The sequence below is a fragment of the Drosophila ananassae genome (genome assembly GCF_017639315.1).
Source record: "Drosophila ananassae strain 14024-0371.13 chromosome Y unlocalized genomic scaffold, ASM1763931v2 tig00000096, whole genome shotgun sequence".
Lineage (NCBI taxonomy): Eukaryota > Metazoa > Arthropoda > Insecta > Diptera > Drosophilidae > Drosophila > Drosophila ananassae.
This window is the reverse complement of record NW_025319058.1, coordinates 128,722-200,810: the sequence shown is the minus strand read 5'-3', so window position 1 is coordinate 200,810 and position 72,089 is coordinate 128,722. Positions and strand designations below refer to the sequence as shown.

General features: G+C 42.0%; 1 pseudogene; it reads left to right on the top strand.

Annotated features, from left to right (window-relative positions):
* The first annotated feature begins 41,263 nt into the window (after window positions 1-41,263).
* On the top strand, window positions 41,264-41,967 carry LOC116656483 (annotated as a pseudogene).
* The last annotated feature ends 30,122 nt before the right edge of the window (window positions 41,968-72,089 follow it).

Genomic DNA, 72,089 nt, shown 5'->3' with positions numbered 1-72,089 from the left:
TTAGCACATTCAATACAGCATCCTGGACTCAACGAATGTGGCTTGCCACGACGATCAATTCTGAGGCTTCTCACCTTGGACCATTCTGGAAAGACTGGCTTCTAACTCCTGCATCCTCTTCTGAGTTTCGATCGTCGTCCTCCTCATAATGTTGATGGTGGTATCCAGAATTGACGTCTGGTTGGGTACCATTGTTTTATAGATTGGATACCTCGTTTGACTGTCTCGATCTCTCGTGCCAGTTGACTGAGATCAAAAAATATGATGAGTGTCCATTGCAGATTCGATTGATATCCTATCGGTGGCTTCTATGATGGTTCCGGTCACGTTGTTGATTAAAGGTATTACAACCGGTTTACTAACCTTCCTTTTAGGTGGAGGGGGTGTGGGCAGAGTCAGTCCGGGTATCACCCAGATGAGTATCATTCTTAGGACAAGCATTTTTTTTTTTTTTTATTGATTGGTTTCCTCCTTCTTATCGTTGATTGGTAGCACCGCCAGTCGATATATGGCCCGGGTTATATTGCCGGATGTCGTTCGTATTTCTGCCACTCGGATCTCGCCGTCTTACCAGGATGGACTGCTACGATAATTCTGTAGCTCATGTAGGTACTCGTGGCTCCAGCGTGTCCAGAATTCTCCAGTTGATCGATCCGCTTCCAGTGAGTAAACCTGTGCGCCGCCTTGATTGGTGAATATCGGGTGATGCCGTTAGAGGTTTCCCAATCAGGACGTGCCCTGGCGTTAATGCCGTAAGATCCCTTGGGCTGGAAGAGACGGATGTCAACGGACGAGAATTTAAATTAGCTTCAATATCGATGACTATGGTTTCAAGTTCTTCATGAGTTAGTGTGGCGGTATATAATGTTCGTTTCAGTAATCTGTTACCACCTCTAGGTGTACCGCCTTGGTTGAAAAGCAACAAAAGACTGTTTTCCTCGGATTTTATAGTGAGTCGAAAAGGGCCCACAGTACTCCACTCCGCAATTCTTGAATGGTCTATGTTGTTGAACTCGATCTGTCGGTAGTGGACTCATTATTTGATTCAACAATTTTTGTCGAATTCGGCAACATCTGACACAACGACTAACTGTTTTTTGAGCCAGCTCTTTTCCTCTTAATGACCAAAATCGCTGTCTAATGTTGCATAATAACGCCTGTGGTCCGCAATGTGCCAGTTGCTGATGTTTCCATTGAAATAAGAGTATTGTCAAAGGATGGTTTGGAGATATTAACATTGGATGCGTGGCATCATAAGATAATGCGGCGTTTTGTAGTCGTCCTCCTACTCGAATTATTCCGTCCGTGTCTATGAACGGGTCTAGTGCTCGTAATGGATCGTTAGGTCCGACAGTTTTCGTCTTCTTGAGTTGAAACATGAATGTTGGAAAATGCTGAGACTGTATTTCCCGAATTATCACTCCTAATGCCTCATTCAATTCTACTAGTGACAATGGTCCAATCCTTTTCTTCTCTGGCTTGCGGCAATTAAAAATGAATCGCCGCATTCTTCCTGATGTCCGCATTCTTCCGAATGATCCGTGATGGTTGATTTGTTCCATCCAGTCTTCAGTTTTACTGGCTAGGTTGCAGACCGCCTCCTTCTTTCTTTCTTGATCTTCGATTGCATTGTTTGTTCCTGTTGAGTAGAATCTCGGCCAAGACTCTGGATCTTGTACCAGGAATGGTGGTTCGGTGTAGGATTAGGTGCAGGATTATCTGTCGATGCTACATGTCTCCACCACTCTGGGTCTGTCAGTTCTTGAATCTCGGCGACCCGGTTCGCCACAAACGTTTGGAATGAGGAAGCAGTGGCGTTAATCCACTTTAATGCAATCACTGAGTCTGACCATAAATGTATTGCTTCTAAGTTTACGTTAAGATCGTTTTTTACTCTTTTTGTGCTGCTAGTACTGCCGCACAGAGTTCTAAGCGTGGTAGGGTCTGTTTCATCAGGGGGGCTACTCGTGCCTTTGAACATAGCAATCGTGTGAAAATATTGCCTGTCTTATTCCTTGCTCGTAAGTATGCCACTGCCTCATATGCTGCTTCTGTTGCGTCTGCAAACACATGTAGCTGAATGCTTCCGGATGTGTCAGCTGGGAGTGCACATCTTGGAATTCTTATTGTTGTCAGGAGCTGAACATCATGTCTGAATGCTTGCCATTGATGGGTGAGTTCTGAACCCAGTTCCGAGTCCCAGCAATCTTCAGCTCCCATAATTGTTGCATTCTTACTTTTGCCGTTTGTTAATTGAGATTAGTTTATCTCGTCGCGAAAAAAAACGATAGGCAAAAAGGTGGCTGTAGAATTAAATAATTGCAAAAAAAACGAACGAAAACAACAACTGCGTGCACTATTTTCAACGTTACAAATTCGATTATATATTCATATCAACAAAAACTTAAGCCTAGCTTATCTAGTGCGGCGAAGCGGGGCGAATTCATGGAAGAGCGCAAGTGAGAGCTTTACTTTCGCTCCCGCTCCGCCCTTAACTAACTTATACTAGACTTCATACATTCCACTTAATTATCTACATTAATTATACACCAGCCCCGTTGAAGGCCTTCCTTAGGCTTCAACTACTGGCAACCTTGCCAGCTTGTGGACTGTTCTCCTGAACACTGCTCCTCTACTCGTCCTGACGTCGGCGACCCTGACCCTTCCGTCCACGCCGGCGTGAGTCTCGACGACCCTGGCGGTGATCCACTGCTGGGGCGGCTGGTTGTCCTCGGCGACCAGGACCAGATCGCCCTTCCTGACGTCCTTCTGCTCCCGCTGCCACTTCGACCGCGCCTGTAGGCCCAAGACGTACTCCCGGGACCAACGCTGCCAAAACGTTTGCTTGATTGACGAGACAAGCCAGCGAATGCATGACCGCACTATCTGACTGCAGACTTCCTGCGCGTTTACTATCCAAACGCCATGTCGCAAGAGACTCACCAGAGCTCGTGGGCCCACATGAAAATTCGACTCGTGCAAGTATCGGACGTAGCTCTGATCAAATTGAGAGCGCTTCGTCAACAATACTGGAAACTTGGCATCGTTCGAAATAGGAGCATTAGCTAGTCGCCCCCCGACCCGCAGCAACGAAAAGGTAAGCCCAGCCTGAGAGGTTTCATGGACAAACGGACTTGGCTTCTGTAGGCTTGGGCTAACAACAAGATTTTTTCGAATATTTTTAATTTCCTCTTGATACTCGTGCTCTTGGACTATGTAGACAATTTTATTAAAAGCTTCTTGATATTCGACAGGTAAAGATACACTATCAGAAGGAACTATTAATTTTTTACACTTCTTTATGAAGCGGACCATGTAAACGAACACTCGCAGCAGTTTTAAGTGAGAGGAAAATCCTTCTATCACTTCCAACAAATATGAGGTAGAGACCATTGCAGTCAGTCCGACCGCATTCTTCTTTGCTTCCATCCGCAAAATCTCTGGTGACGGATCAAACCGGGGGCTCGTTGGCCACTTATCTTCCGGCTCCGTTAAAAACGATGTACCTGTGAACCAGATTGATTCTATCGTTTCCTTTACGCCTCCACCTCTTGACACAATATCTGCCGGGTTCTGTTTAGTTGGTACATGCCGCCACGTGCTATCCTCTAACCACTGTTGAATCTCAGCAACTCTATTTGATACGAACGTTGACAACGACGATGGATGGGAACGAATCCAATGAAGACAAACTTCCGAATATTCTGACCAATATACACTTCGTTCGATCGGTGCTTTGATAAGAGGTTTTATTTTGCGACAGAGGTCCGCGAGAAGGTGAGCGGCACATAGCTCAAGACGGGGGAGCGTCTTTGTCTTGAGCGGCGCTACTTTCGACTTTGCAGTCAACAATGAGACTTTACTACCTTCTGCAGATTTGCAACGGATATAGACGCAGGCTCCATAGGCTCTCATCGATGAATTTCAATTGGTGACATTGGCTCACTCATCACAAATCTCGGTATTGAGATCTCTTCTAACTGTGACAAGGCAAGCTGAATTTTATTCCACGCGGTTTCCAAGTGCAGTGGAATGTACTCATCCCAATCTAGCTTATTAAGCCAAAGTTTCTGCAACAGGATCTTTCCTTTAATAAGGATCGGGCTTAATAAGCCAAGGGGGTCGAAAAGCTTTGACGTCACCGAAAGAATATTCCGCTTAGTCGCCCTTTGACCCATGACTGACATATCAATTTCGAATTTAAATACATCATCTTTAGGAACCCAAATGATTCCTAATGTTTTTGTCAGCTCTGAGTCCGAAAGTGTTATTGGCTTAACCGTGCTCTCGGATGCAGTAACTTCAGGCGAGTTTGAAAACCACTTGCTCAATTCAAACCCAGCGTTTTGAAGAACCTGAGTTACTTCAGACTTAATTGTCTTTAGCTCCTCCACGCAACCAGCACCCGTTAACATGTCGTCGACGTAAAAGTCAGACCCAATAACTTTAGCAGCTCGAGGGAATGTATTTTTCGCGGATTCACTCAACCTCTTCAAACACCTTATGGCCATGAATGGGGCTGGTGCAGTGCCATAAGTAACGGTGTTGAGCCTGCACAATTTCAAGGACTCAGACGGGTCTTTTCTCCACACTATCAACTGGTATCGTCGATCTTCTTCATTTACTATCACTTGACGATACATCTTTTTTATGTCGGCTACCAGAGCGAATTTGTTTAGCCGAAATCTAAGAAGAGTTGAGTAAAGCTCTTCCTGAATTGTTGGACCCTCCATCAACAACTCAATTAAACACTTCTGTGTGGATGTCTTGCAGGACGCATCGAAAACGGCTCGTAGTTTGGTCGTTGTACTTTACGGCCGCAAGACACACTGGTGAGGTATGACGTAGTGTGGAGAAGCAAGAACGTCATTGCTTGCAGGGGACATATGGCCTAGGGATTCGTATTCTTCCATAAATTCCAAATACATTTTCTTTAAGTTCGGATCTCGAGATAATCTTCTCTCGAGCGACAGAAATCGGCGTTAGGCTATCTCGAATGAATTGCCCAAAACGCTTGGATCCGATTTAAATGGAAGTTTAACTTCAAATCGACCTGAAGGCAGTATTCTTGTAGTCTTCCGATAAGGTTCCTCACATAGCTCTTGTTCTGGCGACAACTTCTTTTTAGAAGATGGAACTTCTTCCAACGACCAGAATTTTTTCAAGTTTTTGTCTATTGACTCTAATACTTCCTCTTGGCAATTCAGACTAGAGATCGGCTGTGGAGGAGTTGAGGAATTTGCCAGATATTTTTCCGATACTATCCACCCAAGGAGCGTTTTTTGGAGGATGGGATATTTTCCCGATACTATCCACCCAAGGAGAGTTTTTTGAAGGATGGGATGGTTCGGACCTTGTTTTATTTGGCCAACGGACAACAATTCGAAAAATGACTCAGCTCAAATTAGCATATCTATTCGCTGAGGTTTGTAAAAATAAGGGTCTGCTAACGGCAGACAAAGTTCTTTGGTAGGGTCCAATCTTTTACGTTCACTGACTGGTCAGGGTGATAGCCTGAAATGGATTTAAAAACCCAAAAGTCGAACGGAAACTCATTACCATTGACTCTCGACTTCACCACGGAGTGTATCTTTTTCTTTACTTGTGAATTAGTTTGACCAATTCCAAGCAAGTTGATGCACGATTCCTCCCTACGGATCTGTAAGCGTTGAGCAAGATAGTCAAGTAATGCTCGGGCCAAGATGTGCTCACCATTTTTTGTTCGAACGCTTACGATCGACGTTGCTAACAAAACGCTTTCTACAGACGACGCAGGCAAAGCATGTGGAGTAGAAGGGCCATCATTCGTTAACTCTGGAGGAGGATTTTGTGTGGGTGGTGGTAATGCTAAGTTATTTTCGGTCACTGTAAATCGGTGCAGAAGTTTACGGTGCGATCTTGAACAAATTTGACACCTGGTCGATTTACAATTCGCTACCGTGTGACCTTTTCGCAGACAAACACATAGGGAGGCTGACTTAACAAACTCAAACCTTTGCATTACAGCAAGGCGAGCGAACGGACTGCACTGAGCCAAAAAATGGTTGTTAGCGTTACAATAACTGCAAGCTGGTTTGGCGTTGGTAGAAGAACAAGCCAACGAAGTTCTATTCAGTTGCTTGCTGAACCCAGTTCTTTCTTGTTTTGGTTTGCCAGTCTCTTCAGCGGACAGATGCTGGTATCTACGATTTTATATTTTTTCGAAATCGGACCACAGCGGCAATTCCTCATAATCCAGTGACTCCAGTGGCAAAAAGGTGGCTGTAGAATTAAATAATTGCAAAAAAAACGAACGAAAACAACAACTGCGTGCACTATTTTCAACGTTACAAATTCGATTATATATTCATATCAACAAAAACTTAAGCCTAGCTTATCTAGTGCGGCGAAGCGGGGCGAATTCATGGAAGAGCGCAAGTGAGAGCTTTACTTTCGCTCCCGCTCCGCCCTTAACTAACTTATACTAGACTTCATACATTCCACTTAATTAATTAATTATACACCAGCCCCGTTGAAGGCCTTCCTTAGGCTTCAACTACTGGCAACCTTGCCAGCTTGTGGACTGTTCTCCTGAACACTGCTCCTCTACTCGTCCTGACGTCGGCGACCCTGACCCTTCCGTCCACGCCGGCGTGAGTCTCGACGACCCTGGCGGTGATCCACTGCTGGGGCGGCTGGTTGTCCTCGGCGACCAGGACCAGATCGCCCTTCCTGACGTCCTTCTGCTCCCGCTGCCACTTCGACCGCGCCTGTAGGCCCAAGACGTACTCCCGGGACCAACGCTGCCAAAACGTTTGCTTGATTGACGAGACAAGCCAGCGAATGCATGACCGCACTATCTGACTGCAGACTTCCTGCGCGTTTACTATCCAAACGCCATGTCGCAAGAGACTCACCAGAGCTCGTGGGCCCACATGAAAATTCGACTCGTGCAAGTATCGGACGTAGCTCTGAACAAATTGAGAGCGCTTCGTCAACAATACTGGAAACTTGGCATCGTTCGAAATAGGAGCATTAGCTAGTCGCCCCCCGACCCGCAGCAACGAAAAGGTAAGCCCAGCCTGAGAGGTTTCATGGACAAACGGACTTGGCTTCTGTAGGCTTGGGCTAACAACAAGATTTTTTCGAATATTTTTAATTTCCTCTTGATACTCGTGCTCTTGGACTATGTAGACAATTTTATTAAAAGCTTCTTGATATTCGACAGGTAAAGATACACTATCAGAAGGAACTATTAATTTTTTACACTTCTTTATGAAGCGGACCATGTAAACGAACACTCGCAGCAGTTTTAAGTGAGAGGAAAATCCTTCTATCACTTCCAACAAATATGAGGTAGAGACCATTGCAGTCAGTCCGACCGCATTCTTCTTTGCTTCCATCCGCAAAATCTCTGGTGACGGATCAAACCGGGGGCTCGTTGGCCACTTATCTTCCGGCTCCGTTAAAAACGATGTACCTGTGAACCAGATTGATTCTATCGTTTCCTTTACGCCTCCACCTCTTGACACAATATCTGCCGGGTTCTGTTTAGTTGGTACATGCCGCCACGTGCTATCCTCTAACCACTGTTGAATCTCAGCAACTCTATTTGATACGAACGTTGACAACGACGATGGATGGGAACGAATCCAATGAAGACAAACTTCCGAATATTCTGACCAATATACACTTCGTTCGATCGGTGCTTTGATAAGAGGTTTTATTTTGCGACAGAGGTCCGCGAGAAGGTGAGCGGCACATAGCTCAAGACGGGGGAGCGTCTTTGTCTTGAGCGGCGCTACTTTCGACTTTGCAGTCAACAATGAGACTTTACTACCTTCTGCAGATTTGCAACGGATATAGACGCAGGCTCCATAGGCTCTCATCGATGAATTTCAATTGGTGACATTGGCTCACTCATCACAAATCTCGGTATTGAGATCTCTTCTAACTGTGACAAGGCAAGCTGAATTTTATTCCACGCGGTTTCCAAGTGCAGTGGAATGTACTCATCCCAATCTAGCTTATTAAGCCAAAGTTTCTGCAACAGGATCTTTCCTTTAATAAGGATCGGGCTTAATAAGCCAAGGGGGTCGAAAAGCTTTGACGTCACCGAAAGAATATTCCGCTTAGTCGCCCTTTGACCCATGACTGACATATCAATTTCGAATTTAAATACATCATCTTTAGGAACCCAAATGATTCCTAATGTTTTTGTCAGCTCTGAGTCCGAAAGTGTTATTGGCTTAACCGTGCTCTCGGATGCAGTAACTTCAGGCGAGTTTGAAAACCACTTGCTCAATTCAAACCCAGCGTTTTGAAGAACCTGAGTTACTTCAGACTTAATTGTCTTTAGCTCCTCCACGCAACCAGCACCCGTTAACATGTCGTCGACGTAAAAGTCAGACCCAATAACTTTAGCAGCTCGAGGGAATGTATTTTTCGCGGATTCACTCAACCTCTTCAAACACCTTATGGCCATGAATGGGGCTGGTGCAGTGCCATAAGTAACGGTGTTGAGCCTGCACAATTTCAAGGACTCAGACGGGTCTTTTCTCCACACTATCAACTGGTATCGTCGATCTTCTTCATTTACTATCACTTGACGATACATCTTTTTTATGTCGGCTACCAGAGCGAATTTGTTTAGCCGAAATCTAAGAAGAGTTGAGTAAAGCTCTTCCTGAATTGTTGGACCCTCCATCAACAACTCAATTAAACACTTCTGTGTGGATGTCTTGCAGGACGCATCGAAAACGGCTCGTAGTTTGGTCGTTGTACTTTACGGCCGCAAGACACACTGGTGAGGTATGACGTAGTGTGGAGAAGCAAGAACGTCATTGCTTGCAGGGGACATATGGCCTAGGGATTCGTATTCTTCCATAAATTCCAAATACATTTTCTTTAAGTTCGGATCTCGAGATAATCTTCTCTCGAGCGACAGAAATCGGCGTTAGGCTATCTCGAATGAATTGCCCAAAACGCTTGGATCCGATTTAAATGGAAGTTTAACTTCAAATCGACCTGAAGGCAGTATTCTTGTAGTCTTCCGATAAGGTTCCTCACATAGCTCTTGTTCTGGCGACAACTTCTTTTTAGAAGATGGAACTTCTTCCAACGACCAGAATTTTTTCAAGTTTTTGTCTATTGACTCTAATACTTCCTCTTGGCAATTCAGACTAGAGATCGGCTGTGGAGGAGTTGAGGAATTTGCCAGATATTTTTCCGATACTATCCACCCAAGGAGCGTTTTTTGGAGGATGGGATATTTTCCCGATACTATCCACCCAAGGAGAGTTTTTTGAAGGATGGGATGGTTCGGACCTTGTTTTATTTGGCCAACGGACGACAATTCGAAAAATGACTCAGCTCAAATTAGCATATCTATTCGCTGAGGTTTGTAAAAATAAGGGTCTGCTAACGGCAGACAAAGTTCTTTGGTAGGGTCCAATCTTTTACGTTCACTGACTGGTCAGGGTGATAGCCTGAAATGGATTTAAAAACCCAAAAGTCGAACGGAAACTCATTACCATTGACTCTCGACTTCACCACGGAGTGTATCTTTTTCTTTACTTGTGAATTAGTTTGACCAATTCCAAGCAAGTTGATGCACGATTCCTCCCTACGGATCTGTAAGCGTTGAGCAAGATAGTCAAGTAATGCTCGGGCCAAGATGTGCTCACCATTTTTTGTTCGAACGCTTACGATCGACGTTGCTAACAAAACGCTTTCTACAGACGACGCAGGCAAAGCATGTGGAGTAGAAGGGCCATCATTCGTTAACTCTGGAGGAGGATTTTGTGTGGGTGGTGGTAATGCTAAGTTATTTTCGGTCACTGTAAATCGGTGCAGAAGTTTACGGTGCGATCTTGAACAAATTTGACACCTGGTCGATTTACAATTCGCTACCGTGTGACCTTTTCGCAGACAAACACATAGGGAGGCTGACTTAACAAACTCAAACCTTTGCATTACAGCAAGGCGAGCGAACGGACTGCACTGAGCCAAAAAATGGTTGTTAGCGTTACAATAACTGCAAGCTGGTTTGGCGTTGGTAGAAGAACAAGCCAACGAAGTTCTATTCAGTTGCTTGCTGAACCCAGTTCTTTCTTGTTTTGGTTTGCCAGTCTCTTCAGCGGACAGATGCTGGTATCTACGATTTTATATTTTTTCGAAATCGGACCACAGCGGCAATTCCTCATAATCCAGTGACTCTTCCCATTTTTGCTTGGTCACTGGATCCACTCTACTCAAAACTAAATGAATAATCATTGAGTTTGCAATTTTACTATCATCTCCTATAATAGTGATCCATAAATTGATGACACAGTGTCGATGAGACCCCTCAACGACGACGCAGACGGCTGGGAAATTTTCGGAAGGCTGAACAGTTGACGTATTTGGTTCGCAAAGATGAGACATTCGTTATCATAAACTCTTTTTAGACTAGCGATAGCTTTGTCGTAATTACTCTCGGTGACCTGGAATGCCTTGACAGTTCCTAAGGCTTCACCAGAGAGGCAAGAAATTAAATGATTAAATTTCTCGATAACTCAAATGTTCACATTTTAGTCAACTAATGTCTCGAAAAGACTTATGAAATTTTTGAAAACCGAATAATTTCCACTGAATTTTGGCAATGCCAAACTAGGAAGTCGAGCTCAAGTTGGGGCTGCAAAAATTGCAGTAGCTGAACGGGAGTCTTCAGCTGAATTAAAGGCATTACATAAGGACATGATCCTTGCCTTGGTAGTTATTCCTAATTCTTCCAACTCGGCTCCGAAATCATCCAATTCATCTATTTGCTCGATCTGGTCTTGCAACTCATTTGCTTTAGAAATTGCCTCATCTAAAACCTGAAGCCTGCACTCTAGCTCGGTTTTATTTAGAGGAAGTGATCCATCTTCCAAACGTTCAAAAATTTACTAAAATAAATAACTTTTAGAAATTTATTTAAAAATTTATTGAATTTAATTCAACAACAAGAAAATGCGAAAACGAAAATAATCTTATTTAAATATAATAAATAATTTATTAAATTTAACCAAACAAAAATCTAAATTGATTAATTAATTGATAACGAATTATTGATATTCGAGGCCAGAGTATCCAAAAAAAATAGTTGGTCGCCAATGACACCGAAACCAATATGCACGACTAAATTGTAGGGGAGCGCGTCACTTGGCGGACCGTTAAACTATAGGCGCCAAAAAGTGCATATACATACATACAGCAGCGGATAACGGTGGGAAACGAAAACGAGAAAATTATCGCTGCATATATATGAATGTATACCAAGTATATATGTACCTTTATTTATCTGTAATAAATAAATAATTTTAGGGTGCACTTTAGTATTTATTTGGAAGATTTGTAAATTCGAGAACGAAGGGTAGGGGGCGACAGTGATTGCAAATAATATAAATATTTTCTTTTTTATTTTATCCACAGGCAGTACATTTAGGTTAGCACATATATTTATAATTAAATTTTGTAGATCTTTTTTATATGTTTTTATTTATTTTTGCTCTACTATTTTTCTACGTACGTATGCGCCAAGAATTGAAAGGAGGGTGCAATATTCCAGCACAAGACGTATTTTAATTTGTCTTATCTCAACTTTCAATTTTTTGCACAAACACCTGGGGTTCTGCTTTTGGATCCTTTAACCCTACGGCCACTTTCCTTTGACAATCGATGCAGGTGCAGGGCATGGGGACGACAAATCCTTCCAGTACCAGCTCGATTGGAGAAGTTTGTTTCGCGACGCGGAGAATTCTTTAATTTTGATTTGTGAATTCACCACCGCAACCGTCGCGAGCAACTCTTTTTATACCCTTGCAGAGGGTATTATAATTTTGGTCAAAAGTGTGCAACGCAGTGAAGGAGACATCTCCGACCCTATAAAGTATATATATTCTTGATCAGGATCACCTCCTGAGTCGATATGAGCATGTCCGTCTGTCCGTCTGTCCGTCTGTCCGTCTGTCCGTTTCTACGCAAACTAGTCTCTCAGTTTTAAAGCTATCGAGTTGAAACTTTGCACACACCCTTCTTTCCTTTGCAGGCAGTATATAAGTCGGAACGGCCGGGATCGGTCGACTATATCCTATAGCTGCCATATAACTGATTGATCGGAAATGCCATAACTTTGGTGTTTTTTAAGTTAGAGGGTTGGGACTTTCCACACATGTTATATTTGACCAAAATATCTTGTGTGCAAAATTTCATAAGGATCGGCCGACTATATCCTATAGCTGTCATAGAACGATCGAAATTGGCATAACTTTGGTGTTTTTTAAGTTAGAAAGATGGGATTTGGTACAGATTACTCTTTTGGCAAAATAATTCGATATGCCAAATTTCATAAGGATCGGCCAACTATATACGATCCGCTACATATCTAATAATATAAGATGCGTGGCGCCACCTAGCGGACTGCGACTGAACTGCAAGGGTATATAAACTTCGGCTCCGCTCGAAGTTAGCTTTCCTTTCTTGTTTTTTTTAATATATATATTTTATATATATATTGTTTATATATGTATTGTGTCACTGTCACTATTTTTTGTTGCTTAATTATTTAATTATATTCACTACAGTCCACCCGGGGGCGCCAAAATGTTAATTGAGATTAGGTTATCTCGTCGCGAAAAAAAACGAAAGGCAAAAAGGTGGCTGTAGAATTAAATTATTGCAAAAAAAACGAACCAAAACGAAAAATGCGTGCACTCTTTTCAACGTTATAAATTCGATTATATATTCATATCAACAAAAACTTAAGCCTAGCTTATCTGGTGAGGCGAAGCGGGGCGAATTCATGGAAGAGCGCCAGTGAGAGCTTTACTTGCGCTCCTGCTCCGCCCTAACTAAACTTATACTAGACTTCATAAATTCCACTTAATTATCTACATTAATTATACACCGTTGTTACCACTGGACCAAACAACCACTGGCTACCACTGGTCGAAGATTTTTGCAAGTTCTGAGCACACGATCCTCTTAGTGGTGCCTCCTGTGTCTTCTGTCGCTGCCCGTCCTTGAAGCCAATCTCCGGGTGGATCCGAAATAATTCCGAGCGTTTTGACGGTTTGTTCAGTAAAATTGCTGAAATCAAGATTCATTTCTTGGTATTCTGCTGGAATGTCTGGGTGGTTTGCGAACCATTTTCTTAATTTTAATTTTTCTTCTCCCAACAAGTTTATTAGTTGATCCCTTTTTCTTAGTGCTTCCTCAATGGTGTGCCCTCCGGTAAGACAATCATCTACATAACAACATTGTCGCAGTGCACCTGGGTTAGATGTTCAGGTGCTACGTCTGCCAAATATTGCAAGCATCGGGTATTGCTAGCATATAATTTGAAACTTGCGGTCATCTGGGTAGATCATAATCTGTCGGTACATCTTCTACATCTGATGTAAAACATATTGATACGATCAGAACCGTAAGAGAATGGATAGTAATTCACTTTGTACTGTTGGTCCAATCCGTAATAGGTTATTAAAGCTTTTTCCACTTGTCGTCGTTGCTGAAACGTCAAACACAACCCGAAGTTTGGTAGTACTAATGTCAGGTTTTAATACACAATGATGTGGAATGACATAATGAGTTGAAGTTAGTTGTTTGGTTGTTAATCTAGTCATATGCCCTTCGTATTGATCCCTAAATTGTTTCTGGAGATCAGGATCTCGTTGAAGTCTCTTTTCCAATGCATAAAAACGCCGATATGCCATTGGAAGGGAAGTTCCAAATGTTTGTGGATCTTCCTTAAATGGTTGGCGTACACTTAATCTTTTGTCTTCCCTTCTTGTTATATTTTTTATGAAATGCTGTTCGCATAACTTCTCGTCCGTGGTAAGGGCCTTTTGGTTTTCATCGAGGGTGTCTAACTTCCAAAACTGTTCGAGCAGTCTATCGATTCTTGGTTCCTCCATAGTGGATAGGGCACTGCTTACAGGTGGATTTGTGTGTACCACTGAATTGGTTGCTGCTGGTCCGGATATAATCCATCCTAATGGGGTCCGTTGAAGTAAGGGTTGTCCTTGTCCTAGGTTTATATGTAACGGTTCGATGAATTGTGGGAGACATTCGGCCCCAAGCAGCAAATCGATCCCTTATGGCTGATTGAAATTGGGATCTGCCAACCGCAGTTCAGGTGGAATATTTTTCGGGCGCATAATTGGCTCAGATGGTTGATTCGTCAAGAGTTCTGGTAGTACATAAGCCACAACTTGGGTTTTGAAGTTTGTGGTTAACGAGAACATATTTAGTACTGTTCGGGAGGTTGCTTGTTTTGTGCCTCCTATGCCTCTTATGGTAATGTCGGATGGCGCTGATTGCACTCCGAGTTCATCAGCCAGTTCCTTTGAAATTAAATTCACTTGTGATCCGGAATCGAATACTGCGCGACATTTGTGTCGTGCTTCGGTAGGACCTTGGACTTCCAGAGGTACTATGCAGCATTGTGTGATGATTCCTTTTGCACACATGACATGAGAACCTGGATTTGCATGAGTTGACTGTTGATGAGTTGGTATAGGGATAAACAATTTGTGCAGGCGTTCATCCTTGTTATTTTTTGTGTTCTTTCACTCGGAGTCGTGTCCAAAAACCTTTGGCTGGTTTGAAGTCGATGATTGCCATGGGTGCATATGCTACATTTTTCAACTGGTGCTTGAGTTGATGAGCAAAATTCCGTATTGACCGTTGTCTTTTGTAGCGTAACTAGGCTGATTGCTTGCCGCTCTAGATGGTCAAGCATTTGTTTTAATGATTGTTGGCAGGTTGGGTTTGTGATGGCGAGTTCTACACATTATGAGAAGGTATGAGGTATGAGGTATGAGGTATGAGGTATGAGGTATGAGGTATGAGGTATGAGGTATGAGAATCTAATTTTTCTTCGAGAATGTGCATCAGAATTGGATCCCAACGCGTGAAGGCGGTGATGGTTCTAAGCATTGCATCAGTAAGCTACGTAGCTGATCTGCTGATCCATTTGTTTTTGGATGTGCAATCAAGGTTGCAAGTGTTGATTTGAAGAGGATTCTTTCATTCTGATATCGTGCCTTTAGTCGTTGCCAAGTATCTTGATAACTGGAGTGTCCTCTCCAATCACGTGATTCTCCAGGTACCGGAATTTTACCGAATCGCTTTACCCTTGATTGTGGACCAGTTCCGTAAAGATGTCGCAGAATCGTGGCCACTTCAAATAATCTCCGTCAAATTTTGGAATGTCGACTGGTGGTATTACAAATGGAGAGGGCAACGTCGATTGTGTTTCTTCGTTCAGAAATGAAAAGTACTCCGCTCGTACGACCTGAAATCTGTTATCGGTACGTTCATCATTTTTTAAGGTTGGCTCCAGGTCGATGAGATCATAGTATCCCGTGACGATTTCTTTCCATAGGAACTTTATGTGTTGCCTGATATGTGTGGATAATTCCCGTCCTTCGGTGCGATTGCACAGAAAGTATTCCATATCGTCTAACCGTCCTCCATGTCTGCGTTTTAGTGATGTTAAGTGAGAGTCTTCTCCCTCGGTTCCTTGTGCTTGTGCCTTTGGCTCAAGATTTTCTCCTGTTTTCCGGCCTTTGTGACGGGCCTGACCCTGATGGGATTCCATCGGAGAATATGGCTTCATATTTGTTCACAAGTTCTTCTAGCGCCTTTGCCTTCGTGAAATAATAATTTTCCGGGCTTAGCGGTAGCTCACGGAGCTTGGCGTCATTCCTTTTAAACTGGGTCCATGAGTGAGTAAGCTGTTTTAGTCCCTCCTCGAAGTATCCGCCCTTAAGCCTTCGCTCAGCGGAGTCCTTAGTGAAGTTTCTTATTAGCCTTTCGATGGCTATGTTGTTTTCAATTTTCTCATCGATGAGCATCTGGGTTACAGGGTCTGATTCTGATCCTATGGTTGCGGTGTAAGGTTTTTTTTTTCAGATGATCTGCAGTGTGGCTTGTGTTCAGGGTGTGATCCTATAGCAAAGGATAGCGTCGGGGTTTTTTTTTTTTTTTTTGGATTGCGCCATTGAGGTGGAAATCTATCCTAGATACTATTGGCCCGTACCACTAGTATGCACGATTCACCGGTCTAGCCAGTGCCTACGTACTAAAACCACCCCCGCACACACCACAGACCCCGCGGAACCACTGTAAGGTATTACTTCGCGGGGAAGGGTTGCCTAACCTAGGCATTCTCCCTTAAGCGACGTGCATTTTCTAGCCTTCTTAAGTCGCCCTGTGTATAAGCTATAACCTGGCTAACCCGGTTCCACTGCTCCTCTGCTTTGCACATATATCTTATTAGGTGCTCTGGAGCTGGTAGAGCTCCCGCTCTTGCCCGGTACCTCCTACACATATAGAGGATGTGCTCTGGGTCCTCATCTGCTCCTGGGCAGTTAGGGCATTCTGGGCTTTCCTCGTGCCCGATCATGTGGAGGTACTTTCTATACCCTCCGTGGCCTGAAAGAAACTGGGTAAGTTGGCAACTCACCTGGCCCTTGTCTCTTCCGATCCACTCCTGTAGGTTGGCGATTAGCCTATGCGTCCATCTTCCTTTGGTCGCTGAATCCCACCTCTCCTGCCAAATGGATAATGACCATTGCCGGGCGGACCTCTTGATGGCCTCCCGGGGTGCCGTACTTCCCTCTTGTTGGATGGATTTGTATATTTCGGTTGCCAGAATGTCTATGGGGATCATTCCTGCCAAGACGAGGGCTGCATCCTCCGAGATCGTCTTGAAACCCGATATGACTCGTAGCGCTGCGAGCCGCTACGATGCGCCTAGCTTCCTTTTAAGCCCTAGGTTTCCTCTGACTGATGCTGCCCATATCGGCGCTGCATACAGTAGGACCGACGTGACGACACTGACCAGAAGGGGTCTCCTGCCTTCTTTTGGGCCTCCAATGTTTGGCAACATCCGAGATAGTGCTCCTTGGATTCCAGCTGATTTTTTGGTCACGTAGTCCACGTGAGCTCCGTAAGACAGCCTGTTGTCCAGCATGACTCCTAAATACTTTATTGCGTCCTTAGATCTTATTGGGCAGTTGCCCACTTGGATGGTGATATGTTCCACCTTCTTCCTGCTTGTGAAGAGGACCGCCTCCGTTTTGTGCGCTGCCAGGTCCCGAGTCCGCCATCCATTCCGAAATGCACTTTATCGCATTGTTCGCCTTGGTTTCTACTTCCTTGGTTTCTTTGGCCACCACCATTAGGGCGAGGTCGTCCGCGAAGCTGATGAACTTACATCCCTCTGGAAGCTCAATCCTGAGAACTTCGTCGTACATGATGTTCCATAGAAGCGGTCCGAGAACCGATCCTTGTGGAACACCCGCTGTCACCTCGTACCTTTTCGAACCTTCCTCCGTCTCATAGAGCAGTGTCCTGTCTGAGAGATAGCTGGAAATTATCCGTTGCAGGTATACCGGGGTTCCTGCTAAGAATAAGGCTCTGTGGATGCGTGTCCAGTTTGCCGAGTTAAAGGCGTTACGGATGTCTAATGTTACCATCGCGCAGTACTCCTTATCGCCCCATCTCTACCTAGATCCTGCGATGACAGCTTCAGCCATGTCGGGGTCGCCAAATGTTCATCCGTAGAGCGTTATGCGGCAACTACGTCAATCGTGAACTCGCGAGAATAGCGGTAAGGTCCTGGAGTCGTAGTCAAAGAACGTAAATAGTCTGACTAAATTTACCTGGATTCTGCAAGGGACTGTTCGGGTTGACCAGACGTTTGCTGTGATCAGTCTGGAATTGATGTGGCGCGCTTGAAGTCCTAGGTAGGGTTTCCTCAAGCACCGTTGGGATGGTGGTTCGGCTGATTCCTTATCGGCCGGTCCTACTGGTGGTCCGTTTCACGGGAGCAAAACTCGAAGTAGGATAGATAACGCGGGGTCTTACTGGGTACTTACTTTTACTGGAGCAACACTCGACATAGTTGGGTGACGCGGGGTCTACTTGTGGTCCGTTTCACGGGAGCAACACTTGAAGTAGACTGGTATGACGCGGGGTCTTACTGGGTACTTACTTTTACTGGAGCAACACTCGACATAGTTGGGTGACGCGGGGTCTACTGGTGGTCCGTTTACACTGGAGCCACGCGAACTTTAGTGCCGTAGGTTCAACACTGAGTAACGAGATGATTGACTCTGATTTCGCAACTGTCTTTATTTCAGAAGAATGACTCTTATATAAGATGCTAAATTATACATCATTAAATCTAAGAAAGGTCAACGTTCTGGACGTGCTAAAACTAAGGTTAATGCCAGGGTCACCCACCTCTGAATCTGCTGACTCAGGTTGTCTGTTCATGTACTGGTTTCCACACGCATTTCGCCTTCGCTGGCTGGTTTCTGCTTGCCTCGGTCAGTCGGTCATTCTTCCCGCTGATCATGCTGATTCTGCTTCCGGTGCCATCGTCTAGTGTCGTGTTAGTAGGTTGGGTATTGGCTTATGCTTGTCGTTACATTATTAATAGGCTAGCAAGTCTGATGCTTGTATATTTTGACCTGCTGATGCATTTTGATGGCACTAGGTGTTAACATGTATTGTGACCTGCTGATGTATGTTGATTGAGTAGTAGGTCTTGGCACTAGGTGCCAACAGAAACACCACCTGAAGCATTGCGCGGGTTACTTCTCGGTACAGATCTAGATTCTACCCTGTCAATTCGTAAATTCAATTCATGCTTCCAAATGTTTGGAGCAACAGGAATAGTTAACAACATTGCTGGAAACGGTCAACATTTCAATTCCTGGTTAAAAACCAAAGGCCAAGTATATCACTAAGTCGGCTCATTGCTGCCAATGCCGAACGAATCTCATAAATTTTTACAAATCTACTTTAAGGGTGGCGAGGACTCCACAAGTGCACTCGCCAATCGAGTGGATGCACGTTGCGCCTACCATAATCTCAATTTACCGTTTGCTGGCATATCATCGGCGAGCTGAACGCTCTGTTAAATGAGCACAATGACTTAATGAAATTATTCAAATCACACATGCACAAGCTAGAAAGTGACAATCACGCTATTGGCATCAATCCTGATAGAACACCAGTTGGAGAGCATATACGTAGATTCAACGCACCTGTTGTTAACGACGTTCCTGGAATCATGGTTAATGACTGTACAGCTACGCGACAAATTGTGATTCGAAGAAGAAATAATGATCCGTTAACAGGTAATTAATTCATTATTAACAACATAATTAAAGTATAAAGAAAAATATTTGGCGGCTCTCTGTTACTCCTTTCTGGTGATTTCAGACAAACTCTTTCCGTTAGCATATGAAGTATATGTTCCCGTCCAGTATATGAAAATACTGGATGTATAAAATTACAAACGGACTTCTGCACAATCGTCGACTCGCAAAATACTCTCATTGATTGCATATTTGCTAATGTACACACACAATATGAAAATCATAAGTGGTTAGCAGAAAGAGCGATTTGTCAGCAAAAAATGTGGATGTCAAAGCATTAAATTTACAAATAAAAAAGTTGTTGCCTGGGGACTTGGTGTCAAACAAATCTGTTGATGCAGTTTGCGATGGCAATAAAACTGAATTATGTAATTAAGTTCTTAAATTCATTGGATTTGCCAGGCATGCCGCCACACCATTTACAATTAAAGTTTGGAGCTCCGATCATTTAACTTCGTAACTTGAACCCACCACGGCTGTGTAATGGAACACGATTAGTAATTAAGAAATTAATGAAAAATATCATTGAAGCCAGCATTTTGAATGGGAAGTTTCGAGGCGAAAATGTATTATTGAGACGAATCCCTATGATTCCTACAATGTGCCAAATGAATTCAAACGGACTCAATTTCCAATTCGATTGGCATTCGCTATGACGATCAATAAGTCACAAGGCCAAACATTATCTGTATGTGGCTTAGATTTGAAAACACCATGCATTCCCACGGACAACTATATGTGGCATGTTCTCGCGTGGGAAAACCATCCAGTTTATTTGTGCCGGCTAAGGCGGACTAACCAAGAATATTGTGCACTCCATTGCGCTGAGGGAATAGTCTTATTCTTATTGGACTTAAACAAAATTTTTTTTGGAAAAAATATATTTGGCAAAACGATTGCTGGGTTTTCTTGTTGATTAATAAAATTTATTGAATAAAAATTGTTTAGACTTTGCCGAGCTGTGAAAACGCGATATGGACATTGAACTTAAGAAGACGGAGTGGGAAACGCGCGAGAAGGAAGCGTTTGAAACCACCCTTTGGAAAAATTGATTTGAAACAGTATCCAATGACTAAAAAATGTATAAAATATAACCCCGTGACATGAGATTTTTATATATCTTATATATCTTATATATAAAATTCTCATGTCACGGGGTTAGTGTCTCTACTCCTCCGAAATGGCTCGACCGATTTTCGTGAAATTTTGTGGGCATATTCGTTAGGGCTGAGGATCGGACAACATCTATTTTTTAAATTTGGTCTCCCGCCTTCGCCGGTCGATAATTTATCAATCGGACAATGTCCGATTACTTTAGAGCTTGCTCTGGCCAAACTGCTGACGCATCGTCTGGCCGGATGCCCGTGCATAGCCGGCAAACACTGCAAATTTGCGGGGCCGCTATGAAATAAATTTTGTTAGCATTAAGTTTCAGTTTATGTTTGAGCTTCATACAATAAAAAAGTCTTATATCAATACTCCGGCACAAGCCGTAAAGGTCAAGCCTGCATTAGTTTATTTTTAAATAAAAAATAAAAAAAGTAGTGAAATTGTGTTCCTTACACTGACAACTAAAAAACTGCATTCCCTTTAACTTTTTTACATTAGTTAATTTCCATTAATTGGCTGACGGTTTAGCATTGTATTTTTATATAATTTTTTTGTAAACCATTTACTTTTCAATATTGTTTGCATTTCTTTTTTTCTGTATGAATAAAAAAAAATTTTTATACAACACAAAGTTGCAGAATAAAAAAAATAAAAACTCAAAATTTAATTTCCAATCCAAAATAATTCATATAATTGGATGCATTTAATTCAGCTTTAATATGTCTCTTTTGTTACACAAGAATTCTTGGTATTAGCTGCGCAGTCTTGGATATTTGTTTTTTTTTTCCGTTTTGTTTCCCCCCTCCGTTTTCGGGAATACGATACGTCCGCGCATGCAGTGTGTGGCATTTTGTTATTTTTATTTTTCTTTGTTTGTCATAGCGGAGGCTTCGTCCCCGCGTACCCCTCACCTTACCTCTACTTGTCAAAGCAATAGTGCAGTTCGACGAGCCCACACACATAACTATTACGACGGCTCAGCCCCCGCGGCCCCCTCACCCTTTTAAAACTGTGGGCATGCAATTCGAGCATGAATTTGTTTTTTTTTTTGGGCGGTTTTATACATAGCTACAGCTCCACATGAGCAATCCCTTCCGACGATATAGAAGCGCAAGACAATTCTCCAGTGATTCTGAGTCCGAGACCGAAATACCGGCCAGATTTTCCACCCCAAAAAGCGCAAACGCTAGAGGACTCATACACGCGTAAATGGCTATCAGCATGGAACAAATGACAGCCACTATACAGGCGGCCGTTCAACATGCCGTTCAAGAAGCCAATATGGAGAGCCATCGTAGGGAAAATGAACTTCGCTTGGCTATACAACAGCTGACCGAACAGGTCAACGCAGTACCAATCGATCCCGCGGAAGCGGAAGCTCCCAAAATCAAAGCATATGAACCTATAGAAATTAGGGACAAGGTCAAATGTGACGAGCTCCTAGATACCGTCAAGTGCCTGCCCGAATTTTCGGAAGGCAAGGAATTTTCGGAAGCGGCAAAGCCGAAAGATATGCCTTCAGTCCTCGCTTTGGAACAAGAAGTAGAATCTAACCACGAGAGATACTCCTTCGCGGCTTCGTTTGTCAGAAGCCAGGAGGATAAGGATAAAAAACAATATCCAATGGCGCAAGAGCAGACAGGCACTGGCAAAAATCCATTCTACACCAAGCAACACAAGGCGCAAGTGCACTCTGCCCCACACAGTGAAAGCACCCCCGAACCCATGGATGTTAATCTATCACTGTCCAGGATGCTTAAGCCATCTCAAGCCCCGGCATACTAATACAGGAAACCGGCCGAGTCCGATCGATCGGGCCCATACAAAAGGTAGAGGGTCCACCACGTCGGTCAGGGCGCAGGCGAATCCGGGCAAAAAAATACCGCCGCAGCTTTAGACGCGACTCCAGAAATTGACGACGACGCCATCAAAGAATATGATTCGGACGTCATTAATTTTTTATTGGAAAGTCCCTGCTACCCGTCATTAGACGAAGAGTAGCGGGGCTAGAAATGAAGCTTTTAATAGACACGGAGTGTCAAAAAATTTCATCCGTCCATACGAAGGGTTGAAAGGCGTTCGCCCAGTAGATTCGCCGTTTTCGGTACATTCTATCCATGGTGTTACCACAATCACAAAAAACTGCTTCGTATCCCTATTCAACTTGAAGGCTACGTTCTTCATCTTACCAGATTTGTCCTCCATTGACGCCATCATCGGTCTTAACCTGTTAAAACAGGCAGGGACATCGCTTTGCTCAGCTTCCGGCCACCACAAATGGGGCTCCGAAGTAAAAAAGCTAGAATTCCAAGCATGCCCCAACGAAAATTTTACTGAAGGGGACTGCTCCAGTACACCACCTTCAGACAGAAAAGCATTTTTAAAAATGCTAAGCGACAGGAAAAATGCCTTCGCGAACCCAAGTGAGGCGTTACCACGTCAGTGGTTGCTACTATTAGGACAGTTGATGAGGAGCCCATTTATGCCAGACCCTACCCGTACCCGATGGGAGCAGCCGATTTCGTCAATGGCCAAATTCAAGACCTCCTAAAAAACGGCATAATCCAGAAGTCGAGATCCCCCTACAATAACCCAATATGGGTAGTAGACAAAAAGGGCACCGACGAGTCTGGCAACCGTAAGATGCGGCTGGTATTAGAATTTCGAAAGTTAAACGAGAGGACAATACCGGATCGCTACCCCATGCCAATTATCTCTATGATACTAGGGAATTTAGTTTGGCTACCACCAAATTGCACTGGCGGAACGTGACCGTGAAAAAACTTCCTTGTCCGTAAAGGGGGGAAAATACGAGTTTCGCCGACTGCCATTCGAGTTGAGGAATGCTGCCAGCATCTTCCAAAGAATCATCGACCACATACTGCGAGAGCAGATTGGCAAATTTTGCCATCTATGTCGATGATGTCATCGTTTTCTCGGAACCCGAAAACGCCCACATACGGCAAGTAGACTGGGTTCTAAAAAGCCTGCATGACGCCAACAAGAGAGTGTCAGCGCAGAAATCGGTCTTCTTCAAAAAAAGCTTTTTGGGGCTTGTAGACAACTTGGTTGAGTATATTGTTTTCGGTGTCATTTGCGACCAAATATTTTTTATGGATACAGACACAGAGTATTGTGCCTCGACTATTAAATAATTCGTTTATCAATTAATTAATCAATTTAGTTTCTTTTTTCTTTAAATTTAATAAATTTTTAATCTATTTAAAATAAGATAAATTAATTATTTTCGTATTCGCATTTTCTTGAAATTAAAATTAACATTTTTTTAATTTAATTCAATAACAAGAAAACTATTTTAATAAAATTTATTTAACAAAAATTTAAATAAAATAATAAATCTTAAAAACTGCATTGTTTTCGTTTATGTATTGAAAAATAAATTTTTTATAATGGAAAGTACTAAACAAAAACTTAATTCCACGACTCTTATTGACTTAAAAGAAAAGATTAAATGTCTAAGTTAAAAGCATTTTTATTAAACATTTTATTTAAAGATTTTTATAAACCTCAGCGGATAGATATGTTAATTGGAGCTGAGTCATCTTTTAAACTTTTGTCCGTTGGCCAAATAAAGAAAGGTCTGAACCATGCCAACTTGCAAAAAACGCTTCTTGGATGGATAGTATCGGGAAAATACATGGAAAATTACTCTACTCCTCAACAACCGGTCTATAGCCTTAATTGCCAGGAAGAAATATTAGAATCGATAGATCAGAATTTGAAAAAATTCTGGTCATTCAAAAGATTTTGTCGCCAGAACAGGAGTTGTGTGAGGAACATTATCAAAAGGCTACTAGAATACTTCCTTCAGGTCGATTCGAAGTCAGACTTCCATTTAAGTCGGATCCAAGCGTTTTGGGAAATTCATTCGAGATAACCAAACGCCGATTTTTTCGCTCGAGAGAAGATTATCTCGAGATCCGAACTTCAAGAAAATGTATTTGGAATTTATGGAAGAATACGAATCCCTAGGCCATCTCCACACTATGTTATTCCCCACCAGTGTGTCTTACGGCCTCACAGTACAACGACCAAACTCCGAGTCGTTTTTGATGCGTCCTGCAAGACATCCACACAGAAGTGCTTAAATGAGTTTTTGATGGTGGGTCCAAAATTCAGGAAGAGCTTTACTCAACTCTTCTTAGATTTCGAAAAAACAAATTCGCTTTGTCTTCATTGGATTCGTTCCCATCCATCGTCGTTGTCAACGTTCGTATCAAATAGAGTTGCTGAAATTCAAGAGTGCTCAGAGGATAGCACGTGGCGGCATGTACCAACTAAACAGAACCCGGCAGATATTGTGTCAAGAGGTGGAGACGTAAAGGAAACGATAGAATCAATCTGGTTCACAGGTCCATCGTTTTTAACGGAGCCGGAAAATAAGTGGCCAACGAGCCCCCGGTTTGATCCGTCACCAGAGATTTTGCAGATGGAAGCAAAGAAGAATGCGGTCGGACTGACTGCAATTGACTCTACCTCATATTTGTTGAAAGTGATAGAAGGATTTTCCTCTACCGACAGCTGCTGCGAGTGTTCGTTTACATTGTCCGCTTTATAAAGAAGTGTAAAAAATTAGTAGTTCCTTCTGATAATGTACCTTCACCTGTCGAATATCTAGAAGCTTTTAATAAAATTGTCTACATAGTCCAAGAGCACGAGTATCAAGAGCAAATTAAAAATATTCGAAAAAATCTTGTTGTTAGCCCAAGCCTACAGAAGCTAAGTCCGTTTGTCCATGAAACCTCTCAGGCTGGGCTTACCTTTTCGTTGCTGCGGGTCGGGGGGCGACTAGCTATTGCTCCTATTTCGTACGATGCCAAGTTTCCAGTATTGTTGACGAAGCGCTCTCAATTTGTACAGAGCTACGTCCGATACTTGCACGAGTCGAATTTTCATGTGGGCCCACGAGCACTGGTGAGTCTCTTGCGACAGCGCGTTTGCATAGTAAACGCGCAGGAAGTCTGCAGTCAGATAGTGCGGTCATGCATTCGCTGTTTTAAATGCAAGCCTCATCTGATGACTCAAATCATGGGAGATTTACCCTCAGATCGAGTTCGTGCTCTCCGCCTATATGTGGCGTGGATTTCTGTGGCCCTATTGAGACGACATTGAAAATTCGTGGTAGGCCACCATACAAGTCCTACATTGTCCTGTGTGGTTGTTTTGCGTCTAAACAGTACATTTAGAAGTAGTTTCCGATTTGTCAACTAATTCCTTTTTATTGGCCTTCCAAAGGTTCGTCGGGCGCCGAGGATGTCCGCAGATCGTGCACTGCGACGACGCGACGAACTTCGTTGGAGCGAGTAGCCACTTTGCGGCACCAAATCGAAAGCGAAGCGGACGAGCTGCGGCAATACGCATCAAGAAAAGGATGCGTATTTGCATTCATACAATCTGCAAAGCACCTACTCCTACGAGCAGTGGGCAGCGCGAAGTTGACCGCAGAGGAGCTGCAGACCGTCCTCGTTGGAGTCGAGGCCGTCCTGAACTCGGCGCTTTAGAAGTGGCAGCAAGAGCAGGAGGACGCCAGGAAGGGCAATCTGGTCCTGGTCGCCGAGGACAACCAGCCGCCCCAACAGTGGATCACCGCCAGGGTCGTTGAGACTCACGCCGGGGCGAACGGAAGGGTCAGGGTCGCCGACGTCAGGACTAGTGCAGGAGCGGTCTTCAGGAGAGCAGTCCACAAGCTGGCGATGTTGCCAGTGGTTGAAGCCTGATGGAGGCCCTCAACGGGGCCGGTGTAGAATTAATGTAGAAGGTTAAGTTTTGAATTGTATTGAAGTCTAGTATAAGTTAGCATAGGGCGGAGCGGGAGCACAAGAAAAGCTCACTTGCGCTCTCCCGTGAATTCGCCCCGCTTCGACGCAATAGATAAGCTAGGCTTAAGTGATTGTTGATTATAATCAAATTTATAAAGTGGAAGCGAGTGTACGTAATTTTCGTTGTTGCATTATTTAAATTTTTACAGCCACCTTTTCTTTTGGTATTTCGTGAAGAGATAAAATAATCTCAGTGAAAAGGGTTTATAGTCACCAGCGAAGGGACTAGAACAGACCCAGAAAAGGTCCGGTCCATCAAGGAATTCCCGGAGCGTATTTGAAGTAAGGTCAATGGGCTTGGCTAGCTACTATAGATGCTTTATTAAAAATTTTGCATCAATAGCTGAGCCCATTTCATTTTAAAAGGGGAACATGGAAACGTCAGCAGATACAGATCCAGAAACATCCAGGTACAGTTTACCGATCCTGGCCTCTGAGGATGTCATCCTCAGATACCCCGATTATAAAATGGCATTTGATCTAACGACAGATGCCTCAGTATACGGCATTGGCGCAGTGCTTTACCAAAAGGGACGACACATTACTATGATCTCTAGAACCTTAAACAGAGAGGTTAACTACGCTACCAACGAAAGGGAGCTGTTAGCCATAGTTTGGGCACTAAAAAAGCTGCGTCACTACCTATATATAACAAATCTATCTGTCGGGTCAAGCAGCCGCCGGAAAGAAGATTGGCCGGGAATAATTTATTAAGTTCGTAACGTAACTTTCTTTTATATTTATGTTCGCGTCGCCCGCTCTCGTGCATTCGATCGGCCACCTGCATCTGCCGTCATGCACTAGCGTTTGTCTAGCTCTCTCCCGGGCTCTCTCGATCGCTCCGCAGCATCTAGCGTTGAGCCGCGCTCCCGCGGCTTGTTTCTAATTCGGTCTTCACCCCCTCGCAGTCGCATCTATACATATATCACTTTGTATAAAGCCAAAACATTTTAAATAAATTGTATGAAATTGAACTGAGCTTGTTTTTACTAAAGCCAATATTTAGAACATTGAATATAGCTCCCGAAAACGCTCGGTAACTGAACATTTGGTGAACCCCGACGTGATTGTGCATAGGAAAATAAGTTGTTAAATTATTTTTCGTTGAAAATTTGAGCTACGCGGCTCAACATAAACATAAACAAATTAAAAAACATTATTCGGTTTTTGATTTGCGCGCGAAATATTAGCATCTGTTGACATACGTACATACGCTGTTTGCAGAGTGCTACAATCGCTCATACACATATAACTCCGTTGTATAAAAGTGGCACAGTGGGTCGTCAGCTGACAATAAATAAAAAAAATAAAATAAATGTTTTGTTGCGAGAATGAATCCGTTTTTCGATTGTGCCTCTCCGGGAAGGCACTGTTCTCGACCATGGTGGACACAAACCCACTCATCAGTCGGGTCGAGAAGCTTCAACGGTTGCGGTCCTGCCTTCGTGAATCTGTCTTGGAGACTGTTCGATCGTTGGAGCTCAAGAACAAAAATTATGACGTCGCATTGGAGCTGCTAAACAAAAGCTCTTGTTTATGAGATAATGAATCTGAGGGCCGTAGAGCCCGCATTCATTATTTTTGTCAGGAACCGCTCCGGAGTTCTACTGCCCAGCCAAGCGCTGCTCGATTCTGGTTCGCAGGTGCATCTAGTCACCTCAAGGCTAGCGATCCAGCTGCAGCTGCGGAAGATAAAGTCTCCGGTTTCTGTATCCGGCATAGGTGTGTCTTGGTTTGCCCCCAATCCAAAAAACTCGGCTCGGTTGGGTTGTTTGTGGAGGCGGAGGTCCTGACAATGGCAAGGTTTTCATGGCTGCTGAGCGGTCGGGACTGATCAGGACTGAAGCGTCAAAGGAAGAACTGGATTGCGAGAGTCACTTTGTTAAAAACTTCGTGCGGTTAGAAGGTGGAGCCTATACAGTCAGGTTACCAATTAAACACAACTCCGGTTTATTGTGTGATTTGTACTCACAGGCTCTACGTCACTTCCAGTCGTTGGAGAGGAAACTGTCTCATCAGCCCGAACAGCGCACTCAGTATTCGGCCTTCATAAAGGAGTATCTTAACCTAGGTCATATGTCAATGGTTGCGCCGGAGTTACATCGAGATAGCAAATATTTTCTGCCACATCACTGTGTGCTAAAGAAGACAGCACCGCGACGAAACTTAGAGTGGTGTTTGACGGTTCCGCTATTACCACCTCCGGTTATTCCTTGAATGACATATAAATGGCTGGGTCGGTCATCCAACCTAAGCTTTTTCACATCCTGCTGAGGTTACGTTCGCATCCGGTAGCGCTGACTGGCGACATTTGTAAGATGTACCGTTGTTTGAGGATGGCGTCGTCTGACAGCTTCTTGCAGTGCATTCTGTGGCGGATTCCCCTCTGGAGGAGCTACAAACATATAAATTGGACTCTGTTACATATGGAACAAAGCCTGCCTATCCTATCTATCTGTGCGAGCGATGCACCAATTGGCTAAGGACGAGGTAGAAGACTTTCCAGTGGGATCCGAAATCTTGCTTCGAGATTTTTACGTTGATGATCTCATTTCTGGTGGCAGCTTCAAGGAGGAGGTTCTTGGCGTTTTAGGGATGATTTCAGCGCTTTTGTCCAAGGGCGAATTTCAGCTGCGAAAATTATGCTCCATTATCCCTAGCGTGTTGGACGGCGTGCCTAAAGAGGATCAGGAGTCTTATCTAACTTTTGATGACGGCAGCAACTTCACGAAAACATTAGGGTCTGGAGATTACTCCATTTCCTATTGGCTGCCAGGTCGAAAAACTCCCTGCACTTTAGCCTGCTAGTAGCCAAGGGTATGCCTACAAGTTCTTTCTCCGGTAGGAGAGGGTTGGTAGTCCCTGCCCTAGCTAGTTCATCTGCAGCACAGTTTCCCTCGTGGTCCCTGTGACCGGGGACCCAGATGAGGTAGATGTCAAGCTGTTCAGCCATCTCGTTGAGAGATCTGCGACAGTCATTGACTGTCCTGGAGTTGGATGAGAATCCGTCAAGTGCCTTGAGCGCTGCTTGACTATCTGAGAATATACATATTGTACCCCGATTGCCCCTTAGAGCTGGGGATTCAAGTGCTTCCTTAATGGCTACTACTTCAGCCTGGAACACACTGCAGTGGTCAGGGAGTCTGAAGGACTCCTTTAGGCTCAGATGCTCGCAAAAGTAACCGCCTCCCACCTGGCCCTTAAGTTTTGATCCATCTGTATAGATATGAATGGAGCCCTCCGGTCCCGGTATCCGGGCATCCCATTCCTCCCTCGAGGGGATTAAGACTTTGTAGTTAGTGGTGGGTTGATCGACGGGCACACAGTTATCCGTACCCCCCTCAGGCATGAAATGTTGTAGGTCCAGTCTGGTATGACCGAAACTATTTTTGCTCCATAGGTTTGCCTCCCGCAGTCTTATTGCTTCCAGAGTGGCTGTCTTTACCCCCATCAGTTCAACTGGTAGTAGGTCAAGTTCAGTGTCTAGGGCATCACTAGGCGTAGTGCGTAGACTGCCTGTTATACAGACTTCCGCTATGCGCTGCATCTTCCTGAACTTTTCCCTGCATGTGGAGTTCTCCAGGGCGGGCCACCAGACAACAACACCATAGAATAGAATTGGTCTGATGATCGCTGTGTATAACCATCTGACCATCTTCGGGGACATTCCCCATTTCAGGCCTACCGCCTTGCGGCAGGTATAGAGTGCTATTGCCGCTTTCTTAGTCCTATCAGCGGTGTTCAGCTTCCAGTCCAGTTTCCTGTCTAGTGTGATACCTAGGTACTTCGCACTATCACTAAGAACTAGTGTTTCTCCTAGGAGCTTCGGAAGTCTTAGGTTAGGTATTTTGTACTTCCTGGTGAACAGCACGAGCTCTGTCTTGGACGGGTTGACTCCCAGCCCGTTCTTTTGCGCCCAGGCCGACAGAACTTCGAGCTTCCCTGTCATTAGTTCGCATAGCGTCTGTGGGAATTTCCCCACGAAGGCAATAGCAACATCGTCCGCGTACGCAATGATCTTACATCCGCCACCCTCTAAGGATCGTAGTAGGCTGTTAACCGCCACGTTCCATAGTAGTGGTGAGAGTACACCTCCTTGTGGGGTGCCCCTCTTGACGTATCTTCGAATAGTCGAACCTCCAAGTGTAGCCTCGACACTCCTGTTAACCAGGATCTGCCGTATTAGGTGAGTTGATCGATTGTCTATCGTCCAGTGGTTACTAAAGCAAAAATATTCTTGCCGTTGAGCACCTTTCTTGGAATGAAAGCTTACCTCGGGGTTTTTACACCGAGTGCGAGCTTCTTACGTCTGGAGCACTTGTGAAGATTCATGGATTTTGTGACGCCAGCATTGAGAGAGCCGCCTTCTATGTGCGAAATCTCGAGTGTCGCCTCTTAAGATGTTAACTATGCCGAAGTTGGAGCTGGCTGGAGCTGAGTTGTTGGCGAGAGTGATGGCAGGGGTTCATAGTCTAGGCGCTTACAGAGGAAAGTATTTTTGTTGGTGCGACTCTTCAACCGTGTTATCGTGGATTCGAGATGCGCCTGCCAGGTTTAATGTTTTTGTCGCTAACCACGTGTCAACCATCCAAAATCTGACGAGTTCCATGGAGTGGCAATATGTGCCTACGTTGAAAAATCCAGCAGATTGTGTCTCGTGGAGCCCTTCCTACTGAGTTGATCGGATCCAGGTTATGGAGTCAGGGTCCGCCCTATCTGTTAAAGGCACAGGAGCACTGGCCTGTGACGGTAGTAGTCGAGAAGCCAGCGTTAGAGCTGGCATACTTCAGTCGCCAAAGTATGTTAACTCCTTTACAGCTCTTCAGCGAGTGTTTGCTTACGTCTATAAGTTTGGCAGACGGGTTCGGCATAAAGAAATTACCGTTCATGATCTCAAGGCGGGGACTCGCATGCTTTTGTGGGTAGTTCAGCGCGCTCATTTAGGTGATGAAATAAGGACGTTGCAGACAAAGGGAATGGTTGCCTCCTCCAGTTCGCTGGCTTCGTTGTCCCCCCATTTGGATCAGTTTGGATTGCTTTTGGATTACGATGGTCGTCACCCAGTAATTTTGCCCAGGAGCCATCCGGTAACGCGAAGCATAATCCTTAGCTTCCATGAGCGCAACCTGCACGCTGGACCTCGATCGTTATTGGCGATGACACGTTCTCAGTATTGGCCGATTAGGGGGAGAAAAACTGTGCTCAAGGCGACAAATAAATGTGCGAGATGCTTTCGGATGAAACCTCGTTTGTTGGAGCATGTGATGGGCGATCTTCCGAAGGAGAGAGTGGAAGGTTATCAAGTCTTCGATGTAACCGGCATCGATTTTTGCGGTCCTTTCTTCTATAAGTCGTCGGTTCGCAACAAGGCTCCCATAAAATGTTACATTAGCGTCCACCGCCGCCTTTCTTCATGCACTGAGGAGGTTTATTTCTATCAGGAAGAAGCCTCGACAGATCTGGTCCGACAACGCCACCAATTTCGTTGGAGCCAAAAATCAGTTGAGCAAATTAAAGAGACTATTTCTTAGCGACGAGCACCAGAGAGCTGTCTTAGATTTTTGCCTTCCAGAATCCATTGAGTGGATTCTGGAAGTTTATCCCTCACCGTTCTCCCCACTTTGGCGGCTTGTGGGAAGCTGCTGTTAAGACCGCCAAGTATCATTTTTATAGGATCGTAGGCTCGGCTGTACTAAAGGCCGACGATTTGCAGACGCTGGTGTACAATATTTCTGCAGTGATTAATTCGAGGCCATTAGTCCCTCTCTCTGAAAATCCTTCTGATCAGGATGTCCTGACTCCAAATCATTTTCTGCACGGAGGGCCTCCTTCTAGTTTCAGTGAGCAAGATGTGATGAAACTCAACATAAATCGGCTAGATGCCGTCTTTCTTCAGCAGGGTTTCTGGTCCAGTTGGAAGGAAGAGTATTTAACCCTGTTGCAGCAACGGTCCAAATGGCGCATCCCTGTTCAAGGCAGAGCAGTAAATTACATCGTGCTGGTGAAGAGCGAAAACTTGCCTCCAATGAAGTGGCCCCTGGCGAGGGTGACGGAAATGGTCGTCGGAGATGACGGAGTGTGTCGGGTGGCGCTGCTGAGGACGGCGTCCGGAGCTACGAGGAGGGCAGTCAACAAATTGTGTCTGCTGCCCCTTCATAATGCTGTTGAAATCCCTTCTTCCAACGGGGGAGTATGTCGGGTCAAGCAGCCGCCGGAAAGAAGATTGGCCGGCAATAATTTATTGAGTTCGTAACGTCACTTTCTTTTATATTTATGTTCGCGTCGCCCGCTTTTGTGCATTCGTCATGCACTAGCGTTTGTCTCGCTCTCTCCCGGTCTCTCTCGATCGCTCCGCAGAATCTAGCGTTGCACAAACATATATCACTTTGTATAAAGCCAAAACATTTTAAATAAATTGTATGAAATTTAACTGTGCTTGTTTTTACTAAAGCCAATATTTAGAACATTGAATATAGCTCCCGAAAACGCTCGGTAACTGAACACTATCCATTCGGTCATCGACAAGAGCCCGGCCGACGTGGGATCAATTCAAACGAGCCACAATACGAAATACAGGATAAAATAAAACTCGCCCAGGACAAGCTCCGGAACAACATGGGGCCCACAGCCCTCATTAAGGGGAGGGTGGTCCACAAAGACAACCTTAGGTAGGCCGAGCTTGACTATTTCATCGCTCGCCTGATAATTTTTCATTTTTTTACTGTTCTTTTTTCCTATCCTCTTCGCAGAAGTTTTTTGCTTCCATTATTATTTTAATCACGCTTTGGTGGTGGGCTATTCTAAAGCCAAATACATGGCCGTGGTTCCCATGGTTCCCATGGTTGATGGCCGAATTCTAGTATAGGAGGAATTCGCGTTTGTAAAACACTCAGCGAATCTCTCGGAATATAGGCGCGTCTTAGATAAAACTAATGGGATGACCGACATGTTCCCTCAAACTCACATGCAGAAACTCTTCATTGTGGATGTTGCCCATATGCGCGACCTGCTCGACTCGTTGAGCGTCCATCATAGAGTAGCAAGAAGCTTAGACTTCCTAGGGACCGCGTAAAAAGTAGTGGCAGGAACACCGGACGCTGAAGACTTTGAGAAAATTAAATTTAGAGAATTCCAATTAACAAATACAAACAATAGACAGGTCAATATTTACAACAAGGTACGAATACAAATTAATAAAATTTGCGCTACCGCCAACCAACTTCTGAGGTCAGTTAAAAAGTCACAAATTGATACAGTGCACCTATTCGAGATGCTTTTAACACGAGGATGATAACAATGGAGCTGCAGGATTTAATACTGGCAGTAGCACTTGCCAAAGTTAATGTTGTTAGCCCTAGCATCTTAGATCATGCAGACCTAAAGGGTGTGTGGATGGAAGAGCCCACCGAGACCGCGATAAGTGATGTTTTGTCCGTATCGTCCGTTAGATTCTACAATCCGATAACATCCTACACTTTATTATTGAGTTTCCAAAAATTAATTCGGCCTGCAACAAGATCACAGTTTTTCCGGTATCTCATCACGCCACCATACTCAGGCTGGAAGATAGCGTTATTGCTGAAAGCGACGGCAATATCCACACAGTAGAAAACTGCTCCTCGACATCAGAATCTTTTTTTTCCCGGCTGGCGTGAATAAGATCATGCGCTCCAGCAAAGCGATTTACATCCCATCACTTTCGTTGATGAGGGGATTTTAATTATAAATGATAGTCCGGCTTGCGCGTGTGTGGATAATGGCACCTGTGCCCATGTAAGGGGCACATATCTCGTCACATTTGCTGAAGTTGCCATCGTCAACGAAACCCGAATGATCAAGCACGACACAGCCCAGAAAAGGGCTCCAGGAGTGGCCAGCTCGCCTTCCCTGAACGTCACTATGGAACGCAATATGCTTCGCTTTGATTTGCATCGGCTTGGCCTATCGGCGGGTCACTCAGGCCCGAAGAACCGCGGCCCAACTAAAGGAAATGATCGCCCAAATAGGGTCGGCCGAGGGCGCCCTCATTCTTGAAGGGGGAGTAGTTAACTTAAGTTAATCGCGCAACGGCAATGTCCGATTTCTTAAGAGCTCACTCTGGCCAAACTACTGACACAGCGTCTGGCCGGATGCCCGTGCATAGCCGGCGAACACTGAAATATATTGTAAAATTGGTTACTTAGCCTCAAGGGCAGTAACAACGGAGTTAGTAACTCCCACCATAACTTCCAGCAAGAAGGAAGAACCCCCTAGGCAACCGCCAGGGATAACCACATTACCCGCACCAGAGGACATCGTCATCAGCATCGGTCCAATAACTTCCACTACTACCTAACTTAATTAACTTGTAAAATCGTAGCATTGACGGTTATACGTATTACTGTCGCAATGCCAAGAAAAGGCAATGGGGCCAACTTGAGTCGTCGAACAGTCAAATCCACAACCGCGCGAGATATAAGAGCACGAAGATCAGGCGAACAAATCGAAGAAGATAATGCCAATGAGCGTGTGAGCATGGCGCAGTTGCCTCAATCAGAATCGCAAGAGGCACGAGATGAACGTACTCAAGAAAGACAACTGCAACGAAGAGAAGTAAGCAGATTCATAGTTTATCGACTTAGAGGAATTGACATCAGGGGCATTTCTTCGACTAGCATTCCAGTACGAATGGTAACTTCGCAAAAATACTGCTGTATTCTGATGTTCCACGATATTTTTCATGGGCTCAATCAAAAAAAATGGATGCCCCGCAAGAGAGGGACACCAGTTGATGCTTCAAATCAAATACTTTGTGTCGTGTATATACAGTCAATCCACTGCAGACTGTTGTTGGTTACTTTTTACCGGACCATTGTCATTTCAAGATATACGTAAAGTATATGGACAACAGTAACCAACGTATCAAGACGCATGTCTTGCAGTAGGCTTGGTAGACGCATGTCTTGCAGTAGGCTTGGTAGAAGACGACAACCATTGGAACAATATGCTTGCTGAAGCAGGACTAAACTGTACAGGAACACAAATTCGTCTACTATTCGCTATAGTACTGACTGAGCAGGACTAAACTGGACAGGAACACAAATTCGTTTTCTATTCGCTATAGTACTCACTACAGGTTTCCCAGCCTGAGCACAAATGTTGTGGGATAACCACAAAGATTCAATGACTGATGATTTTACCGACATCGGTACAAAATGTAACGATCTAACGGTATAATTCAGCGATGCAATGTATAATGAAACTATGATTTCTATCGAGGATCTTTGCATATTGCGAATTTTCCAATCAGTCATTTCGGTGTGATATCACCGAATCGAAGTGCATCTGATTTACTCAACACAGGTATGAATCATAAACTACAGTTCGATACTGTAGAAATGACAGGCATAGTTAGTCGCAATGTTCCACTACTTAATGACGAACAAAAAATTATTTACGACTGAATTATGCTCGCAGTTGCGGCAGGACACGGGAGGATTCAATTTTTTGAATGCACAAGGTGGATCTGGCAAAACATTCCTTATTTCACCACTTCTTACCAAGATACCTTCCAAAAATGGCATCGCATTGGCCTTGCAACATTCAAAATAATCCAAGCATAGTGCTGAAAGAATGTAAAATAATTATTTGGAATGAATTCACTATAGCTCATAAACATTCGTTTGAGGCATTGGATAGGACATTGAGGGATATAAAAATCAATCATAAAATATTTTGGTACGCTGATGCCGTACGCTGATGAAATCAATACTTGCTTAAAATCATCGCGACTGTGGCGTAATGTTGGAAAAGTTCCATCCGCTGAAACTTTCTCTAAAAAACTGTTAGATATTGGCGATGGGAATGTTGCGGTAACTGAACACTATCCATTCGGTCATCGACAAGAGCCCGGCCGACGTGGTTTAGATCAATTCAAACGAGCCACGATACGAAATACAGGATAAAATAAAACTCGCCCAGGACAAGCTCCGGAACAACATGGGGCCCACAGCCCTCATTAAGGGGAGGGTGGTCCACAAAGACTACCTTAGGTAGGCCGAGCATGACTATTTCATCGCTCGCCTGATAATTTTTCATTTTTTTACTGTTCTTTTTTCCTATCCTCTTCGCAGAAGTTTTTTGCTTCCATTATTATTTTAATCACGCTTTGGTGGTGGGCTATTCTAAAGCCAAATACATTCCCATGGTTGATGGCCGAATTCTAGTATAGGAGGAATTCGCGTTTGTAAAACACTCAGCGAATCTCTCGGAATATAGGCGCGTCTTAGAAAAAACTAATGGGATGACCGACATGTTCCCTCAATCTCACATGCAGAAACTCTTCATTGTGGATGTTGCCCATATGCGCGACCTGCTCGACTCGTTGAGCGTCCATCATAGAGTAGCATAAAGCTTAGACTTCCTAGGGACCGCGTTAAAAGTAGTGGCAGGAACACCGGATGCTAAAGACTTTGAAAAAATTAAATTTAGAGAATTCCAATTAACAAATACAAACAATAGACAGGTCAATATTTACAACAAGGTACGAATACAAATTAATAAAATTTGCGCTACCGTCAACCAACTTCTGAGGTCAGCTAAAAAGTCACAAATTGATACAGTGCACCTATTCGAGATGCTTTTAACACGAGGATGATAACAATGGAGCTGCAGGATTTAATACTGGCAGTAGCACTTGCCAAAGTTAATGTTGTTAGCCCTAGCATCTTAGATCATGCAGACCAAAAGGGTGTGTGGGTGGAAGAGCCCACCGAGACCGCGATAAGTGATGTTTTGTCCGTATCGTCCGTTAGATTCTACAATCCGATAACATCTTACACTTTATCATTAAGTTTCCAAAAATTAATTCGGCCTGCAACAAGATCACAGTTTTTCCGGTATCTCATCACGCCACCATACTCAGGCTGGAAGATAGCGTTATTGCTGAAAGCGACGGCAATATCCACACAGTAGAAAACTGCTCCTCGACATCAGAATCTTTTTTTTCCCGGCTGGTGTGAATAAGATCATGCGCTCAAGAGCTTCACGCTGGAGACACGGCGTATTGCGAGATCCAGCAAAGCGATTTACATCCCATCACTTTCGTTGATGAGGGGATTTTAATTATAAATGATAGTACGGCTTGCGCGTGTGTGGATAATGGCACCTGTGCCCATGTAAGGGGCACATATCTCGTCACATTTGCTGAAGTTGCCATCGTCAACGAAACCCGAATGATCAAGCACGACACAGCCCAGAAAAGGGCTCCAGGAGTGGCCAGCTCGCCTTCCCTGAACGTCACTATGGAACGCAATATGCTTCGCTTTGATTTGCATCGGCTTGGCCTATCGGCGGGTCACTCAGGCCCGAAGAACCGCGGCCCAACTAAAGGAAATGATCGCCCAAAAAGGTTCGGCCGAGGGCGCCCTCATACTTGAAGGGGGAGTAGTTAACTTAAGTTAATCGCGCAACGGCAATGTCCGATTCCTTAAGAGCTCACTCTGGCCAAACTACTGACACAGCGTCTGGCCGGATGCCCGTGCATAGCCGGCGAACACTGAAATATATTGTAAAATTGGTTACTTAGCCTCAAGGGCAGTAACAACGGAGTTAGTAACTCCCACCATAACTTCCAGCAAGAAGGAAGAACCCCCTAGGCAACCGCCAGGGATAACCACATTACCCGCACCAGAGGACATCGTCATCAGCATCGGTCCAATAACTTCCACTACTACCTAACTTAATTAACTTGTAAAATCGTAGCATTGACGGTTATACGTATTACTGTCGCAATGCCAAGAAAAGGCAAAGGAGCCAACTTGAGTCGTCGAACAGTCAAATCCACAACCGCGCGAGATATAAGAGCACGAAGATCAGGCGAACAAATCGAAGAAGATAATGCCAATGAGCGTGCCTCAATCAGAATCGCAAGAGGCACGAGAAGAACGTACTCAAGAAAGAAAACTGCAACGAAGAGAAGTAAGCAGATTCATAGTTTATCGATTTAGAGGAATTGACATCAGGGGCATTTCTTCGACTAGCATTCCAGTACGAATGGTAACTTCGCAAAAATACTGCTGTATTCTGATGTTCCACGATATTTTTCATGGGCTCAATCAAAAAAAATGGATGCCCCGCAAGAGAGGGACACCAGTTGATGCTTCAAATCAAATACTTTGTGTCGTGTATATACAGTCAATCCACTGCAGACTGAGTGTTTTTATCTGCGACTGTTGTTGGTTACTTTTTACCGGACCATTGTCATTTCAAGATATACGTAAAGTAGATGGACAACAGTAACCAACGTATCAAGACGCATGTCTTGCAGTAGGCTTGGTAGACGCATGTCTTGCAGTAGGCTTTGTAGAAGACGACAACCATTGGAACAATATGCTTGCTGAAGCAGGACTAAACTGTACAGGAACACAAATTCGTCTACTATTCGCTATAGTACTGACTGAGCAGGACTAAACTGGACAGGAACACAAATTCGTCTTCTATTCGCTATAGTACTCACTACAGGTTTCCCAGCCTGAGCACAAATGTTGTGAGATCACCACAAAGATTCAATGACTGATGATTTTACCGACATCGGTACAAAATGTAACGATCTAACGGTATCATTCATCGATGCAATGTATAATGAAACTTTGATTTCTATCGAGGATCTTTGCATATTGCGAATTTTCCAATCAGTCATTTCGGTGTGACATCACCGAATCGAAGTGCATCTGATTTACTCAACACAGGTATGAATCATAAACTACAGTTCGATACTGTAGAAATGACAGGCATAGTTAGTCGCAATGTTCCACTACTTAATGACGAACAAAAAATTATTTACGACTGCATTATGCTCGCAGTTGCGGCAGGACACGGGAGGATTCAATTTTTTGAATGCACAAGGTGGATCTGGCAAAACATTCCTTATTTCACCACTTCTTACCAAGATACCTTCCAAAAATGGCATCGCATTGGCCTTGCAACATTCAAAATAATCCAAGCATAGTGCTGAAAGAATGTAAATTAATTATTTGGAATGAATTCACTATAGCTCATAAACATTCGTTTGAGGCATTGGATAGGACATTGAGGGATATAAAAATCAATCATAAAATATTTTGGTACACTGATGCCGTACGCTGATGAAATCAATACTTGCTTAAAATCATCGCGACTGTGGCGTAATGTTGGAAAAGTTCCATCCGCTGAAACTTTCTCTAAAAAACTGTTAGATATTGGCGATGGGAATGTTGCTGTACATGAAAATACTGGATGTATAAAATTACAAACGGTCTTCTGCACAATCGTCGACTCGCAAAATACTCTCATTGATCGCATATTTCCTAATGTACACACACAATATGAAAATCATAAGTGGTTGGCAGAAAAAGGGATTTTGTCAGCGATGGCAACGAAACTGTTAATTATCCAATTGAGTTCTTAAATTCATTGGATTTGCCAGGCATGCCGCCACACCAGTTACAATTGAAGGTTGGAGCTCCGATCATTCTACTTTGTTACTTGAACCCACCACGGCAGTGTAATGGTACACGATTAGTAATTAAGAAATTAATGAAAAATATCATTGAATCCAGCATTTTGAATGGGAAGTTTCAAGGCGAAAATGTATTATTGAGACGAATCCCTATGATTCCTAGAGATCTGAAAAATGAATTCAAACGGACTCAATTTCCAATTCGATTGGCATTCGCTATGATGATCAATAAGTCACAAGGCCAAACATTATCTGTATGTGGCTTAGATTTGGAAACACCATGCATTCCCACGGACAACTATATGTGGCATGTTCTCGCGTGGGAAAACCATCCAGTTTATTTGTGCTGGCTACAGACGGACTAACCAAGTATATTGTGCACTCCATTGCGCTGAGAGAATAATCTTATTCTCATTGAAATAAAAAAAAATGTTCTAGAAAAAATATATGATACATCGCAAAACCACGTTTGCTGGATTTTCTTGTTATATTATCTTTATATATATAAATCTCGTGTCACAATGTTTGTCTTCAATGGACTCCTAAACCACTTAACCGATTATAATAACATTCGCACACCAAGTGCAGTTCTATCCAACTTGAGAGTTAGAACACTTTAAATCTCAAATTATTGTCGCAATTTTAATTTATTGCTAATTATTTGTCTGTTATTATTGACTGGGTTGAGTAAGTAATCAATAGATGGCGCTGCTATGGTAAATCTACGAACGTGTCATATAGCTACATTATATAGCTAAATTTATTTTGTAGTGAACGAAATTCAGTATAATTCAATTATTTCCACTTTTTGAATTTTTGGTGTTAGCATAGCCGGCCTCGTGTTACTTAGACTGAAGTGAAAATTGAGTTCATATTATAACTAGATATTGGAATCGGTAAAATAGAACTGCAACCAAATACGCAATTAAAATGGAGATTAAAAACTCCAATTTAATTGACGAAAATAATGTTTGACCACCTATAATAAATTTAATAAAATTATTTCGAGTTTTCCCTTAAATCCAAAATTAAAACATGTTATGATCTACTGATTTCAATAAGAAAACAAAAATCTTACATAGGAAAATGTTTGAAAAAAATCATAGAAGACCAAAAATTAATGTAAAAAATCTGAGATTTCAACTTTGGATGAGTATTCCAAAGAAGAAACCCTAAAGGCTTATAGTAGTAGAAAGTCAAGATCACCATATTTTTTACAAATATCATCTGTGTGAAAAAGCAACAGTAACGCGTATCCGTGTCAGCTATTTATATTATAATATATACTATCTGACCCGGACACGCGTTGCTGTGACTTCTTCACACATATGGTATTTGTAAAAAAATATAGTGATCTCCTTATTTGACTTTCTACTACTATAACCCTTTAGTACAATGAAATTATTTACGAACAAAGGCGAAAATGTTGATGTTGGTATACAAATTCACTGGACTGATATTTGAAGGGGAAGTACGTTGAGCACAAATAATTAAAATTTTCTTACACTTGATATTAAGCAGAAATCAATAGGTGCAAAATAAAAATTTATATTCATAACTCAAATAATTATTCTGTATATCCGGGAAAGTACTCTGAAATAATTAATTTTTATCCTGAAAAACAGTGCAGTTCATTTTCATCCTAATCAACAACAAATCAATAGTCAAATGTTTACAAAAATTCCAGTTCGCTGAAATGCGACTCGTGTAGACCCATTATGTCCGGTCACAGTCTAAGTGCAATTCTCCTGCTCCTGGGGGCCTTGGTAGCGGGATGAAACGCTTCCAACGGCGACCCCTCGCAGTTTTTCCACAATTGCCGGCAGAACTGCGAACGGACAAATTGTTCCGCAGATGGCTTGGAAATACAGGAGCAGGCGGTCAAGTTTTACAGACAGTCCGTTTTCGACCAGCTTTTCCAGTGGAGCTGCGCTGATGAGTGCCAGTACGGGTGCATGTGGCGCACTGTTTTCGCCTTCTTTGAGCGGGGCTGGCCCATCCCGCAATTTTATGGCAAATGGCCATTCCTTCGGCTGATGGGAATGCAGGAGCCAGCTTCGGTGTTGTTTTCGAGGCTCCAGACAGCCCTTGCTACATGCTGGCACATATTTTCGAAGTGACAAACCTCAATGGCTGGATATGGTCGGCCACCTTCCACACGCGAGATTATCCACTGACGGAGTTGCTAGACTATGCCTTTGCCTATTCTATTATTCTGTGCTCGCTGTATGTCCTGGTGATGCGAATGCTTCTCCGACACTCCCTGTTCCTGCGTGGCGTCATCACACTGGCCTTTATCTCCTACTACACTTGGCTTTGTTTTGTACTACTGACTTGGCTTTGTTTACAAACAGTAAAGTAAATTTATTAAAAATTTCAATACTCTGACCCATCGTGCTACATTTGTCCACATTGGGATATCGTTAAAAAAAAAAAAAAAAAAAAAAAAAATTGTCTGGTAGTTTAATGCATTGCGTATTTGGTTGCAGTTCTATTTTACGAATCCCAATATCTAGTTATAATATGAATTCAATTTTCATTTCAGTCTAAGTAACACGTGACCGTCTATGCTAACACCAAAAATTTAAAAAGGTGGAAATAATTAAATCATACGGTATTTTATTCACTACAAAATAAATTTAAAAAAATTTTAAAGCGTCAACAACACGTGGTAATTATGCTGTTAAAATGTAGCTTAAATCACACGTTCGTAGATTTACCATAGCAGCGCCATATATTGATTACTTACTCAACCCAGTCGAAAGGTAGAGACATCAGTTAGAATCATTTGGAGCTAACAAATAATTGTGACTGTCAAATAATAACAGAGAAATAATTAGCAATAAATTAAAATTGCGACTATAATTTGAGATTTAAACTATTCTAACCACGGTTGCCATTCCAAACAAATTTTTTGTACCAAAATTTTGAAAAAATGTACCAATTTGAGCAAAAATGTACCACAAATTTTTCTCGGTATTTTTTAAAACTAAAATTTCTTAACGTTTTTTTTAAATGATCTTTTATTATTTCACGTACTTATTATTTTATGTATTTCACAATTTATAACTGTTTACGTAGTTATAAATTTAACCTTACGTTGGCGCATACATATTTTCTCAATTTGAGACGGAACATCGCAAATCGACTGCATGCGATATTTTTCAGTGTTAGTAATGGTTCCATTTCTAACTGATACAAAATTTGTGCTTGGTGGAACAGAGCCATTTGTTAAAATAATATGTGTGAACATAAAATTTTTTGAAAAAAAAACTAGACCAGGCATATTGAAAATGTACCAAAATGAAAAAAAGTGATCCAATGTTCCAACGCATAAAAAATTTACCAGTTTTGGTACATTTGTACCAAAAATGGCAACCGTGATTCTAACTCTCAAGTTGGATCGAACTGCACATGGTGAGTAATCGGTTAAGTGGTTTAGGAGTCCATTGAAGACAAACATTGTGCCACGAAATTTATATATATTAAGATATATTACAAGAAAACCCAGCAAACGGTATTTTGCCATATATATTTTTTCTGACAAATTTTTTTTAGTTCTTTCATATTGTGTTTGTACATTAGGAAATATGCGATCAATGTATTTTGCGAGTCGACGATTGTGCAGAAGTCCGTTTATAATTCCAGTATTTTACCGTTTGTAATTCCAGTATTGTAAATCCAGTATTTTCATGTATGTACAGCAACTTTCCCATCGCCAATATCTACAGTTTTTTAGAGAAAGTTTCAGCGGATTTATCCCGAAGCATTTGAACGCGCATGTTCTTCGTCAGTTGTATTTTTTCATCATTACGCCACAGTCGCGATGATTTTAAGCACGCATTGATTTCATCAGCGTTCGTTGAACGTGGAATAACGGGAAGAGTTTGTCGGAAATCACCTAAAAGGAGTAACAGAGATCCCCAAATATTTTATCATTGTTTTTTATATCCCTCAAATGTCCTATCCAATGCTTCAAGCGAATGTTTATGAACCATAGTGCATTCATCCAAAATAATAATTTTACATTGTTTTAGCACTATGCTCATAGACGATTGTGGTTTTATGTTGCACAATGCATCTGGATTATTTTGAATGTTCAATGGCAGCTTAATGAGCTGTTCTGCCTCCATATAATAAAGTGGCTGCAATGCCAGAAGATGAAATGGCCAAGGCGATGCCATTTTTTGATCGTATCTCTGCAAGAAGTAGCGAAATAAGGAATGTTTTGCCAGTTCCACCTGGTGCATCCTTAAAAAAAAGAATCCTCCTTGTCCTGCCGCAACTGCGAGCACATTGCGGTCATAAAGAATTTTTTGTTCGTCATTAAATAGTGGAAAATTGCGACTAACAATGCCTGTCATTTCTACAGTATCGTACTGTAGTTCACGATTCATATCTGTGTTGAGTAAATCAGATGCACTTCGATTCGGTGATGTCACCCCTAAATGACTGATTGGTAAATTCGCAATAGCAAAGCAAAGATCCTCGGTAGCAATCATCTCTTCATTATACATTGAATCGCTGAAAGATACCGTTAGATCGTTACATCTTGTACGATGTCGGTACAATATCAGTCATTGAATCTTTGTGGTTATCCCACAACATTTATGCTTGTGCTGGAGAGCCTTTAGTCAGTACTATAGCGAATAGTAGACTAATTTGTGTTTCTGTTCAGTTTAGTCCTGCTTCAGCAAGCATATTGTTCCAATAGTTGTCGTCTTCTACCAAGCCTAGAGGATACTGGATACTGTTGTCCATCTACTTTATGTATATCTTGAAATGACAATAGTCCGGTGACATTAACTAACAACAGTCGCAGATAAAAACAATCAGACACAAAGTATTTTATTGGAATAAACCGGGGCAAGCATCAACTGGTGTCCCTTTCTTGCGGGGCATCCATTTTTTTTGATTTAGCCCATGCAAAATATCGTCGAACATCAGAATACAGCAGTGTTTTTGCGAAGTTACCATTCGTACTAGAATGCTAGTCGAAGAAATGCCCCTGATGTAAATGCTCAATGAACTTGTTGGCGTTGTTGGTCAATTTCTCTAAGTCGATTAACTATGAATCTGCGTGCTTCTATTCGTTGCCTTTCTTGATTACATTCATCTCGTGCTTCTTGCGATTCTGATTGCCGCAACTGCGCCATGCTCACGCGCATTTGCATTATCTTCTTCGATTTGTTCGCCTGATCTTCGTGCTTGTCTATCTCTCGCGGTTCTGGATTTAATAATACTTATAACCGTCACTGCTAAGATTGTACACAAAATGGTTAAAAAATGTATAGTGAGTAAGATAGGGGACCGGAATGACAACTGGAGCGGGGATAACTGATCGATTGATACTCGTAGTTGATAAATTATCGGCCGGCGGCGAAGGCGGGAGACCAAATTTCAAATTGAAAAATAAATGTTGTCCGATCCTCAGCCCTAACGAATTTGCCCACAAAATTTCACGAAAATCGGTCGAGCCATTTCGGAGGATTACAGACACTAACACCACATGAGAATTTTATATATAAAATCGGGGGTTTTGTCGATCTGGCAACAAGCTTAAAACGTAGGTTAGAAAACCACGTGGGAGCAGCTTTCTTTGACGTTTTAACCACTGAGTGTGTAAGATCAGCCGATTAGTGAAAGGCATCGAGAAGTTCAAAAAAGTGCTAGAGCGAAGATTTACCCGCTGAGGGATCATCGCATTTAAGAAGCTGACGCGGGACCGTCATCAATCAAAAGGCCGCTTGTGAAGTTTGCCGGCGTACGCAGATTTAAGTTGAGGCAGATCGCGGATCGCAGAAGCGAGGTGAGTCATAAGGTTAGGTCATGGTCATGTGAGCCTGACGTAGTTGTTTTTGATTCATTAGGTCAAGGGTCTTGGCGTACAAGTTATATCCTTAGTGGCAGCAAGGCGTGATTTGTGCGGCGCGCGCAGAGGAAGCAGAGAATTGTGGCGCTCGGCCAGAGGAAGCAATCTCTGAAGTGTAGTGATATCAGAAGCGGAGCGAACCTTTCCATTCGGCCGCCAGTGCGGCATGGCGGAAAGGGAACGTCGACTAGTTTGGGGGTAGGAGCAGAGTGAGCTCAACGGCAGCTGAAGTAGCGGCAAGCAGCCGTGGTGTTTGCTCCGCTATGGATTCAGCTATGGTTCGGCCCTAACCTCTCGTCGTGAATCGTCGTGAAGTAGGCGCTATCCTGTAGGAGCGGTAGCAAGAACGGAGCGCCTGCGGCGCTTTCAAGGTGCAGACGTGGAGTAGTCGACAGTCGTAGGACAGGAAGCAGGGACGGGGCGCTTGGGGCGCTTTCAAGAAGTGCTCCGTTGTTCAAGGGAGCTGAGGGGTTCATCTGACTGTTAGCCTAACCGAAAACGGGAAAGAGGAAGTAGTGTCCGGAGATTTTGGGCTGGAACACGCTTAAAAAAGAAATATTCTTTAACCCATGCCAAGCCAGCTGTTCGTCTGTAGAGCGTTATGCGGCAACTACGTCAAACTTGAACTCGCGGGAGTAGCGGTAGGTCCCGGAGTCGTAGTCAAAGAACGTAAATAGTCTGACTAAATTTACCTGGATTCTGCAAGGGACTGCTCGGGTTGACCAGGCGCTTGCTGTGATCAGGCTGGAGTTGATGTGGGGTGCTGGAAGTCCTGGACTGGTTTTCCTCAAGTACCGGTGGTATGGTATTTCGGCTGATTCCTTATCGGCCGGTCCTACTGGCGGCCCGTTTCACGGGAGCAACACTCGAAGTAGTTAGGTAATGCGGGGTCTACTTGTGGTCCGTTTCACGGGAGCAACACTTGAAGTAGACTAGTAGTAGTTAGTTTTTAGTAAGTAATATAAGTAGATAGTTTTTAGAGATTCCTACTTTGTGAATCGTTTTACACAGGATCACATGAAGTATGTCTATTTTAAGTGACGTAGTTTCAACACTGAGTAACGAGACGATTGACTCTGATCTCGCAACTCTCTTTATTTCAGAAGAACAACTCTTATATAAGATGCTAAATTATACATCATTAAAAATATAACATCAATGTTATGGACGTGCTAAAAACTAATGTTAATGCCAGGGTCACCCACCTCTGAGTCTGCAGACTCAGATTGTTTGTTTATGTACTGCTTGCATATGCATTTCGGTTTAGCTGGCTGGTTTTTGCTTGCTTCGGTCAGTCGGTCATTCTTCCCGTTGATATGCTGATTCTGCTTCTGGCGCCGTCTACTAGTGCTGGGTTAATAGTTTGGATAGAGTTTTATGCTTATTACTAATTATTAATAGGTGAGAAAATCGGCTAGTGGGTTTGTATATTGCGACATGCTGATGCATATTGATTGGATCATATTACTAAGAGTGCATATAGGGTAGTAGGTCTTAGCACTAGGTGCCAACATTCTCGATGACAGCGACTCTCGATGACTCTTGAGATGACAGCGTCTGTGGATCCAATCTTTCCTCAATGATGTGTATCAAGATTGGGTCCCAGTTGTCTGTTGACACCTTGAGTGCGTTGAGAGTGGCGTCCGTTCGGAGCACGGTATCATGTAAGCTGAGCAGCTGGTTCGCTGATCCATTTGTTCTGGGGTGTCCGAAAAGCCTTTGGATCGCGGATTTAATCATTAGCTGTTCATTGTGGTATCGATTTTTTAGTCGTTGCCATGCATCCTGGTAACTGGTCTGTCCGCCAATTGACGTATTCTGCTCGTACAACCTGAAATTTGTCATGGGTGTGTCCATCATTTTTTATGGCTGGTTCCAGGTCGATGAGATCATGGTATCCCGTGACGATTTCCATCCAGAGCGCCTTCATGTGTTGTCTGACGTGTGTGGACACTTCCTGTCCTTCGGTGCGGTTGCACAGAAAGTCTTCCATATCGTCTAATCGTCCTTCATGTCTTCGTTTTAATGATGTTAATCGAAAGTCTTCCCCTTCGTTTCCTCGTGGTGATTGTGCCTTTGGCTCGAGATTTTCGCCTGTTTTCCGGGCCCTTTGTGACGGGCCTGACACAGATGGGATTCCATCCGAAAATATTCCTTCATATTTTTTCACAAGCTCTTCTAGTGCTTTGACCTTTGTGAAATACTCATTCTCAGGACTTAGTGCTAGCTCATGGAGCTTGGCATCATTTTTTTTAAACTGGGTCCATGAGTGAGTGAGCTGTTGGAGTCTCTCCTCGAAGTATCCTTCCTTGAATTTTCGCTCTGCGGAGTCCTTAGTGAAGTTTCTTATTAGCAAAGGCTACTTTGGTGTAAAGGGATGTTGAGTTAAATTACGTTGAAGCTTGATTTCTGGTTGTGATCCTAAAGGATCACGTCGGGGTCACCAAATGTTTGTCCGTAGAGGGTTTTGCGGCAACTACGTCAAACTTGAACTCGCGGGAGTAGAGGTAGGTCCCGGAGTCAAAGTCAAAGAACGTAAATAGTCTGACTAAATTTACCTGGATTCTGCAAGGGACTGCTCGGGTTGACCAGGCGCTTGCTGTGATCAGGCTGGAGCTGATGTGGGGTGCTTGAAGTCCTGGGCTGGTTTCACGGGAGCAACACTCGAAATAGACTGGTATGCCGCGGGATCTCCTGTGGTCCGTTTCACGGGAGCAACACTCGAAGTAGTTAGGTAATGCGGGGTCTACTTGTGGTCCGTTTCACGGAAGCAACACGGTATGCCGCGGATTTTACTTGTGGTCCATTTACACTGGAGCCACGCGAAGTAGATAGTTTTTAGAGAGTCCTACTTTGTGAATCGTTTTACCCAGGATCACATAAAGTAGGTCAATTTTAAGTGCCGTAGTGAGTAACGAGACGATTGACTCTGATCTCGATACTCTCTTTATATCAGAAGAACAACTCTTATATAAGATGCTAAATTATACATCATTAAAAGGTCAATGTTATGGACGTGCTAAAAACTAATGTTAATGCCAAGGTCACCCACCTCTGATTGTTTGTTCATGTACTGCTTGCACACGCATTTCGGCTTGCTTCGGTCAGTCGGTCATTCTTCCCGCTGATAGGCTGATTCTGCTTTTGGCGCCGTCTACTAGTGCTGGGTTAATAGGTTGGGTATAGTTTTATGCTTATTACTAATTATTAATAGGTGAGAAAATCGGTTAATGGTTTGTATATTGCGACATGCTGCTGGTGATGTGGAAATCTCCGATCAATACTTTTCCGCGTTCTCCGAATTCCGGCCCAAGAGGCTTCCCCAGTTAAATAGTCAACCACCATATTGCTTTGATTAAAATTGTGAATGAAAATCGAATGTGGCCCACTTCCGTACGAGTACTTTGCAGTGGAGCTCTTTCACCTGTTAAAATTTTGAATGATGAGATTAAGCGCACTTCCGCATACCCAGTCGAATTAAATACACATTAGGTTTATAAATCCTTAGTGATAAGTTACCGTTAAGCGTAGTAAGAAAGAATACATATTGAATTATTAGGTTATTCAGAAAGCTAGAAAAAAAATGTCAATCCTTATTAATTTAGTTTATGTACTGTTTAGTTCAATTTATGTAAAACATTACTTATTTTTTTTTTTTTTTTTATGGGTCTAGTTGGGTTTTACTGGGTTTTCCCAACTTTTAGCAAATGCTGGACCTAATGTATCCCCAGAATTTGAAATGAAAATTAAATAATGATATAAATTAAAATTAAAGCACAAACTCATGTCAAGAATCGAAGTGAAATTCAATGTTACTTTTGAGGCGGGGTGTTGAAATTTGCGTGTTCAAATATGCAAAAGTCACATTGACAATTTCTCGCCTGTTCGTTGTTATCTTGCCCTATCGACATTCTCATTCACTTCTTCGGTTCGTTGTTCTCTTGCCCTATCGATTTTCTCGTTCACTTCCTTTCTGGCATTGAGAGCGTGTGGTTAATAAAAATCTAGTTGTGCGTTATTGTTTGTTCATTGAGGGTTGTCTGGTTAATACTTAATTGTATTTCTTATTTATTAACAAAAACAATAGAGTGTTTCAGAACCCACCCATTAGCCGACGAGATGAGGCCGGACACCGCGTGCAACCCTTTCTCTCATCAGATATCACCGACGATGCCACCTCAGCACTGAAGCTATTCGTTACAGCTTTTACGATTCCACAATTCAATTTCAATCAAAGTTCAATGTTTTTATTTCGAGAATTCAATCTAACCAAACCCGCATCCGCTCAAGTTAGTGCCAAAAATACAAGTAAATCTAAATTTAGCAATATATAAGATAATAGATAATTTAATTAAATTAAGGGGTGAGGATAGTTGTATGTTCTTCGCTGGAGAGGATGTCTTCAGTAGAGGGTGATTTTATATCCCAGGCGGTTACCTAGGGTTCTTCCTTCTGACAGGAGGTTATGATGGGAGTTACTAACTCCGTTGTTACTGCACTTGAGGCTAAGTAACCAATTTTATAATATATTTCAGTGTTCGCCGGCTATGCACGGGCATCCGGCCAGACGCTGTGTCAGTAGTTTGGCCAGAGTGAGCTCTTAAGAAATCGGACATTGCCGTTGCGCGATTAACTTAAGTTAACTACTCCCCCTTCAAGAATGAGGCCGCCCTCGGCCGACCCTATTTGGGCGATCATTTCCTTTAGTTGGGCCGCGGTTCTTCGGGCCTGAGTGACCCGCCGATAGGCCAAGCCGATGCAAATCAAAGCGAAGCATATTGCGTTCCATAGTGACGTTCAGGGAAGGCGAGCTGGCCACTCCTGGAGCCCTTTTCTGGGCTGTGTCGTGCTTGATCATTCGGGTTTCGTTGACGATGGCAACTTCAGCAAATGTGACGAGATATGTGCCCCTTACATGGGCACAGGTGCCATTATCCACACACGCGCAAGCCGGACTATCATTTATAATTAAAATCCCCTCATCAACGAAAGTGATGGGATGTAAATCGCTTTGCTGGATCTCGCAATACGCCGTGTCTCCAGCGTGGAGCTCTTGAGCGCATGATCTTATTCACGCCAGCCAGGAAAAAAAAGATTCTGATGTCGAGGAGCAGTTTTCTACTGTGTGGATATTGCCGTCGCTTTCAGCAATAACGCTATCTTCCAGCCTGAGTATGGTGGCGTGATGAGATACCGGAAAAACTGTGATCTTGTTGCAGGCCGAATTAATTTTTGGAAACTTAATGATAAAGTGTAAGATGTTATCGGATTGTAGAATCTAACGGACGATACGGACAAAACATCCATAATCGAGGTCTCGGTGTGCATGTGCTCGGTCTGCATGATCTAAAATACTAGGGCTAACAACATTAACTTTGGCAAGTGCTACTGCCAGTATTAAACCCTGCAGCTCCATTGTTACCATCCTATTTCGAGTTAAAACCATCTCGAATAGGTGCCCTGTATCAATTTGAGATTTTTTAGCCGACCCCAGAAGTTGGTTGACGGTAGCGCAAATTTTATTAATTTGAATTCGCACCTTGTAAATATTGACCTGTCTGCTATATTGATTGTTTGCATTTGTTAATTCGAATTATCTAAATTTAATTTGGATGTGCTGTAAGTTTTGTTGAAATTGGGTAGCCCACTACCAAAGCGTGATTAAAATAATAATGGAACAAAACTTATGCCAAGTGGCTACAAAAAATGGATAATAAAAAATTTAAAAATTATCAGGCGAGGGATAATATAGTCACGCTCGACCTACCTAAGGTTGTCTTTGTGGACCACCCTCCCCTTAATGAGGACTGTGGTCCCCATGTCCGCTTCAACGGTTTGTTCTTTATACAAAGGTGAGAGTTTGTTGCCCAGGCGTTTGTTGGACTTCACTAGGATTTTTTCGCCAACCTCGAACACTCTATTTTGTCGGGAAGCGTTTTCCCTGTTTCGGAGCTTGTCCTGGGCTACTTTAATCTTATCCTGTGTTTCGTATTGTTGCCCATTTGATTGAGTCGGTACGGTATCGCTAATGCCTTTGTCGATTTTAAGGCATCTAGCAAGCACTACCAGAGTGCTGTGGAAGCGTTCCACCTGTCCGTTTGAGACACTGTGGAGGGGCTGAGCATTTGAAATGCTAACGCTGAAATGGTTTTCCAGCATGGCCACGATGGTGTGCGAGTTCAACGATGCTTCTTTGTCGCAATATATGACCTTTGCCTTAGGGAAAATGTTCATCAGCTGTATTAGCGCTGGTTTGAGGTCCTCTATGGATCTAGAGGGGACCGGTTGGACGACGGCAAATTTCGAGAATTTGTCGATGCACGTAAGGAAATACTTTTTATCCGGAGAGATGTCTATGTGTAGCATTTCTCCTACATGAGATGGGATTGGTGTTTCACCAAGCTCCTGTTTCTTTGGATGTCTGTGGTATTTAGCATTGGCGCAAGTCCTGCAGGAATCGACTATTTCGTTCGCCATTTTGGTCATTTTTGGGAAGTAGTACTCGGAGAGTACCTGCTTCACGTTTTCTTGGGCAGACCTGTGAGCTCTGTTGTGCTCGACAGTGAGAATCTCCCGCCTCTCGTCAATTGCAAAAATATCGGTTTACTCGGTTTTTGCAGTGCCAAAATTTGGTGCCAGGGAATTTCAAACCAATTTGTCCTGTACCATTGCTAGCGTGTGCAAATCGCAATCGCGTTTACGCCTTTAGGAACTATCACGTCCGAGAGCTCCTCCAGCAATGACTCCTCGCAAGTGAAGTCAATGTTATGCCGTCTCTTGTTTCCAAAAAGAACAAAGCTGCGTTTAGACGAAAAGCGAGCTTCCTCCAGAGTTATCTGGTTTTGGAAGCAATTGAGAGGCTTGTCCGTGGATGAGATGGTGTGAGTTAGCGACAGCACACTGTGGATTATGGCCGCGCTTGAAAATGCCTCTTTCTCTTCTACAACGTTGAGTTGTTGTCTGGAGAGTGCATCTGCAACGAGGTTATCTTTGCCAGACATGTAATGAACCTTGGCACAACACTCGTCGCCTGATGACGGGTAGCAGGGACTTTCCCCTAAAAAATTAATGACGTCCGAATCATATTCCTTAATGGCGTCGTCGTCAATTTCTGGAGTCGCGTCTAAAGCTGCGGCGGTACATTTCACCCCGGATTCACCTGCGCCCTGCACGACGTGGTTAACCCTCTGCCTTTTGTGTGGGCCCGATTGATCGGACTCTGCCGGCTTCCTGTTTTGGTATGCCGGGGCTAGAGACGGCTTGATCATCCTGGAAAGTGATGCAGGGGTGCCTCCGCTTTGTGGGGCAGAGTGCACTTGTGCCTTGTGTTGCTTGGCGTAGTAAGGATTTTTGCCAGTATTTGTCTGGGCATTCGCCGGCGCAGGAGCCTGACGGTGGTCTTGTGTTTTTGGATATTGTTTTTTATCCATGTCCTCCTGGCTTCTGGCAAACGAAGCCGCGAAGGAGTGCCTCTCGTGGTTAGATTCTATTTCTTGTGCCAAAGCGAGGGCTGAAGGCCCATCTTTCGGCTTTGCTGAAAAGAGGACATCCGTAAAGCTACGCTTAAGTCCCGAGATAAATTCTCGAAGTGCGTCGTCCCGGAATTTGTCACACAAAACCTTTGCCGCCGAGGCTTCGTACGACATGGTGGCTTTGTTGGTGAGCAAGGTCAGTTTTTTCTCGACCTCGTCATAGTACTGCAGTAGGGTCATATTTCCCTGCCTGAAAGTACCCATCTCCGGCTCGATAACGTGAATCTGGCGCTTATCACTGTACGTAAAGTCGAGTCGATTTATAATCGCGTCGAAATTCAGCACAGTGCCAAACGAGGATAGCACGGCATCGGCAGGCCCTCTTGTTTTATTCCTAATAATTATAACGGCCTACGTTGACTCTCAATGAACGGCCGCCTGTATAGTGGCTGTCATTTGTTCCATGCTGAAAGCCATTTTCGCGTGTTTGAGCGCTCTAGCGTTTGCGCTTTTTGGGGTGGAAGATCTGGCCGGTCTTTCGGACTCGGACTCTGAATCACTAGAGAATTGTCTTAGGCTTCTATATCGTCGGAAGGGATTGCTCATGTGGAGCTGTAGCTATGTATAAAACCGCCCAAAAAAAAACAAATTCATGCTCGAATTGCATGCCCACAAATTTAAAAGGGTGAGAAGTCCGCGGGGGCTGAGCCGTCGTAATAGTTATGTGTGCGGGCTCGTCGAACTGCACTATTGCTTTGACAAGCAGAGGGGTGTGCGGGGACTGAGTCTCCGCTATGGCACAAAGATAAAAAAATAAAAATAACAAAGTGCCACACACTGCATGCGTGGCCGTATCGTATTCCCAAAAATGGAGTGGGGAAACAAAAAGGAAAGGGAAAATAAATAACCAAGACTGTGCATCTAATACCAAGAATTTTTGTGTAACAAAAGAGACATAAAAAAGCTGAATTAAATGCACACAATTATATGAATTATTTTTGATTGAAAATTAAATTTTGAGCTAGTGGCTTTTTTGTCTTGGTTAAGAATTTTTTATTCTGCACATAAAAAATGTGTACAAAATTTGTATTGTTTATTAAAAATTTTTATAAAAATACAATGCTAAACCGTCAGCCAATTAATGGAAATTAAATAATGTCAAAAAAATATGTTAAAGGGGCTGCAGTTTTTTAGCTGTCAGTGTAACATAATTTCACTACTCTTTTATTTTTTATTTAACATAAAACCAATGCAGACGTGAAGGAATTATGAGTGAAAGTGCTCACTTACATGATTTTACGATGGGGGCCAATTAATTAAATTAAGGGGTGAGGATAGTTGTATGTTCTTCGCTGGAGAGGATGTCTTCAGTAGAGGGTGATTCGATATCCCAGGTGGTTGCCTAGGGTTCTTCCTTCTGACAGGAGGTTATGATGGGAGTTACTAACTCCGTTGTTACCGCCCTTGAGGCTGAGTAACCAATTAAGTACAAGTGAATTGAATTTTACGGCTTGTGCCGGAGTTTTGGTAAAGGAGTTCTTTATTGTGTAAGACTCAAGTACAAACTGAAACTTAAAGCTAACAAAAATGTATTTCAAAGCGGCCACGCAAATATGCAGTGTTCGCCGGCTATGCACGGGCATCCGGCCAGACGCTGTGTCAGCAGTTTGGCCAGAGCGAGCTCTTAAGTAATCGGACATTGCCGTTGCGCTGTTAACTTCAGTTAACTGATATATCCTGTAGCTGCCATATAGTTAGACAGATGGGACTTGGTACAGATTCCATTTTGGGCAAAATAATCCGATTTGCAAAATTTCAAATGGATCGGCCGACTATATCCTATAGCTGTCATAGAACGATCGGAATTGGCATAACTTTGGCGTTTTTTAAGCTAGAATGATGGAACTTTCTCCGGATTCCATTTTGGGCAATCGAATCCGATCTGCAAAATTTCATAAGGATCGACTATATCCTATAGCCGCTATATAACTGAACGATTGGAAATGGCACAACCTCGCTAATTGTAAAGATGCTTGGGGGTGTTTCCAAAATTGTTTGTAGAAAACTAATTTGTCGATGAAACTTAGCTTTCCTTTCATGTTTTTGTATATGGTTGATTAAGATCGCAAGGACACAACATTTTAGATTCTTTGGCTATATAAGTGCCGTCCCAAAGAATAGGCATCGGCGAAGGCGGTCACGGCAATGATATGTCTTTTGATTTTTGTTGAGCTAATAATAATTTTTAGTAGCGGCCAAATAAATAAACGATTCCACAATACAATTTCAATCAAATTTCAATGTTTTTATTTGAGGGTTCAATCTAACCAAACTCGCAGCCGCTCAAATTAAGGCCAAAAATACAAGTAAATAAAAGCTTAGCAATAAAGACTCAGAACAATGCATTTGTTTATCATTTCGCTGGAAATAGGCGAGGCGGGGGAAAGCACAAAAATGCAAGATGTGTTAGTGTGCAGCAGCTCTACCAAAAAGGTCCAAAAAGCGCATACGCTACAAATACCAATAAAGCGCATGCAACGGGGGAGAAATAAACAAAAACAAAACTGCTGATAAACCCCCCGCTGCTCCTCATATTTAGAATATAAATTATTTTACATAGTTTCGCCTTTGGGTGCTTGGCTCAACATCCTCCCCCCGTTGAAGGCTGGATCTTCAACAGAATCCTTGAGAGGCAGCAGACGCAACCTTGACACCGCACGCTTAGTCGTTCCAACCGCTGTCTTAAGTATGGCTACACGGTTCACACGGTCTTCCTCCCCCCAAAGGCCCAGTATTGAGAACGGATTTTCGCAATTAAAGCCCGAGTGAGTTACTATAGACGAAGTGATGGAATGGCCTGTGGCGAGTCAACCGACACAATTTGAAATTGCAACGAATAAATTCTTTTTCGCCATAGTATCTAATATCCCTTTGGGCATACTAAAAGACTACTCGCTACAAGAAGCTTCACTCTTCAAGAAATCATCTTAATATTGACAACATATACATTTAACCAAATCTTTGTATCCACACTATTCATGCAGTTATCTTTAATAAATATTAATAGTTATTAACCAACGTGGTTATATTTATTTGGAGCATAAAAGACTCCATAATTGGTGACCCTCGACAACTAGAACAATTTCAAATCACATCAAAGTCTTGAAAACATACACACAAGTATTTCACAACATGGCCGAAAACGAAGACTTCGCTGACGCGCAAGACGCTGCGCAATTCACTAGCACAGCCATGATCCAAACCGTATTTGGAAAGATGCCGTTCCCAAATTTACAATCAATCACAAACATAGAAATGTTCTTCACGAAGTTAGAAAGTTGGTTTGCACTACAAGGACTTGGTGCACGAAAAGAACAGGAAAAGTTCGCTGCAGTCATCGCCTACGCAGACCCCAAATACCTGGAACAAGTACACGATCTTGTGAACAATCCACCCGAAACTGCCCCTTACTCCACCTTAAAGGAAGCGATCCTTTCAAAGTTTACGGACTCGGAAATGGTACGTTTGGACCGACTTGCAACGGGAATTCAGCTCGGCGACAGCCGCCCAAGCCACTTACTCTGCCAACTGCAGCAAACCAAGGCAACCTGCGACGAATCAGTAGTACGACGCTACTGGATCAAACGTTTGCCTCCTCCCGTACGCGCGGTAATTGTCGGCATGATAGGAAGCTCACCGCAGACCAAACTCTCACAACTTGCAAAAGCAGCCGACGCGGTTATGGATTCCTTAAACGACGATGCGTCTGACCACGTATATGCTTTTTCAAAAAACAAACAACATCATCAAGAAGAACGCGTCATAACGCTGACCAAACGACTCGACGATAACGACAAGGCTCTGCAGCAGATTAACAACAAACTGGGACAGTTACTAAATCACAATCAAACGCGTGGCAGAAATAATCAGCGACCCCAAAATTATTACCGCAACAATGCACCTTCTAACGATAGATCGTCCCAACAACTGTGTTGGTACCACAACAAGTACGGCAGAGATGCACAGCGTTGCAGCCAACCATGCTCCTTTACAGCGTTCAACGAGGACGACCAAAAAAACTAAATGCAACCGTCAGAGGATCAGGAGGCAGCCTTGACGGATTAAGTAATTTCGCCTCTTCTTATCATCAAGCATTTCAAATTAATGTTCACAGAATTTCTTACTGCAACCGACTTTTTGTACCAGACTCCCAATCTGGGAGAAAATTTTTAGTCGATACAGGAGCCGACGTTTCGATCATTCCATACAGTACTATTCACAAGAATATACAAAACGCCAATCGCCATACACTCTTTGCAGCGAACGGCACAAAAATAAAAACATACGGCACCATCCGCTTAACACTGGACCTAGGACTACGTCGTCCTTACACTTGGAACTTCGTTATTGCTGATACCAATACTCCAATCATTGGATCCGATTTTCTACACCACTACAACCTTCTTGTCAACATCAAGGAGGCTAAGTTAGTTGATGCCAAAACACGCTTGACATGCTGTGGTATCCACACACATCAAAATTCATCAATTATTAAAACATTCAACACATCCAACGCATTCGCTCAACTGTTGGAGGAATTCAAAGACATCACACAATTCAACACAATCACACATCGTCCATCGTCAACAACTAGCGTCACCCACGTCATCGACACCAAAGGAGCACCACCCTTCGCGCGACCACGAAGGCTGACCCCAGAGAAACTCCGAGCAGCAAAGAACGAGTTCCAATATTTAATGGACATGGGAGTATGCAGACCTTCTAAAAGCCCATATGCTTCACCTTTACACATGGTACGAAAACCTACTGGTGAATGGAGACCATGCGGTGATTACAGCGCCCTCAATGCGCAAACCATACCGGACCGGTATCCACTACCACACATACAAGATTGCACACATGTGTTCTATGGAAAAACTATTTTCTCCAAGATCGATCTCAACCGCGCATACAATCAAATCCCAATAGAACCTAAAGACATCCCTAAAACGGCCATAACAACTCCTTTTGGTCTGTTTGAATTCACACACATGACATTTGGACTGTGTAACGCAGCTCAAACATTTCAACGCTATATGCATACAGCATTCAGGGATTTAGACTTTGTCTTTGTTTACGTCGACGATATAGCAGTCGCATCGGCCAACATACAACAACATCATATCCATCTGCGCCAAGTTTTCGAGAAACTGCAAGAGTACAATCTCACGATAAACCCCAGCAAATGTAGTTTCGGAAAAGAATCAATTGAGTTCCTAGGACATAAAATTAACCACCAGGGTATTAAACCTCTACAAACCAAGGTAAACGCCATTACAAATTTCCCCTTACCCAAGGTGGCCAAAGAATTACGAAGATTCCTCGCAATGATCAACTTTTATAGACGATTCCTCCCCAATGCTATTCAACATCAAGCTCCACTAGTGCAGCTTATACCAGGCAATAAGAAAAACGATTCCAATCAACTGGACAACAGAAACAATCGACAAATTCAACAGTTGCAAAAATTCTTTAGCACAAGCTGCACTATTGGCACATCCTGCACCGAACGCAAACCTTTCGCTAAGCACAGACGCGAGCAACATAGCAGTGGGAGCGGTTCTACATCAAGTCATCAACTCGGAATACCAACCAATGGGATTCTTCAGCATTAAGCTCTCAGAAACACAACGAAAATATAGCACATACGATCGGGAACTCCTAGCAATTTACCTCGGAATAAAACATTTCCGCCACATGCTGGAAGGCAGGGTTTTTCACATCTGTACAGACCACAAACCCTTAGTATACGCCTTCGATCAAAAACCCGAAAAAGCATCCCCGCGACAACTTCGCCAATTGGATTTCATAGGACAATTCACCACATCTATAACACACGTAAGAGGAGACGAAAATACAACCGCAGATACGCTTTCCCGCATCGAAGTCATCGGAGATAATTGCATTAATTATAATGAAATAAGCGATGCGCAATTACGCTGTCCAGAACTCCAAAAACTACTCAATTCCAACACCAGCTCTCTTCAGTTAAAAGCAGTAAATATTCCTCATACAAATCACTCACTAATTTGCGATATATCTACTTCTAGCGTACGGCCTTTCATACCACAGCCGCTTAGAAACAAAATCATCGAGAAGCTACATAACATTGCACACGGTGGAGTTAAGGCAACTATAAAACTTTTAAAACAACGATTCGTTTGGCCCTCCATGCACAAAGAAATCTCTGAGTTCGTAAAACACTGCATTCCTTGCCAAAGATCAAAAATCACCCGTCACGTTCGCTCACCTCTTCAAAACTTTACACTACCCAACCAAAGATTCGAGCACATCAATCTGGATCTTATTGGACCACTACCACAATCTGGCCCGTACAGATACTGTCTCACCATTATAGATCGGTACACGAGGTGGCCACAAGCCATCGCTATTGAAGACATGCAAGCCGATACTGTAGCATCCGCCCTCATTCGCTCCTGGATCTCCAGATTTGGCATACCGGCTCGAATCACAACGGATCAAGGCAGACAATTCGAATCGAGGCTATTCAATGAATTATCAAGGCTACTGGGAATCGATCACCTACGTACAACCGCATATCATCCACAAGCAAACGGAATCATCGAACGCTGGCATCGAACACTAAAAGCTGCCATCATGTGCAAAAACCATGCAAATTGGCCACAGAAACTACCAATAATTCTTTTAGGACTTCGCACAGCTTACAAACCGGACATTCAAGCAACACCCGCACAGCTAGTAACGGAACTACGCTCAGGTTGCCGGGAGAGTTTTTCCACCAATCAAACAAAATACAATCCCAAACGGAATATGCCAAAGAATTGGAAAAAATCATGCAAGAGATCCGTCCAGCACAAACAGCTCATCATGACACCTCCAAAACATTTATATTTAGGGAATTGGAAACCACCTCACATGTATTCCTACGAAATGATGCCGTACGCACTTCACTTCAACCTCCATACGACGGTCCATTTGAAGTCATCGAAAGGAACGACAAACACTTCACCATATCCGTCGCTGGACGTCCAGTCAAAGTATCAGTGGACCGCCTCAAGCCCGCCTTCATAATAATGCAACAGCCAACAGACAAAAGCTCAACGTTGGAACCACCAAATAAAGGACCAGACCTGCAGGCTCTTGGAGAGTCACCGGAAACAACCTCACCTCCAAGACCACGGCGTACAATTAGACTCCCTGCTCGCTTTGCACCATGAAGTCTAGGGGGGAGTACTGTGGCGAGTCAACCGACACAATTTGAAATTGCAACGAATAAATTCTTTTTCGCCATAGTATCTAAAATCCCTTTGGGCATACTAAAAGACTACTCGCTACAAGAAGCTTCACTCTTCAAGAAATCATCTTAATATTGACAACATATACATTTAACCAAATCTTTGTATCCACACTATTCATGCAGTTATCTTTAATAAATATTAATAGTTATTAACCAACGTGGTTATATTTATTTGGAGCATAAAAGACTCCATAGGCCTCTGGGAAGAATGATCGGAAGATCAAAATCAAACCTTCAAAATCCAGACCAGAGTTCCGCAATCGCCCGTCAATACGAAGCAAACCAGCATCATCCACAAAAGGAGCAAGCGAGGCAAGCGAGCTTGAGGGCAGAATCAATCTGCCCGATTTAAGAAAGCTTATCTCTTACTTAAACTGGAGTTGGACGACGCTTAACAGCAGATGGGTTCCTCCTTTGAGATCCTGTGCCGAAATCCCCTCGTGATGGATGCGGCGGCAAAATTTGTAAATTTAGGCGAACAGAATTTCTGATCTCTGTTCAGATGCTCGAATCTATTTATAATATTGTTCAATGTTTGATAATGTGTTCCGTATGGGTATAGTCTTTTTTGATTTGATAGAGATTGATTTTTACAATACGAGCCGAGAGCCTGTCGAGCTTCTCGAGGATCGAGTTGATCTCTGCGCCAGACCAAGGTTTTCCCCGAACCCGTATCAATTCGGCACTACTGAACGCACCCTCGGGGCCATCGCCTATTCAGTGAACCCATCGACTCCAGCATCACAAGCGCAGAACACCAGAGCAAAACTGGACGGACCCACGCTCGCTTCAGGAAGACATACGCCGCCCACGGAAAATGTTACAACGACGCCATACGCCCTCAGATACTTACCCTAGGAGAAGGGGAATACGAAGGGGAAGAGGAATAGTTTTTTCATCAGTTTGGACCAGTTTCATTTAAGAGCACTGTTGTTGCTTATGGGAATCGGTGTTGTTCGTCCAGAGCAACTTAACAGAACACGAGTATGGCTCTAAACGGTGCTAATGCAGTACCAAAAGTGACAGTGTTTAGGCTGTACTCGGCAATTTCGTTTTAACCATTTCTCTAAAAGATTCATCCAAATTGAGCATCATCCTGGTGTTTATCAATACAGCGATATATTCGTTGGATATCAGGAGCAAACACATGTAAGTTTAATTTCAAGTTCACTCAACCTCCACTTTTTATACCCTTGCAGAGGGTATTATAATTTTGGTCAAAAGTGTGCAACGCAGTGAAGGAGACATCTCCGACCCTATAAAGTATATATATTCTTGATCAGGATCACCTCCTGAGTCGATATGAGCATGTCCGTCTGTCCGTCTGTCCGTTTCTACGCAAACTAGTCTCTCAGTTTTAAAGCTATCGAGTTGAAACTTTGCACACATCCTTCTTTCCTTTGCAGGCAGTATATAAGTCGGAACGGCCGGGATCGGTCGACTATATCCTATAGCTGCCATATAACTGATTGATCGGAAATGCCATAACTTCGTTGTTTTTTAAGATAGAGGATTGGGACGTTCCACACATGTTATATTTGACCAAAATATCTTGTGTACAAAATTTCATAAGGATCTATAGCTGTCATAGAACGATCGGAATTGGCATATCTTTGGTGTTTTTTAAGTTAGAAAGATGGGATTTGGTACAGATTCTATTTTGGGGAAAACAATCTGATCTGCCAATTTTCATAAGGATCGGCCGACTATAAACGATCCGCTATATATCTAATAAAATAAGATGGGTGGCGCCACCTAGCGGACTGCGACTGAACTGCAAGGGTATATAAACTTCGGCTCCGCCCGAAGTTAGCTTTCCTTTCTTGTTTTTTATTAAATTAATAACTCACGTATGGAGCAAGATTTTTCGATTTGGTTTTTTTTATTTTATTAATATAACCGACACGCAGTAGAAATTAAATAAAAAATGGGGTTGGGAGCACCATTTTTTTATTTTAGTAATGGTTGTAAAAAATTATAATATGGGACCAAAACTAAAATTAGTTTTAAATTTTAATAAAATAAACAAGAAGTGCAGCTTGCAGTTAGGTGAAGTATCGTATCGTATATAGTTGATCCTTATGAAAGTTTCACCAACAAATCAGTTTTCTGCATAAAATTTTGGAAACACCCCCAAGCATCCTTACAACTAGCAAGGTTGTGCCATTTCCGATCGGAAAGACGGATGCTGATATCGACTCAGGTGGCGATCCTGGTCAAGAATATATATACTTTATGGGGTCGGAGATGTCTCCTTCACTGCGTTGCACACTTTTGACCAAAATTATAATCCCCTCTGCAAGGGTATAACAAAGAAATTATGGGTTCTGCACAAAGGAAACCGCTTAAGGGATCTGAAATAGATATGGTTATTATGGTATTGTGCTAATTATATTTGATTAACAGACCTAAATTTTGTCAAAGCTCTTGATTTTTGTTAGTTTTGTTATTATAGTTTATAGTTCAAAATTTTATTCAAGACCAAGCATGTAACGGCTAGGTTTGAAAAGAAGGGATTTAGGAATACGCCATGTAGCGGGGGATAGATGAACCACTCTAGTATTGCCATATGGGGGTTACGAATAACCCATAGGTAGTCAGAATTCGTATGCAGACTATAGATAACATGACTTATCGAAAGTTGCAGAGTATATATGTATATATATATGTATATATATATGTATATATATATGTATATATAAAACGGATATAACCTGTCGAGCAGCCTTGATGTCCCTCGTGGATTTTTTTTCGATCTGACCCTCCATAGGAAAGGTACGGCCAGTGTAATGTTATTGTAACAAATCAACTCAGCTAAGATCATAAGATCTGCTTTAAGTCTTAAGTGCGTGCAGATTACCCAGGAGAAAATTCCTGGCAACTATTAAACCATCCTATGGTTCCATGAGTGAGTTTTTGAGAAACTGTTTTTTTTTTGAGAAAGGTATTGACTCAGGTTTTCACATTTAGGCGGCCTACAAAAAGGTTGAGCCTGCCCCTCCAAATCGTCGCTGTTCCAAAGTGCAGCTAGGCGTTCGAAAGCCGCTTCAAGTGCCGTTTCCCTATCTCAATACACTGGGGTAAGGGAAACATTGGAAAAGTGGATTCAGGAGTATCAGTGCAGCCGATCAGGAGCCGTCAGCAGCATCAAGAATGAATAGATTAAATTAAGGGTTAAAAACAACAAAAATAAGAACAAAAAGAAGAAAAAATCGAATAAAAATATTTTAAAGTAAAGTTTTAAAAGATTAAAAATATTATAAAAATTTTCTCACAGTTTGTTATGTGACGAAATTAATTAAGCAAATTAAATAATTTTTTAAATAATGGTAAGTAAAATTGAATTGCTAAAAATTTCTCTCAGTGCGGCAAAAAAAAATAAAATATAAACATACATTAAAACACATGCTTTAGAATAAATAAAAAAAAAATCAAAAAATGGAAAAATTACTAAAATTTTGAAGCTAAAATCTATTGTGGAAAACGCAACTTAGTATCTGTCAAGAAGTATGTATTGTAGTGTATGCATATCGTTATAGGCAATGATCACTGTACCGTAAATATTAACTAATAAGTTGTGACACTTTGTTGCAATAAATACGGAAACACTTGACTTCAGTGTAACATGATCCGCCACTTCAGCGCATAGGGCTCAAACGGTTTGTCAGCGTTCTTATGCTGTCCAGCCGTTGCCACACACGAACATACATATGCATACATGACTCCACTCATATGCTAGCTATTAAATATAAGTAATATATTGCTGACGCTCAGCCGCTGCCCTCTGCAGCAGCGCAGTCTTGTATCGTAAGTTTTAGAATAAGTAAAAATTGTAATGGAAAACAATTCGAAAAAGAACCAGAGTAGCGACACGACATGTCGCTCTCTAGAAGAAACTAAATAAAATAAAACCACCAACTTATCCGAAATACGATCAACTTTAAATCTGGAAGTCTGGGACTTTACATGGCGACCGTGACATGGAGGAAGGACACTAAAGGACGATTCAGGAAACATTGACCAATGGAGTGAAAGGAAAAGGCAGCTACAAGGAAATCTGGAATTGACCAATGGAGTGAAAGGAAAAGGCAGCTACAAGGAAATCTGACACACACGGAAATATGGAATATTTTGGAATGCTACGGCATGGAAAATCTGAGTGAGTAGAGTGCGGAAATGGGACGTGGAGGTAGGAAGAACAAAATAAATAAAAGAATAGCACACATTAAGTGGCTATTATATAAAAATAATCCACCTCCATGGGCTACAGCAGTAAAATTAACTGCTGAGCTCGACTTCTTAAAGGAAAGTCTTCAAAAAAAAGAAAAAACCCAACCGCAACTCACTCAGAGGAGATAAAAACGATAAACACTAAAACTAAACCACCATCTCCCAAGCAATTGCCAAGGAACTATGAGGAGTGCCCGAAAGACTGCCCTGGACCACTGGAAGCCCCAGCATGCAAGTTCACTTGCATAAAGCAGAGATAGGAGAGGACGTATATTGACCTGTGCAGCCAGCACCGGCCCCGTTTAGCGCGCCAAGCTAGACCCCGGAGAAGGAAACCGACAGCGCTACAAAGAGCGCACAACAAATAAAAAACAATTTTTTTTTTTTTTGACGCACTGCGTTGCATTATTAATGTACTGCGTTACATTATAACTTTAAACGATTTTATGTAAAATTGAGCGGAACCCTTTCCGCCCAATAGCAGTATAGCCCGTAAAGCTATGCGAAAAACCAGGTAGAAAACTGTAAAACACAATTTTTTTTTATTATGCATTACTAATATGAAAAAAAAAACATATGAGGAAAGATAAACCAAAAAATATATATATGTATAGACTAAATGCAAAGTAATGCAATAAGCAAGTATTCAGGAGAAATAGGTAGTTATAATTATTTACCAAGAACAATTGTATTAAAAATGGCAATAGTTGACGTAAAGTCGGTGGACTCCACCGCAAACGTTATTAATAAAGTACAGCCAAATAATATTAATTTAGAGTTAACACACACATTGTTAATAATAATTGTGGTCATAATGTGCGCAAATTGTTTTTATAAATTGTACAAATTGCACAATAAATGCCTTAAGAAAAAATATATGAGCCAGGCAAATGATCTAGACAAAATTTAAAGAGAAAAATAAATAAAATAAAACAAATATAAATAAAATGAGCTCATATAATATTAATAATAATGGAATGATAGTAATAATACAAAAATAATAATCTTATAAAATTTTATACATTCTGTACACACTTAGAATAAAGAAAAAAGAAAAAGGAAGAAAATGAAAATAAATAAAGACGAATAAAAAAAAATTTTATATATATATATTTACAAAATATAACTATACTAAGCACTATTAAAAATACACAAGAAATGACTACAATAGAAGCCATTAGACAGGTTTATGAAAGGGATGCCTACTTCAATGAACATGTTCAACAGATAGTCCCAACGACTCCAATAGGCATCAACCAATTAGAATACCTTCTAATTGAAACCTTTCACTTAGAAAATTCTCCATTGATACATTGCTCAAAAACACAAAAAGCAATTGTACTAAGCACCATCCCCGGTATTTATGTAAAATCACTAATAGAAGAAAACGATATTTTAGGCAGAACACTTATTATGGCTGTGGCCCGAAGATAACTCGCCATATGCAAACATGCAATGGAATGAGATATATATTGAATTGAACAAAATAAAAATCGATTTTGACAAATCGTATAAATCACTCAATCAAAACAGGCCAATTCAAAAGAACACAGTTAATAAACATGTGGAAATTCTAGTTAAATGCTTTAATGAAGCACGAATACTAATACATGGCCAGAAAGAAAAATTAAATCAAGATCATTGGACGCAAGTATCAAAATTTTTGATCAGACTACGATCTAATTTAATAACAATTAAGCGAAAATTCAATTTTAATATATCAGTACCGACTATAATTAACACTTCTCTAACAGTGGAAACTGGTGAAGAGCCTGAATCAACAGAAGAAACTGATATTGACGTGAAAATAGAAGAGCAAGATTTACATAATCTTACCGTCCCAGCTGTACTAATACCAGATCTAGATAGTTCTACAGATTCTGATGATAGTTCAAGCATAAGCAACGACAATAAAATGGCACAATCAAATATAGAATTTATTAATACAGCATCCAAGCTTGTACCAGCTTTCGATGGTAAAGCTGAAAACTTAACAAGTTTTATCGATGCATTAGAAATAATAGATTCCATAAAAGGCGAGCACGAACAATTAGCGATTTCTATAATAAAAACAAAGCTAAAAGGTGTAGCCAGAAATCTAATCGGAAATGAATCAACAATTTCTGAGGTGATTTCCAAATTGAGAGGCAATGTCAAAGGCGAAACTGTGGAAGTACTGTCAGCAAAACTGATGAACCTACAGCAACGCAACAAAACTGCTAACCAATACACACAAGAGGTTGAGCATATGACAAAAGCGCTAGAAGGTGCGTACATAGCAGACGGACTATCTCTAGAGTTGGCCAGAAGCTATTCTACCAAGCATGCAGTGAAAGCAATGACTAAAAATTGCACAATCGATAAGGTAAAACTTATTATGCAAGCTGGTAGCTTCAACACCATGAATGATGCTGTGTCTAAATTTGTAAATTGTTGCACAGAAGCCACGGGACAATCAAACACTGTACTATATTACAGGAACTATCCAAATCGCGGCTCAAATCGCGGACGTGGACATTATAGAGGCAACTTTCGTGGTAATTATAGCAACAATAACTACCATAATAACAACGGAAGCTACTATAATAACAATGGAGGCAACTACAATAACAATAATAACCAACAAAATAATGTCAGAGTTGCCCAAAATATATCGGGAAACTCCCAAAACCCTTTAAATGTTCAGCAGTAAAAGACGCAAAAGTTCACACTTTAATCTCAGTCAAAATATTTTCGTTTCATTTATTCATGTAACTACTGGGAAAAAACTTGTATTTCTAATAGACACAGGTGCAGATATATCCATTTTAAAAGAAACTTCAGATACCTTTCACGACATCCAAGATAATTATATTATAGACATAAAAGGAATAAGTCAAGAAATAACAAAATCCAAAGGTCTGGTTTCTATTGAAATTCAGACGACTAAGTATATAATTCCACACGATTTTCATATCGTGACTTTTCAATTCCCTATTCCATGTGATGGAATATTAGGAATCGATTTTATAAGAAAATACAACTGTCAGTTAGACTTCAAGCCATCTGAAGACTGGCTTATAATTAGACCCAATAACTTAAAATTCCCAATTAACGTACCAATAGTTCACAGTTCTGGCAATTCAATACTTCTGCCAGCAAGATCCCAAGTTGTTCGAAAAATAAAACTAAATTCAAAAGAAGACAGTGTATTAATTCCAAATCAGGAAATTCAGCATGGTATTTACATTGCAAATACCATAGCAACATCAAATAACGCTTTCATAAGGCTGCTTAATACAACAAATTGTGACCAAGTGGTCAGCACAGATAATCTAAAATATGAATCACTTTCGAACTACGACGTAGTCAAAACAAATACAGAAAATAGGGAAAAATGTGTATTATCTCAACTTTCAAAAAAAATTCCCCCCACAGTTTAAGTCACAGCTTTCCAGTTTATGCACCCAATATAGCGACGTATTCGGATTGGAAACCGAACCAATAACCACAAACAATTTCTATAAACAAAAACTGAGATTAAAAGATGATGAGCCAGTGTACATAAAGAATTATCGAAGCCCTCATAGTCAGGTAAATGAAATACAAAAACAAGTAGGAAAGTTGATCTCAGAAGGGATTGTCGAACCATCCGTATCTGAATATAATAGCCCCTTGTTACTTGTTCCCAAGAAACCATCCCCCGTGTCAGAAGAAAAGAAATGGCGGTTAGTGATTGACTATCGCCAGATCAATAAAAAATTACTATCTGATAAATTCCCACTACCTAGAATTGATGATATCCTAGACCAACTAGGTCGGGCAAAATATTTTTCATGCCTTGACTTAATGTCAGGATTCCATCAAATTGAACTAGAAAAAAGCTCAAGGGATATAACGTCTTTTTCAACGAGCAATGGCTCATATCGTTTCACGCGATTACCTTTTGGATTAAAAATAGCTCCTAACTCATTTCAGAGAATGATGACTATCGCATTTTCTGGACTAGAACCTTCTCAAGCATTCCTTTATATGGATGACTTAATAGTGATCGGTTGTTCCGAAAAACATATGCTTAAGAACTTGACAGATGTTTTTGAGAAATGTAGGAAATACAACCTGAAATTACATCCAGAAAAATGTTCATTCTTCATGCATGAGGTGACCTTTTTAGGCCACAAATGCACTGATAAAGGAATACTTCCTGACGATAAGAAATATGATGTCATTATGAACTACCCAGTGCCGCACGACGCGGACAGCGCTAGACGTTTTGTAGCATTTTGTAACTATTATAGACGCTTTATAAAAAACTTCGCCGACTATTCAAGGCACATAACAAGATTATGTAAAAAGAATGTCCCTTTTCAGTGGACGGATGAATGTCAAAACGCATTCCAATATTTAAAAACCAAACTTATGGAACCTACTTTGCTACAGTACCCAGATTTTACTAAAGAATTCTGTATAATCACAGATGCAAGTAAGCAAGCGTGTGGAGCGGTTTTAACTCAAAACCACAATGGTCTCCAACTTCCTATTGCATACGCATCAAGAGCTTTTACAAGTGGAGAAAGTAACAAGTGTACCACTGAGCAGGAACTAGCTGCAATTCATTGGGCAATATTACACTTTCGACCATATATTTATGGAAAACACTTTTTAATTAGAACGGACCACAGACCTCTGGTTTATTTATTCTCAATGATCAACCCAAGTTCCAAACTGACGCGTATGAGGCTCGAATTAGAAGAATATGAATTTACAGTTGAGTATTTAAAGGGAAAAGATAATCATGTAGCTGATGCGTTATCAAGAATAACCATTAAAGAGCTGCAGAATATTACCGGACATATAATGAAAGTCACTACTAGATATCAAAGTAGACAAAAATTCCGCGCGGAAAATAAAGAAATAGAATTGCCTAAGCAACCTATTGAAAAAGCTTCTAAGCCCAACGTATATGAAGTCATCAAAAATGACGAAGTACGTAAAGTAGTGACCTTGCAGATTAGAAATATGCTATGTTTGTTTAAGCATGGTAGAAAAATAATCGCAAGATATGATGTTAGCGATTTATGTACTAATGGGATTATAGACTTAGGTCAATTTTTCCAAAGGCTTGAAACGCAAGCCGGTATAAATAAAATCAGCCAACTAAAACTGGCACCGTGGGAAAATATCTTTGATCAAATATCAATTGATACTTTCAAATATATGGGCAATAAAATATTAAAATCATTAAGAGTAGCGCTACTCAACCCGGTGACCCAAATAAATAGTATAAAAGAAAAAGAAGCAATATTGTCTACATTTCATGATGATCCAATTCAAGGAGGTCATACTGGCATATCAAAAACTTTGGCCAAAGTAAAAAGACACTATTACTGGAAATCTATGTCTAAAGATATATCTGAGTACGTAAGAAAATGTCAAAAATGTCAGAAAGCGAAAACTATATCGCATACTAAGACCCCATTAACAATAACTGATACACCTATGAATGTTTTCGACAGAGTGATAGTGGACACTATTGGTCCATTACCAAAATCGGAAAATGGCAATGAATATGTAGTCACGTTAATTTGTGACTTAACCAAATATCTAGTTGCCATACCAGTTGCAAATAAAAACGCAAATACTGTCGCTAAAGCAATTTTTGAATCATTTATTCTGAAGTACGGTCCAATGAAGACGTTCATTACGGACATGGGAACAGAATACAAGAATTCAATTATAAATGACTTGTGCAAATATTTAAACATCAAAAACATAACATCTACCGCCCATCACCACCAGACAGTTGGAACAATCGAAAGAAGTCATAGAACTTTTAATGAATACATACGATCTTATATATCGGTTGATAAAACCGACTGGGATGTATGGCTTCAATATTTCGTCTTTTGTTTCAACACGACCCCCTCAATGGCACATAATTATTGTCCATATGAATTAGTATTTGGTAAAACAAATAATTTGCCAAAAGAGTTTAATAGTATAGATAATATAGAAACAATATATAACGTAGATGACTATGCTAAAGAAAGTAAATATAGACTCGAAGTAGCATATAAAAGAGCTAGAATAATGTTAGAAGAAAATAAGTATAAAAATAAAAAACTTTACGATCAGAAAGTAAAAGATATAGATATATCAGTAGGAGATAAGGTTTTACTAAGAAATGAAACGGGTCATAAGTTAGATCCTAAATATATCGGTCCTTATAAAGTAACGGAAATAGGAGACAGAGATAATATTATAATATCAAATAATAAAAATAAAAAGCAAACAGTTCATAAGGATAGATTAAAAATGTTTATTTCATAATTGTGTTTAGTATGGCCATGCATAAATACAAAAATATTTTTTCGTCATTTCATTTTCTTTTTATGCTAATATAAAAAACTGAAAAAAAATAATAAAAAAAAATTTCACTAAAAATTATTACTATTAAAATTATTATTATTATTATAATTATTATTATCAAAATAACTTCATGTTATTACGTTATTTTTCAAAAGGAGGGAGGTGTAGTGTATGCATATCGTTATAGGCAATGATCACTGTACCGTAAATATTAACTAATAAGTTGTGACACTTTGTTGCAATAAATACGGAAACACTTGACTTCAGTGTAACATGATCCGCCACTTCAGCGCATAGGGCTCAAACGGTTTGTCAGCGTTCTTATGCTGTCCAGCCGTTGCCACACACGAACATACATATGCATACATGACTCCACTCATATGCTAGCTATTAAATATAAGTAATATATTGCTGACGCTCAGCCGCTGCCCTCTGCAGCAGCGCAGTCTTGTATCGTAAGTTTTAGAATAAGTAAAAATTGTAATGGAAAACAATTCGAAAAAGAACCAGAGTAGCGACACGACATGTCGCTCTCTAGAAGAAACTAAATAAAATAAAACCACCAACTTATCCGAAATACGATCAACTTTAAATCTGGAAGGCTGGGACTTTACAGTATATGATAAAATGCTTGCAAGGTCAAGTAAAAGTATAAGCTTGCATGTAGAATATTAAGAAAATAAATTATATTATAAGATCGCGTGAATACCAATGAATAATCCAGAAAGCATTATATGAGATTTTGTAAACAGAGAATAAGCCTACATCTATTACCGTAGAAGGGAATTGGTAGATGAAGAGCTGCTAAAAATAATGTAAACGGCGAGTGCATATTGTATAAGCAAGATAACCTGAAGATTTGTTTTTGTGCTATTCCCTTATGCCTAAGTTTTCAGCTGCAACACTCATGGAAGCGCTTTCATCGGTGGATCAGCAGGTGAGCGATTACGCTAAATAATGTTTTGGTGAGTGTTGGCTGTTGAGCTATCAGCGTTTTGATAGCGGCCGAATTAATAGACCAGGTTCAATTTAATATTTCAATTTATTGTGGGTCAATTTAACCCCAAAACAAATTCCGCGGCCGAACCAAAACAATGCCGAATTACAAGTCATAAAAACCTAAGAGCTTGCGCAGAAGCTCAACCAAAGCTCCCCAAAGCGCATACGCTACAAATAACAATAAAGCGCATGCGAAACTGGGAGACAAAACAGAGACGAAAACA